Consider the following 72,089-nt stretch of genomic DNA (forward strand, 5'->3'; position numbering starts at 1 on the left):
TACCTCACTTTTATCACTCAAACACAAAACCCCAAAGATCTAAACCTAAAGTTCCTCCTTCTCTCTACTCTCTCTCTTCTTAAGAACTCCATCGAAGAAGATTGGAGCTTCAAGAAGAAGACCGACTCTCCAAGGTTTCAACTCAGATTTTTGTGGTTAATTCGACAATAAGGTATGGTTGCTTATCACTCTTGGGATTCCTTTCGCCCGTTCAAGATGAATTTCAAAATCTCCAATTTCTAGGTTTCAATCCAAAAATATGGGTCTTGTTTCTAAAGTGAAATTGATGTTATAAACTGACTTTGATTGATGTTATATGAACAATTATGGATGAATATATGATTGTATTGGTGGTTTCTTGAAGAATTCCCCATGAGACCCATGTTTCTCCTTCTTTTCCTAATCCTAACCCTAGTTTGTGTTGGATATCGATTGAAGGCTATGAATTGAATGTGAAGTTATGTAATTCATGTTTGTATGATGATTCTACCCTAGGTTATGTATAATTTCTATGAAATTAGGGTTGAGTCTTTGAATGAAACCTTGAAGGCTATGAAGGGAATATGTCAATTGCTTATATTGATGTTGATTATGTTATTACTTCATAAATTACCTTGTATTAGGTATTGGTTATGAATTGTGTGGTAATTGAAGTATGGAGGTCCCACGAAGTGAAATAAGGTATGAAGGTTGGTTCTTCTTTGAACTCAAGTATGAAAGGTGAATTACTTAGATTGTAATGATGCTATACCTAATGTGTTGTTGTGGTGTTGATGACCTAGTTTCCTCATCCTTAACCCTCTACACTTGAATTAGCTATGAAGTATGTATGTATGTTATGGTATGATTGATATATGATTGAAAGGTAGTTCTCATAATTATAATGTAATGTAATGTAAAGTGAAAGGTTTACTGACTTGCTAAGTGTTTCTAAAGTGAAAGGATTGTTACTCACTTATGAACACATATGAGCTATTATGGTAAGATGTCTACATAAGAGTCTAGTAAAGGCTAATATGAACTTATGTGATGACTAAAGATGATTACTAAAGGGAATTAGATGCTTAGCACCGAAAGGGCATGTAAATGAGATGGGGGGTCTCACATTTAATAAGTTCGGCTCCCCACATGGGTTTCCTCACGTTTAGCAATTCCGGATTACCCACGGTATGTGTTGTATCATGAGATGGAAACCCCCACGTTTAGTAAGTTAGGGTTTCTAGAAGCAATCTCCTTGACCCTTAACTACGTGCTCTAATAGGACTCTAGCTTAGTGGATCCACCTATATAGCTATGTACGAATGGTTACACCTTAGGCAAGTGTTAACCCTCTCTTTTTGGTGTGGGAGTAGACCACCGGATTCCATGTAGCTTTCATGGTCTATGTCGGTTATTGCAATATTTTCCTAATGTAAGTGTAAATGAAGGTATGAAAGGTGTGAACTCTTGCTAGGGCTTTCTTAAGGGTTTCTACATAGTGTAAGGGAGGGTATGAGACTTCTTTTGCACATTGCACCTGTGGGATCCTAAGAGATGGTTGTAGTAATGTTCTCTTATGATTATGATGATTATGACTTATGTATGTTGAAGCTATGTTATGTATGATCATTATGAATATGGTAAGTTCTGATGAAATATAATCTTATGAATATATGCATAAAGTAGGTTGCTTAATGTGATACTTGGGTTTGAATAGGGTTATGGGGTTCTATTCTTTGCATTGCACTAGTATTGCTTAGGTTGTCTACATGTTGGGATGAAATTATGTTGGTTTGGACTATGATGCTTACTTTGTGTGCATATTGGATTTACTTGGTAAAAAGCATGTTTTGACTAAATGTCCTTTTATGCATGTTTCAATGGCTTTTATGCATAGTAGCCATACTTAGTACGTGTATTGTACTAACCCATATTTTCTCCCTTTTCCCCAAACATTTAGGTTCGGGCCATTGAGGATTCAAGCTTACTTCTGAAGACACTTGGAGTTGCTTCCCCACGTTGGTGAGTCCTCAAGTCCGAGGACAAGACCCTATGATCTAGCTTCTATGCTTAGTTCTTTGCTTATGTTGAAAGACATTGTTGTACTTTCCTATTTCAAGACTTCTTATTGATGTAAGGGCTAAGTCTCATTTTCGATACTTCTATGTCTAGATGGTACATTGTGACGAAGTTAGATTCTGTTTTTCATATATGAAGTGAAATTGAACTTCCAAAGTAAAAGTTTTAAATTTTCCATTATTCTATGATACATGTTATGAAGAATGCTAAAGGCTTGTATAAGACCTCTTCGAGGTCGAATACGCCGGTAACGACTAGGGTGTTCTCTCGGGTCGTTACAGAATTCAACAAAGTGTGCATTTGGAGTACCCACGGGAAAGCTACTAGGATTCATCGTTAGAAGGGAAGGCATAAAGTTGGATCCATCAAAGATAAAGGCAATCCAAGAGCTACCTCCACCCAAGACCAGGAAGGACGTGATGAGTTTCTTAGGAAGACTGAATTACATCAGTCATAGCTCAATCCATAGTGATCTGTGAACTCATATTCAAATTACTGAAGAAGGATGCTACCATGAAATGGATAGAGGAATGCCAAAAGGCTTTCGATAGAATCAAAGAATACTTGTCCAACCCACCAATATTGGTCCCACCAGAGCCTAGAAAGCCTTTGTTATTGTATCTATCTGTCATGGATAATGCATTTGGATGTGTATTGGGGAAGAATGATGAGACAGGTAGAAAAGAGCAAGCCATTTACTATTTGAGCAATAAGTTCACACCATACGAGGCAACATACACCTTGTGGGAACTAACATGTTGTGCTTTGACTAGGATTGTGCAAATATTTAGGCATTACCTGGTTGCATACACCACGTACTTGATCTCAAGAATGGATCCACTCAAGTACATCTTTCAGAAATCAATGCCTACAGGTAAGCTGGCAAAGTGGCAAATTTTGTTGAGCAAGTTTGATATCATATACGTGACACAGAAGGCCATCAAAGGACAAGCCTTGGCTGATCACCTCGCAAAAAACTCGATGGATCAGGATAACAAGCCACTCACAACCCATTTCCCTGATGAAGAGGTTTTATTTGTAGGAGAAGACATATCAGAGTCGTATGATGGATGGAGGGTATTCTTTGATGGAGCATCAAACTCTATTGGAGTTGGAATAGGAGCAGTCTTAATTTCAGAAACAGGTCAGTATTACCCAATCTCAGCCAAGATTAGGTTTTACTGTACCAATAACATAGTGGAATATGAAGCTTGTATTCTTGGACTAAGGATGGCCATCGATATGAACATCAAAGAACTCTTGGTGATAGGAGATACTGACTTATTGGTTCATCAGGTGCAAGGAGAATGGACCACTAAGAATGTCAAGATCCTGCCTTATTTGCAGTACATAAAAAAGTTGAGTAGGAGATTCACAAGGATTGAGTTCAAGCATGTTCCTCGAGCTCAAAATGAATTTGTCGATGCTTTGGCAACATTTTCCTTGATAATTCAACATCCAGACAAGAATTACATTGACCCTATTGATGTAGAGATACATGATTAGTATGCATACTCTTTTCATGTAAATGAGGAATTGGATGGAAAACCATAGTAATATGACATTAGAAGATTGATAGAAGCACAAGAATATCCTTAAAATGCCATAAGCAAAGAAAAAATGGACTTGATAGACAATCATTTCTTCCGTAACAGAGAAATCTTATAAAGGAGAACTTCAGATTTAGGATTGCTGAGGTGTGTCGATGGTGTAGAAGCGACAAGGCTTTTGGAAGAAATACATGCAGGAATATGTGGACCTCATATGAATGGGTTCACTTTGACAAACAAGATTTTAAGAGCTGGATATTTTTAGATGATCATGGAGAGAGATAGCATCCGATATGTGCAAAAGTGTTATCAGTGTCAAGTGCGTGGAGATTTTATACGGGTTCCACCGAATGAGCTCAATGTGATGGGTTCCCTTCGCCATTTGCCGATTGGGGCATGGATGTTAGTGTACCCATAGAGCCTCCCGCATCACATGAACATCTTTTCTTCCTGGTGGCTATCGATTATTTCACAAAATGGGTTGAAGCTTTGACATACAAGGCAATGGCTAAGAAGGTAGTCACAGACTTTGTTCACAACAACATAGTTGGTCGGTTTGGAATTCCAGAATCAATCATTACAAATAATGCAGCCAACCTCAATAGCGATCTTATGAGGAAAACTTGTGAAAGGTTTAAGATTGCTCATCGAAATTCCACAGCTTACCGCCCACAGATGAATGGAGCAGTTGAGGCTGCAAATAAGAATATCAAGAAGATTCTAAGAAAAATAGTGGGCAGTCACAGACAATGGTATGAGAAGCTACCATATGCTTTACTTGGTTATCGCATCACAATCATAACATCAACTAGGACAACTCCTTATATGATGGTTTATGGTTCAGAGGCAGTAATACCTGCCGAGGTGGAAATACCATCTTTAAGGATTATCCAAGAGGTTGGTCTTGATGATGCAAAATGGATACGTAGGCAGCCTGAGTCATGCCCAGTCATTATGTTTCATATTTTTCACTTTCCTATTGTATTGGAACTACGTTACGACCTGATTCCGCTTGGATACGTAGGCAGCCTGAGTCAGGCCCGGTCTTTACATTACATGTTCTTACTTTTCCCTTCATATTTCCCCTTTTTCTATTGTAATTAAACTACGTCATGACCTGATTCCTCTTGGATACATAGGCAGCCTGAGTCAGGCTCGGTCATTGTATTACGTATTTTTAATTCTCCCACTTGTATTCGAACTACGTTACAACCTGATTCCACTTGGATACGTAGGCAGCTTGAGTCAAGCTCGGTCATACATTACACACTTCTATTTCTCCTATTTGTATTCGAACTACGTTATGATCTGATTCCTATTTTTTGGGATACGTAGGAAGCCTGAGTCAGGCTCTATCAATGCACTACATAACTTTTTTTTTCTAACCCTTAGGTTAGCATAACCTCAAAATATAAAGAATCTCGATCGTCGCACTGTCTGCAAAAGAGCTAGGGAAGCTTCATTAGGAGGGTAAAAGCCACAAGAAGACTATGTTGGATATAGTCAACAAAATGGAAAGCTCGATGGACTTCGGAACATGTCATAATCTAAAAATATTCTAGAGAATTACTATATATATACCTAATATATATGTAATATACTTATTTTCTAGAAAAAAAAGTTAATTCTTTTCAAAAGATTTTTCTACTCTACCACCTGCCAAGTCTCTAAGTTAAGGAACTATGTGCGGGAAAAAGAAGGTGCCAAAGGATTCCAGTGACGTGGCTTCAGTCCGCGAGTCGATACAAATCAACACCCCCTCCTAAAATAAAATTGTTCTTTGAGTGCAGGAACAGAGGAATCAAGAGGGATAACATCAATCCTCGGGGAATGACCAGAAACACCATTAGATTTCTCACAATCATGAGCCAAATTACTCTTTCACTACTTTATTTCCCGGAAGTATTTCAACTTGCATCTTATGTCTAAAAATATTTCATTTAAATTGGGTGGAGGGCTGCCTGATCAAAAGAGGATGAAAAGGGGGACCCATAGGAAGTACCTCATTAGTGTCCAAGAGTGGCACCCCTGCCCGCCTGTACATCGCCGTCACTAGTCCAGGTAGGAAGAATGTCTTTTTGTTTCCTCTGTAGAACATTTTCCACTCGGACATGATTTGTGCCCCCACACCCAATCCCCTGCACAACACAAACGATCTCTAAAGCCCGAGGGAAGTTCTCTGTGGGGTTGCCCGATGGGCGGATCCTCCTAGATACTAGGTGCAACCATCTGTTGGAATCTTGTGACCAGTGAGTACTAGTGATGCCTTATGTAGTAGCCTGTGAACCTGCTCCCAGCGTGCAGCCTCAACTAGGGTGTCCCGACACCAAACCAAATCTATCTCCCTCAGTCTGGTCTCGTACCCTAAGTTGGAGACCTCCGGCACTTCGAGCACCGCATTAACAAACTAAGTTCTCAGAGGAATGTCAAATCCTCGAATGCATATGGTAGGGTGAGTATCATCCCAGCGGACACAAGGTAGTAGGGCATAGAACTCCCTAACCTAGCCTAAGCGCGCGACAGAGAAAGTCTCTGTCAGTGACCCTAACCAAACTCCATCAGTCAGCCATGGAAGACGGGTGCTTTTCCGCTAAGCCCACCAGGTGGAAACCCCTCTCGTACAAAAAAATTGTGTTCCAGTAATCATGGTGCCTCTTCCAACTTGCAGCATCGGGGAACCATACAAAGGGCGAGTTTTGTTCATTGATTCCACCCATAGTTAGACAAGTGTGAAAAAAACAAAGAAATAAATTCATGAAATGTGCACATTAAAAGTCCATGGAATTAATCAATCCTTGACTAAGGAAATGAAAAAAATTATTTAAAGTGGCAAGAGGCCACTGTTCAGCAGGATCCCGCTAGAGCGACCAGGATCCCTCCACAGCAGGATGGAGGCCACCAGAGCGGCCTTCATGTAGGTCGAACTTTAACGCACGATCATGGTACCCCTTCTCCCCAAAACTTCATTTAAAAAAAAATAATCACCAGATCAGTAATTCTAGAGTTGCCTAGTACCTAAATATGTGAAGTCCCTAGCATTTCAACTTCTAAATGGTGCCCGAATTCAAGTTTTCCACTAAGAACACTATTCAACTTCCCCCACCCATTTCAAAACCGTTTCAGCCAATATTATCTCAAAATCCTTATACTCAGAACGTTGTGGAGACATTGTGAACAAAAGGAAAGTGTCCATGCTACGTTTTTCTTATCAAATCAAGTAACCCATGTGAAAATTTTGAAAACCACCCCAAGGCCATTCTACCCAACCGATTTTTTTCATGCAATCGTTGTTAAGCAAGTATTGAAGTAATTAGAGTAGGGAGCAAGAGAATTACCTTAAGATTGACGTTCAAAGCGAAGCAATAAAGAGAGTTTTTGGAGTTTTGGGGTGGGTATAGGAGGAAATGGGGAAACCATTCCCCTTTCATTAGAGTTTGTTTGAATGAATTGTAGGCGAGTTGACTAAAAGTTGACTTGAAGGTTAAAGTTTTACTTTGATTGGACAAAAAATAAACTATTTTAAGGCTTTTGGTCATTTTAAGCATGATTTTAAATAGATGGGGGCAATTTAAGATCGTTTGGAGCACATTGAACATTTCAAGAAAAGTAAAGATTGTAATTTCGAGGCTAGGGAAACTCACTTAGTTTGTTTATTTCCGTCCAAGCAAAGTATGTTTGTAGCTTGTATGCATTTAAGCGATCTAGTTAATTACATGAGTGAGCAAGCGTGATCTAGATTGGACAATTTTAAAATATATAAAATTGATCACAAGATTCGTAAATTGTATTTTTCACATAATTAAATACTTATAGTAAATTTGATGTTATGCTATTACTCCAACGACCCATACTTTAGATGTGAAGCAATTTAATCAAAGATGAAAGTTTTGAAGCTTTTGAGATTTGTAAAGTGGTAGCTCGAAATCATTCAATAGGTTGTAAAACTTTTTTGCTTCAACATTTGGTTCCTCCTCAAGTAAATCGTCGCAATCGTTCTTTCATCATGATTAGGATATCAATCTCTCAAAAAATCTTCTACTTTATCCTCACTCTCACATTCTTTTACTGCATCACCATCTTCATCTTCATATTCATATTCTAATTCTGACAATGGCTCATCCAAACGTTCACCATGGTGATACAAAAAAAGTATAATTCTGAATTGTTCCATATACTATCAAATGTGTCTCAACTATTTTACAAGTCCCTAAAGTTTGATTACAAAATTTTACATATGAACATCGTATTTCATATTCCTCTACTATTTTTCAAAAAACATAATCCAAAAACTTTTGCACACCAGCTAAGTAGGTTTCATCGATCTTGTTGTCGACAAGTTGCATTCATTGCTTACTAGGAGACATAACCTTGAAAATTACATACAAATATTATTAAAAATATTTAAAGGATAAGAAAAATCATAAGATCCACACAACTTGTTACAATCAGATTCACCATGGTGTTTTCAGAACCTTTAAGATATGGAACTAGTAACTAGGCCGAGTCTAAAGCCATGCTTTTTGGACTTAACTAGTGTATCGGGAAATGTTGGTGTTCTCAGAACCTTTAAGAGATGGAACTAGTAACTAGGCCGAGGCTAAAGCCATGTTGTTTGGACTTAACTGGTGTATCGGAAAAGGTTTCGAAAAAATTGCTTATGAAGCTGATCCCTTTAATTTGTTGTTGCACAACTGTGTGAATAATGAAAGGAAAACACCATGGAAGATCGAGGAAACTACTAAAGTTATTAAAGATCTATTAAACCATTACATGATTACAAACAACTACTATATATGTTGAAACTAACAAAGTGGATTATAGATTGCCTTCGTTAGAACACAATTGAAACAAAGTTTACATATACACTAACTTCAACATACTCTCAAAATAAATCAAGGAACTTTTGAATATGGATATTTGGAAAGCTCCCTCGGTAAGAACACAAATAAGAAGACATGTTAGGCTGATTTTTGATCCTTAATACTAATATTTTAAATTGTTGGAGAAATATGTGAGTTGTATAAATATTATTCTTCATGTAGCATTTAATGCGTCTTAAGATTAGATAAGATACATGGAGTGTCAATTCTCTTATATGGAAGCTTATAATACAGCTCGCTCAAATCATTTATAACTTTTTGGGTTCCAAAGATGAATGAATTACAATCTTTTGATCGAAAATAAAAATACAATCAAATGGCACAATCAAAAATAAAATATCATATACTAACTTATAATTAAGATGCTAGTTCTTGAAACATGTATACATGATTCCTCTTAGCCTATCAAAGATAAAGTAAGTACTTACACGAAATAGTCCCTTGTGATTAAAAAAATCTTGTTGATAGTTAATTTAAGATTAAAACTTTTCATATGTTCTGAACACGTATCAAGATTCATGTGCCCTGCTATTTTTTCCTTATAGACAAATACTCAGATTGTCTTAATAATTAATGTTATGGAAGAAAAGTTATATGGATAGAGTAGTAGTTGTATGTTAGACATAACTTGGCTTATAAACTAGCTTCTCCAAATTAGTTATATTGCATATATGTCTAAACTACAGAACACTACAGTTTACCTCACCGAAGGTCACTAGAGTTTAATAGTTATTCAGCTGCGGTGGTACCTTGCTGCCTAATATTGAGCAAATGTTTAGGCTAAACTTGGCATCACTTGATTTAGGTGAAAAATGTTCAGGTAAACTCATGAATACACTATATTCATCAAAGATTTGATAGCTGATATGACAAGTCACATGTTTTAGGAGACATTCAGGGTCAATTAACCCTTAATCAAAGTGCTAAGGTTGTAATAGATAGTGAAACAGAAAACACAAAGAGCTACACATTTATTAGATTAGGGGATGAGAGCGAGAAGTTACACATTATGACTAAGATGAATGGAAATATTTGCTCCACAAGGTTCATGTGCATTGGTCATGAAGCTAACAAAAAAAAATGTTGGTGGATAGATGCAAGCATCATATCAATGTACTACAACTCAAAATGAACATGACCCTAATACGACTATTTCGTTGGAAACTTGGATACAATTATAATCTAACGATCTACGGCCCCCTCAAGGTTAGGGGCACTCAAAAGTGTCGTTGCCAAAGGTGCAATCTATGGTGCCTCCAAGGCATCCAGCCGATTCTTACCTTTCCAAGTGATAAAAAGTATACCACACTTTTTGATCAGAAGATTCATCTATGAATATTCATTCAGAAATGAATGTCAGGTTCTTTCTTTCACTGCTGATCCCATTTTCAACATGCTGAAACTTTCTGTTTCGTCGAGCCGATCACTTCAGGCAGGTTTTTGGAAACTACAAGCAATTACTATGTAACAATATTAGTAGGAAATTTTTGTGGTTTTGTTCAATAAGTCAGGATAATTTACTTGCATCATCTAATATTTGAAATGAGTAACCCGTAGTCTCAAAGTAATACATAAAGAAAGAACTAAAAAAATTAGAAACCACTAATCTTAATTAATTACACCGTTTATATGTCCAAACTCCAAAATACTACAATTTCATAAGTAAATCATAGTAACTAAAGGTAGACTATATATTTATATAAATTTGAACATGAATAACAAGAATAACAATTTAGTCGAAACCTTTTCAAATGTGAATAAAAGTTTTGATAGGAATAACAGATCTAGTACTTATTTGGCTCGCAAAAAATCTCAACACTGCATATATAAAACTAGATTGTGAAATCAGAAATCAGATTATCTTTTAGAAATTTGTAACACCCCATATGCTAGAACTACCAAAATGCAGATTTTTCAGAAGTTGCAGGTGCAACCCACGGTTGCCACCCACGGACCATAGGGTGACCTACGGTCCATTCTGGTGATCTGTGGTTCACCACCTACAACCCTCCCCATAAAATCTTCTAAGACATGACCCACGGCCGGACCGACAGACCGTAGTTCAGGCCATAGTCAGGACACAAACCGTAGGTCAGGCCACGGACCGTGGATCATGACCCCAAAATCTAGTCTCTAAAGCCGAATGACGACCGATTAGAACGGACCGTCGGTCCATCCACTGTCTGTGTGTTTGGTCCATCAATGACGCCCGACAACTTTAAGTCAGGGGTCGTTTGTGTTTTCCTCATGTGTTGGACCCCTAAACTACGTGGTTTTGGTCAGTTTTAGCCTAGAAACTAAATTAGAACTTACCCTAATCAATCATTCACCAAAAGTTCATCAATCTTAGAACAAAAAAGGAGAAGAAGTCGACCAAACCCTAGTTCAAGAATGCAACAAGTTTTCATCAGTTTCAGCCCCAAAATCAAAAGATTTCTCCATGAATTTCGTCACCAAGTATGTGGGATTTCACTAGTGGGTTCCTTTCACCCATTAGGTCCCTAGAATTCAGTCAGATTCTTGATTTCCGCTATATTATCTAGACCTAGGGTTTCTAGAATTTCAACAGATTATTATGATTTAGTTACTTTAATGTTCCTTATCAGATTATCATGATTTTAGTATTGTTTTGCGTAGATTCTTTTATAAATTCAGAACCCTAGCTATGCAGTTCTTTTAGTTCATAAATTACAAATGCTAGGTCAGTTATTTCAATTATACATGCCTCAAATTTAAATGTTTCATTATCAGTACATTAATGTCGCATTTTCAGTTAGCATGTTAGTATTTTGAGCTATCCAGTATTACAGAAATTCAGTTATAAATTGTTAATTACATAATCAATTGGGAGTAGCTAAATACTGAGTGGACTAGGGTCAGTCACCCTCAAGTCCCAGAAATACGTGTGTAACACCCCTAAATGCTTAAACAAATAGTCGCATGTCGTTACATCATCTCGTAATTACTAGAATATGTTTTATCCTCATTTTTGGAACTTGAAATGTTGTGATTTGCAAACTTGCTTAGCATAAATTGTTATTGTAAATTAAGGTATTGTATGGGGGTATTTGCATAATTATCTAATTATACTTACTTATACATTGGAAGTGTGGGTATAAAGTACATAAAAATAGTTATATATGCATGCTTTTTGGGCAGCCATCTATTTGGTTGAGCAGCCCCTTTTGGTGACATCTGCCCATGTGACAAGGATAACTTTTGTATCTATATATCTTTAGACCTCCTCTGATTTAATTCGTTTTCCCTCAAGTATAAGAACTTTATAACATTCGCTAAACAGTTCTTCTTCAAAATCAAGAGAAAAACTAAGTCCTTTTGGCTGGAATCCGACACACACACACACTTCCTTTTGGTAAGTGACGAAATCTGCTTTTGAGCTGGGTAGTGTTTGGTATTTTATGCATATCTCATTCCAAAGAACTTAGTTTACAGTGAATAAATATATTTTGGAAAACTAATTCTTAGACCTACAACTCTTGTGGTTACGTAAAATTCTAATTTAGCTGTTATGAATACGAAATAAGGGACCCAACATATGACAAGTTCTATCCAGATTCTGGAATTAGAAATCCTGTACGTTCAACTGTTAGTGTTTTGATTATATCTTTTTGTAAAAAGCGTATTTTGTGGTGATTCTTGATTATTTACAAGCTTAAGAGATGTACCTACATCTTTTATGAAGGATATAAATTCCATTTTGGCCGTTTTCTATTTCAAATCTAAGTTGCGACATGAAGTGCGTTTATTGGGAAGAATATCTGTTTTGGGAGTATAGTCTTATTTGTATAGGTTAGGCTTACTTGTGATGATAAACCTGTGTTACGCCATCATTATTGAGCTACTAGAAAGTAAATAAGTTATTGAATTCATTTTTTAAGGTTGTATATCCTCATGTACGAGTTGAAGATTTTGATACGCTGGTTGGTCTACAATTTGAACTCGTGAAGTCGTGTTGGACTGTTTTTGTGCTAAAGAACTGATGTTTGTGTATAAACTTATACTTGTACTCTTTTTACCTGCTGGTATATCTGAAAGTTTGCTTTGGTACCTTGATTACCTCTTGTCACTTTGCATTGTCATATTGGTATTCTTTAATACATTAAAGACGCTTGTGTAACTCGCCCACTTGTACGGATTGTTTGATCACTTGGCACTCTTGTTGGGACCTTGTCCTTCTTGAGGCTGTGACTTTGTCACTCTTGTCATGCCTCTTGATTTGGATCATTTACCATCTTGACTCTGGATTTTTAGTCCGTCTTAAGAATGGAAGTTGTCCATTTTAAGTACGAACTAGAAAGCCATTTATAATATGGTTCTTGGTTCTATTGATTATTGGGTTTTGACCCTTCTTGATACCTGCTTGTGCTTGGTGCGATGACATGATGTATATCTTAGGTGAGCCTTGTTGTTGAATCTTTTGGAAAACTGTGCTATGAGCGTTCTTGACATTTGGATCTTTAAATATCGAACTTGATACTCTTTATATATTGTTTACTTGATTTATTTATTATGTTCAATTATGTTGCCCTTTACTTGAGAATGATACCTTGGCGAATTTGAGGGCTCTGAACCTATAGTTTTTACACCACTAAGCTATATGCTTAGCGATAGTTGTTTCTATCGTAGGGAATGATCGAGAGGATGCTTGAAGTTGGTCATTGAAGATGGAGATTTTGAAAGCTTTAAGGAAGTTGGCCTTGGGACTTGTACATAATCTATGTTTTGTATATTTACATGAGAATTTGAGGACTGATTTGGTCATGTCACCATGAGTTGTAATATAAGTATCGCCATACGTTTTTATCTTCTTGGGGTGTGTAAACCCAAGTCTTGTAAAATATTAAATTTACTATTTGTTTCGAATGTTTGTGTGAAGCATGAGTAGGCTGATTTCGGTACTCGGAAGCTTGTAATATTCTTGTTACTTCATCCTTGAGTGTGAGGATAATATATGTACATGAAAAGCTCGTCGGTTGTTTGCTTAAATTACTTTTCGGAGGTCATTATGAATCTAATTCCTCTACTAGATTATAATTAGTATGCCCTCGTTAATCGCTTTTGAATGTCACAAGTATAAGTTAGATCTTTTTAAAAAGGGTCGCTACAACGTGCCCCGTAGGTTGTAAGTCCCTTCCGTGGGCATCAATTTAGTGATCACGTCAGTCATGCCTCTATACCTCTGGCAGGGTATATTGAGTCCTCTCGATGGGGCGTATACATCGGACTCCACATTTAGCTCATGTGGTTTTATGTCGGTTATTAGTAGCTCCCACAGTCAGATTCTAGTGCATTGACCAGGTTATCAGTTCAGATTTCAGTTTTAGCATGTTATAAACTTGGTCATTGCATTCAGTTAGTTCATGTTTAGTATTCTCAGTTTAGTATCATGCTTATATCTTATCACTGCTCAAATATATGCTTTGGTTCAGTTATGTTATTGTTCAGTTTTACTCTATCTTGCATGCTCAGTACCTTTCAAGTATTGACACATACTCTGCACTACATCTTCTCGTGATGTAGGTTAAGGTTCTCAGCTTCCAGATCACGCATAGATCGTTTCCCAATCTTCAATTCAGCAGCATCATTGGTGAGTCCTGATTCTTTGAGGACGATTGACATGATTATCTTCCTTTGCTTTTTAGTCTTTAATTGTCAGTATTTGCTAGATCTAGCTGGGGCATGTCCCAACCTTTCTAGTCAGTAGAGGCATTATTTAGACATAGTTAGAATCAGCTTTAGTATTTGAGTTTGACTTTTCAGTTGTTGTTAAACTCTTAGTATTTTATATATTCATATTTAGTATGGGTATTCCCCATCATTTTAGATTATTTCATGATTAGCTTCTACACAGTATTTATTGATTCAGTTTATCTTTAGTATGCTTATGATATGCCAGTAGGGTTAGCTTGGGGTCACTCGTGATCTTAGGTCCCGTGTCCGCGTCCTGGGGTATCTTCGAAGCGTGACACAATTTCAACTCAATAATCTTTTCAGTGACTGTACAAAAAAAAGACAAAATTATGAAATCAGTAACCTATTTAATGTTAGAAAAGAGGAGGAAGAAGAAGAGAAACTTCAGTAAAATAAGAAAAAGGTCATAAAAGCAACTTATGAAAAAAAATAGAGCAACTCAATGGGAAGAAGAACCAACATGGAAGTTTGTTGCTGCAATGAAATTTTATCTTTAGCAGAGACAATAGTACTTGCTTCGATTTTAGAGAAGCCCTGCAACAAAAATAAAGTGTCAATTTTGAGATTAGGGTAGAGAGTTGCAATTAGAGATATAGAAACTAATGGTTAATTGCGCTGAAGAGAGAATCAGGGCAATTTTGTGATCGGAGCGCAATATATGTTTTGAGAAAACAGTGCACTTTTTTTCTTTAATTTTCACTTTTAATGTAAAAAGTTTAGCGCGTAAGTTTTTGTTAAAGCAATTTTTATATTTTAATAATTTAGTATTAAAATTGGGGGGAAATATCTCTCGCTCAAAGACCTTCAATTACCATTTGAGACAAGCTAGTAAGTTATTTCAGGACCAAATTTAATACCTTCGCAATGGACTATACAAATGAGGACCAGAATATAATCTCATCTAAATAGATATACTTTTAGAGATAAGATTCTTAGCCCGTCCCAAAATATTGGTCATAAATAAGGGTTTTTTCTTGTAGTGATGTAGAATATTAGATGTAGTAGTAGAAAATGAAGTCCAGAAATTCATTGTTGAAAAATAAGAGGAAACCCCTCTATTTATATACAACAAAGAGTAGTGTCAACAAGTGTTTGGAGGGCCTTATCGGAAAGGTCACAACCATTAGGGAAAAGTCAAAAGTCATAACCATTCGTAAGAGTCACGACCTTACGAAAAAATCACAAATTTTCATAAAAGTCACAACTCTTCGTAAAAGTCATAACTCTTCATTTTCAATTCATTCCTTTGAAAACCCAACAATCACAAATGTAGTTTCCTTTCTATATACAAAAGGATATATACTTGTCTCCTTCCATATATATGGACCTGAAATCTGTCTTCTTCTCCCACAAGCTTATTTGTGAGTGATTTAAGATTTTATAAAAAAGAGAAGAAGATGAGTGGAGCAGATGGTTGCCTTGTCAAGTATTCGTCAGTCCCTTGTGCAACTCCAAAAAATGACACTAGGGGAAGATCCACCACTATTGTTCTAGATCAGTGAATATTTGTTTACAATTTTAATTCATTTTTCTTCAAATGTTTTTTATAAGTTATACGCTTATGGTCTTGACCAATCCTCATAAGTAGATTTTTTTATATATGAAATCACCAATTTAGATTTACTCAATGTTGAACGCTCTGTTATATTTTGTGCCTTCCAAATGTCATGGGGTGTAATGTATTAGAACGATATATTTTTTATCCAATGGCCTTTTTTTAGGCGATCGTTTAAATTTTGGCTGTGGTTATCCTAGTGGACTAAATTTATCTACAAAAAAATTAGTCATCTACCTACTTTTAGAGAAGAATTTAACCATTGAGATAAAAGGGGGACAAAGTTTAAGGAGTGGTATTAGAAAAGATGTGACAGTGCAATACCTATTAGTAATATAATAATTAAATAATTATAAATAATCTAATTCTAGTTGTAATATAATCCTAGTCGTAATCTAATTCTAGTCGACTTCAGCTAGTACAATGAATAGTGACCTAGTTGATATAAGTATCATAATCCTAGTGTGACTCGAACTCCATTGTACACGTTGATTGGACCAGGTTGTTCAACCTATTCCATGTCTTCATTTTTCTTTATCTTCAATCGACTTCAACATTTTTCTGAAGAGGATTATGGTTGTTCAAGGATCTACAAATAGAAATTAAGGCATTTATGCATGAAGTATTACTTAGTTCTAGTAAGTGGGTAATAGTTACACTTTATATTGTCATTTTCTTTTTACAACAATGAAACTTTGATTTTGGATGTGTTGAATAGTAGAATAATTTTCCTTATTGATAGAACTTCATTGATTAATGCCAAAAAGAGTTTCCGAAATAGAAAATGGATAACAGTATTTTTGGTCGAATAGTTGTTTTGATTTTTGTGATATTAGATGAGAAATGTCTAATCTTCAATTAACTCAAGTGTGTTGAAGTATGTTATATTTGAATTATTTTTAGAATTGTGTTATTATCAAATATGAAGTAACAATACAAACTCTTAATCATATTTTATACTAAAAGTGGGAAGAATTTTAGGAAAAAGTTAGATTACAGTTTTACTCCTACAATATATTTAAATATTATAAATTATTTAATAAATTAAATATTAAATAGTAAATAGTAAATAATCATATTAGTACATGAACATGTACTCTTTATATTAATTTTATGTTGGAGTAAATTCATGAATTTTTATTTTTTTCATCTTACAATTGGAAATATGAATGGTCATGTTTTCTTTTTACAAAAATAAAAAACCATACAAACATATTATATATATATTAATTAATGTGAACTACGTTACATAAATTTTATTACCACTAACTCTCCATTTATATAACTATATATAACTCCCACTAATTATATTTATTATGATTTTTATTCCTCACCTCTCATCATCATCCATGATCTTAAATGTATTAATTTCATATTCATGACAACTCTTTGTATTCCTCAATTACATCTTATTAACATAATATTATACACACTTGAAACAATTGAACAAAATTTGAAGAGAAAATATATATGCTTCTTCTTTTGTATATTTTTATTTGTTTTGTTTAATATTTATGGTTCTTGTTTGTTGTTAGTGAACAACTTTCTAATATTTTATTGTTATGATTATTGATAATTTACAGGTTTTTTTTGTTGTGTACATTAGTGTAACATGTGATATTTTAGTATCTTCGTTTGAATATATATTTTTTTGGTAATTGTAATTATATTACCAGATTTTCAATATGTACAAATTTGAAGCTTAGGAGATGGACATAATCCCAAGTCTCAAAGCCCATCACCCTTGCCTTATCCAGGATCTATGCTAGAAAATCTACCAAAGATAAAATTTTAATTTTTGCATTGCACTAGCTAGTCTAGGAGTCGTGCTATTTCTACAATGAGTTTTCTGAATGATTTGTTTCGTAATCTCCTCTATGTTCCTCTCCCTTTGTTGAAAAATTATGTAGTTCCTCTCTTGCCAAAGGTAGTAAACACCTGCAGTCAATGTCATTTTGTACACTTCATCTTGGACTATTTTCCTGGTAGCATGCATTGTAGCCCATTCTAGCTCTTCATTCCACCCTGCACTGCTTCTATTGATGGACAACCAATGAAGTAATCTTTGCCATATCACATTTGCCACATTACATGCAAAAAATAGGTGCTGATGTGTTTCAGGTTCTGCTTTACACAATGAGCAAATTGAATCAGTGTTAATCCCCCATTGGTCTAGCCTGTCTTTTGTGTGCAATCTTCTTAGTATAGCCAAGTACAGGATGAGGGTCCATTTAGGACTGCCTTGGTTATTGCAAATCATTCTTCTCATTGGCACCTTTTTTAGTTCACCTCTAAGTTTTTTGTACATATCCTTGATTGTGAATGTTTTTGCCTCCATCACCTCTGTTACTTGTAATCCTGCTTCTGAGATACAATGCCCTGCTTGTAGGATTTTCCTCACAACCCAAGAAGCTTGATTAGCTTGTACTTCCCATGGTCTCCTATCTTTGATGTAGTAAGTATGCACTCATACAATCCATAACTTATCCTTTTTCTTAGACAAATCCCACAAATATTTGAGTATTGCTGCTTTATTCCACACATACACATCTGTAATATTCAGTCCTCCAACAACTTTTGGACAACAAATTGTATCCCATGCTACAAGAGCTTTCCCTTTAGTTTGTGTATCACCATTCCATAAGAATCTTCTGCATATAGCTTCTACTTGCTGCAACACTTTCTTTAGGAAGAGAAATATTTGTGTCCAGAATGTTTGAATGTAAGTTAGTACACTTTGCACTAACTGGAGCCTCCCAGCATAAGATAGAAAATTTCACTGTCCATGTGTTGATTCTTCCCAGCATCCTGTCTAGCAGTGGTTGACATTGGCTTATTGATAATTTTTTGGAGCTTAAAGGGACTCCAAGATACCTAAAAGGTAAATTTCCCTTTGTGAAGCCTATATGTTGCAATATCAATTGTTGATCATGTTCTGACACTCCACCAAAATACACACAACTCTTTGCATGATTTGCTATTAAACCTGATGCTTGTGAAAACTGCTGAAAACATTCATATAGGAGGACAATTGATTGGACATCTACTCTACTGAACAAAAGTAGATCATCAACAAAACTCAATTGTATGATCTGTTGTTTATGGTATCTCGGATGGAACTTGAATTTGCTGGCCCTCAATGATTTTAGTAGTCTAGTGATATACTCCATGGCTAGCACAAATAGATATGGGGATAGTGGATCCTCTTGTCTCACCCCTCTTTTTGCTTAGAATGGCCTGCTGGGACAACCATTTATCATTATAGAATAGGAGACTATCTTAACACACCTCATTATCCATGTTATAAAATGCGCAGATATTTGCATACCAACTAAGACCTCTTCAAGAAAATGCCATTCCAAAGAGTCATAAGCCTTCTGCATATCAATTTTAAACATGCACCTAGGTGAAATTCATTTCCTTCCATACCCCTTCACTAGCTCATGACTTAGTATCACATTATCATTCAGCATTCGACCTGGTACAAAAGCAGTTTGACTAGGATCCACAAGATAATTCATTACAACTTGTAATCTATTTGTAAGCATTTTAGAAACTATCTTGTATAAGGTGGTACAACATGAAGTAGGTCTATATTCTTTAATGGAACTAGGGTGCTGCACTTTTGGAATCAAAGTTACATAAGTTCTGTTAATAGGGCCAAACATCTCATTGGTTTGAAAAAATTGTAATACACCATTTGTTATCTCATCTCCTATTGTTGTCCATGCTTGTTTGAAAAAGTGTGCATTGAAACCATTTCTCCTGGTGCTTTATTATCATCAATTCCTTTGAGTGAACATCCTCTATAGTAAAAGGTTGTATGAGTGCAAGTTGTTGTGTTCTAGTGAGCACAGGGCCATCTCTCATTGTTGCTGGTGAATGGTTGGCATGGGTGAAGTTGATTGTCCTAATAGTGTTTTGTAAAATCCCACAGCTTCTTTTGTAATGGCATCTAGATTCCTTATGATTGTATCATCTTCTTTGGTGAGCATTGTGATTTGATTCCGAGCTTCCCTTCCTTTCATACTAGCAAAGAAATATGCAGTATTTGAGTCCCCCAATTTGAGCTATTGTATTTGAGACTTCTGCTTGTAGATTGACTCTTCAATCAAGCTCCATTTGGTCAATTGTGCCCTTATCTCCTTCTCTTCTTCTATCATATGTTGTGGAATAGGTGTACTTCTCATTTGATTCTGTTTATCCACAAGTTTTCTTCTTATCTGCTGAACCTTTCCTGTGACCCCTACATATTCCTTTTTGCTTAATTGTTGCATTTCTCTTCTTACAATCTTCAGATTATTCCACACCTCTTTCATTCCTCCATTTTATCTCTGCCAGCTTGACTGTATTGTGGTTTTAAAATCAGGGTGTTGTGCTAAACAGTTATAGAATCTAAATGGCTTTTTCCTTATGTCCCTTTGTGATTCTACTTCTATACTCAGAGGGGAATGATATGAGAATAGAGGCTCTATCACCATCACTTGTAATGGTGGCATTCTGATTACCCATTCATCATTCACCAGGGCTCTGTCTATCCTGCTAAACACATGCCCATTAGTCCATGTATATTGCCTCCTTACTGTATGTAGCTCTGGAAGGTTACTGTTAATCATGTATTCTCTAAAATCTTTGGTTTCTTCCAGCTATACTTGACTCCCAATGGGTCTATCCTTTGGTGCCAAAATTGAGTTAAAATCACCCATGATCAGCCATGGTTCCCTGATGTGTGTGCTCAGCTATTTTATCTTTTCCATAATGAAATCCTGGTAGCTATGGTTTGCAGGCCATACACTTGCTGTGAATTGAAACTCAAAACCACTTTGTTGCATATCAACCATGCCATGTACATATTGAACTGATGTTTCCACCCTTGTGAATTTGACTATGCTAGATTCCATACAACCCAAATTCTACCTCTAACTTCATTTGTATGATTAGTGCACCACTTCCATCATGGCATTATTTTATTGATAATACTCCCAACTTTCTCTTTTCTAACTCTATGTTCGAAAATTGCTATAATAGTTACTTTATTCCTCCTAACGAACAACCTCAGCTCCTTGTGTTTCACCTCTTGGTTGAACCCTCTAACATTCCATGTTACTATCATATTATATTAGGGGGTTCAGGCGGTGGTGCCTCATGAGTAACATTCTCTATTCTTCCACTATGTTGCCCTGTTACATAGACATTGTTCTCATTATTTGAATTGTCATCATGTAGTGTACTCAGTCTGCATATCCCTTTCTTTGCTACTCTACGCCTCACATTTTGCCATTCTTCCTAATCTGGTGACATATTTGTAGTATTCTGATGGTCGTTGTCCTTAACCGGTTCGTTTCCTTCTTTTGTTGTTGGATTCCATTCCTTTCTTGGCCCTTGACACTATCCTTTCTTTGGTGGTGGTGCTCCTGGTTTAGCAATACAAGAATGTCCCACTTGTAAGCATTTTTGGCAGAAGATTGGCTTCCACTCCTACCTCACTTGTTGCTCGAGAACTCTCCCCTTTGGATCCTGTATCTTGATCACATTAGGTAGTATCCTTGTTATGTCCATTTCAACAAGTATTCGAGCAAATGAGATTCTACTTGTTTGTGTTGTACATTCATCTGCATATAGAGGCTTCCCTAAACTACTACCTATTTTACTAAGCACAACATAGTTCCAGCAGTTTAGAGGCAGGTTTGGAAGGTTGATCCATAAAGGAATTGTAGTGAGTATTTCCTCCTTAAAGTTGAAATCTGGATCCCATGGCTTCATAATAACTGGTCTCCTTAGTAAGCAATGAGGTCCTGAACATAACACTCTATCCCTTTCTTCCTCATTTGCAAACATTACTACAAAATATCCATCAGCATGATACAGTACCACTGGTTTACTAGAGAAATTACCCTGACTTAGAATGAATCTCTCCATAGCTCGTATTGATGGTGTTGTACCCACCACATATACAACCACTGAAGGTTTCCATTTCACTTCATCCTGAGCTATATCCCCAGCCAGTATTCCACTACCTTTTCTCCTTCTACAATTATTGGAGCTATGTAAGTTAGATTCATACCTCTAGCAGCCATATAATTCATAGCAAACAAGTTTGCCCATGGTTTCTCTGGTGTTTTTTCAGGCATACTCAGCTTAATTGCAAATTTGTCCACTGTTACTATTCCATTCATTCCTTGCAAGGATTGGTTGTTGTTGCCTCCAGTTCCTTTGTATTGGGTTAATTCCGGCCACTGTTCCTCCCTTGTAGTTTCCCCTTTGCTCTTGACTGATTTCATCTCCGAAATATTGGTTGTTCCTTTTGGTGTGGTCGGAGTTGGTTCAAACATTTGTTTTACTGCCTGCGTTGTTTTATTAGTGCTAGTGCTAATACCATAAAGTATTTCTTCCTCGCTATGTCTTTGCGCTGCTCTGCGTGGTCGTTCCTTCCCCATTTCTGACGAGGTGCAAGTTAGTGCACACTAACGTGCGCCAGAGCTCAGAGAAGAGAAGTTCAGAAAAAAATAAATGTTATTTTTTTTTCTCTTCAAAATAGAGCATTTGGTCTAGATTTTTTTGTACTTTATGCACTTTTAGTCAATTTTAAGAAGATATATGTACTTTCTATTGCTAAAATGATAGTATTATTTTAGTAAATAACAATAGATTTGAAGGGGATAAAAGATGTCATTTACAATATAAAATTTACATGAAATATTTTGGGATAAACGTGCAAAGCACGTTCCCAGAACTAGTTTGTATATAAGAGAAAAGGTAAAACAAAAAATATTGGTGTGAATAAATCAAAGAGGGATAAAGACTCCACTCTTTCAGAACAACATTACTTCATTCACTAAAAAAACAATTACTTGCTCCGTCTCATTTGATGTGGCACCCTTTTAGTTGACACAATATTTTTTTATACTTGTGGTCTAAATCAATATAAATATATTTGTGTGGTTGTAAATCATTTCATTAATGATATAAAATAAATTTTAAAGTTAAATTATTTCTAATTATAGAAATGTGACATTAATTCTTTTTGGGACAAACTAAAAAGGAACGGGTGACACATAAAATGAGACAGAGGGAGTACTATTATTCCACTGGAAAATATTCAGTGGTTATTTCTACAAATACTTTGATTGAATTGGTGAGAAAAAAAGTAATATTCTCATACGGAAAAATTAGAAACTTTCTCACTATTCCAATGAGAATCTATTTCCCACTATACATTTTTCCAAAAACTAATTCGGTGGGAAATGAGTGGAAAAATCATGTTAATACTAATAATGATAACTTTTATAAGTGCGAACTATTAAGAGATATTTCTAGACTCATACTTGATAAAAGATTTCCACTTAAGATAACTAAAAAGACATATGACATAGGCGCTTAAACATTTAAGCTTATTATTTTCAACAACCCTAGCTTATTACTCACCCGGATGAAGTAATAGAAAAATCTTATTAAAGTAGTAGTTACTCGAAGAATCAAAGTTCAAGGCCACTCCCTTTGAAGTTTCAATCTAGTAATCTTGTCAAGTTGCTCTTCCATTTTAGGTGTCAAGTGATTCTTCCAATCTCAAGCAACTCCTTTTTCTGAAAAACGAACTATTATGAACACTATAGAGGATTGAGCCACTCTTATTAACCTCCAAGTTCTTAAGCTTCACCAAGCTACACTTCTTCAAAACTATCTCCAAATCCTCTTGATTAACAAAAGGTTTTCCAAGAAACAAGGCTATTTTTTCCAACTCCTTTTTAGGGTCTATTTTCAAGTCTTCATACTTTAAGAATAGTATTGTTTTAGGCCTTTTTTTACTTTCTTCCCAGTATTCAAGAACATGTTCAAAGAATGGTCCATATAAATGAACCCCACTGCAAAAGGATTCCATAACTTCTTCTTAAGGGGAGAAATTTTCTAAACGCTTACAATTATAGTTGAAGAAATGCCACATGGAAATTAAGGTATCTTTAGGGTTTCTTGTTATATATATAATCTTGCAATTATCTGATTTTTTTATTGAATTTGGTAAAACCCTATAAGGTAAATGAGTGTGAAATAATCTTGGAGAGGGCATTGTGTATAGATCATGAACTGGAGTTTTTGAATAGTAATTCATGGCCTCTATTATTGGAACATGAAAATGAGGATTATCCTTAACCAATAGGTCTTCTTCCTTTTTATTTCCTTGCATGATGGATAGACATATGACCTTGAGCCATGTTGAACCTGAAAGACAAACATCAAACCTTAAACTGAAAATATATAATTTTTTTATAAGTTAAAATCTTATTTTTTTATAATTGATGTACAAAAAGTCAAAATTTATATATTTGTCGAAAATATATACTAGTTGATATTCTAATGGTGTGTTGGGTAGCCGAAGGAAAATGTTTCTTAGAAAATAAGTAGATTACTTGTAACTTTTATATTATGTGAGTTAGGTATGCTAAAATATTATCCTAATATTATTTATACATAATCTAGACACAAATACAATGAGAGGTGGGGATGGAGTCTATGAGGAAAGGGTGAAAATGAGATGTGTTGAATCTTGGAGGATGAGAGGAGACAATCAATGTGGAATGCCACTTATAGAACTTGTTTTTTCGACATCTTGAGGAAATGATTTACTGATCGTTTAAAGAACTTAATTTCCAAGAAGAAAAAATTCAAACATTTTGATCAATCCGAACATGAGAAAATGAAAAATATTTTCCTCCGTACCAAGCACACGCTAAATCTTTTAGAGTTATATTCACTAAGTGTATGTTTGGTACAAAAAATATTTATAATTTTCTTGTGCTGGGTTGATCAAAATGTTTTGAAAAATACTTTCTCTAAGTTAGGTTTTGAAAATTATAAAAAATGACTTTCATAACGAGAATACAAAAATAAGCTTCATAAATGAAATTTCATCATAATCATTTTCTCCCCACACCCTAATAGTACAATATACCATCCCCACCCTTATCGACCACCCTTGCTCCAGCCCTCGCCCAACCCCCACAACTAGGGCCAGTTCGATAGGTTTAGAATAAAGGCAACTGCCTTAGGGCTCCAAATTTGAGGGGCCTCATTTTTTATTATAGTGTTTTTTAAGAAAGTATTGGGTAAGTACTATTTATAACAAGGATTATTTTTTTCATATAAAAGGAGATGAGAATGATTAAATTGATTGATTATATTATTTATTGAAAAAGAATTATTAAAAGAAATCAATAATTAAAAAATAATATTCAGCATCTCAAAGAGATGAGAAGAAAAAAAATCATAAGAAAATATATTAACATTTTTTAAGTTTTAGGCCTCCATTCGATTTTTGTTTCTTAAGTTATTAATAATGTGCTTGAGTCGCCCCTACCCACACCCATCATCCCCCTCCCTCAACACTTTCTCCCCAATCTCCATCTCCACCGCCCGGCCTTACCTGTCAACATATATATATAAATGTTTTTGTGACAATATTTTCTTCTTACTTACAAATATCAGAAGAAAGTTAGGAACACATTTTTCTTAGTACAAAACATGCTATCTTAAATATGGAACATATATTTTTCCACAAGAACATAAAATACTTAATGAATTCATTAATTAACTTGTATGAAGTAATTAAACTCAAATCGATTAATAAATTAAAACTTGTTTTTATGAAAGATGCCAAACCAACATCGTTAGGATCTGATTTGAAGGTTGCCTTGAAGATCTTGGCTTCCTTTATAATGGTAAGATTTGACCAAAAACCTTCCCATTGATAAAGTTCAGATTTATTCCAAACCGCTGATGATTCTTTGTCACTCATTTTAGGAATGGAATTTAATAAAAATGTAGTTGTAGTTCATATGGTTTAATTGGCCAAATGATTGTGTGTGTATATAGGGGAAGGCGGAGTGTTTTAAAATTTACATAATCCGATTACTTAACATAATTTATACGCAATAAGAGATCTATAAAACCTCTAAAGTAAACATTTGCATTTAGTGATTCTAGCACATGCTATAATTTATAGGATAACCAAAAAAGTCAAATAGTAATAATATCTTCTTGGACTTTTAGAGTGAAGAAAGACTTGAAAAATATACTCAATCACGAGTTAATTTATGCTCTAATTTATTAATATTAATCTCACCTAACTTAGTTGAGTGAAATGTATTGAAAACAAAAAAAAGAGGTAGACTTGTTGCCTTACCTCCATAAATAAGATTGGGAAATATATATACTTAATAATTATATTATTTCCTTATAGTAAAAGAGGAAATAATTTCATATATAGTCTTTCTAATGTTTTTTTTTAAAATCAAAATCACATTGAAAGGAATCCAAACATAAAATTTACTTAAACCATAGTATACAAATATTATAAGTTAATTTTTAGGGATAAGGGTTTGAAAAATACCCCAACTTTGGTCGGATTTGCTGTTGCGCTACTAAACTTTCATGAGGACCTATTACCTTCGACCAAAGTTGGGGTATTTTTCAGACCCTTATCCCTGTTGTTGGGCATCATAGTGATATTCGGACTGCACATAAGATTTTGCAGTGTGGGTACTACTGGCCTACCATCCACCAAGATGCTCCTGATTTCGCCAAGTCTTGTGATCGTTGCCAAAGAGAAGGAGGGATTTCAAAGAGGCAAGAGCTCCCTATGAATCCTATATTGGTGATAGAGTTGTTTGATATATGGGGCATTGATTTTATGGGTCCATTTGTGAGTTCATATGGGATGAAGTATACTCTTGTTGCGGTTGATTATGTATCGAAGTGGGTGGAAGCAGTTGCACTCCCCAATAATGAAGGTAAAAGTGTCACCGCATTCTTGAAAAAGAATATCTTCTCCAAATTTGGTACACCGAGGGCTATTATTAGCGATGGAGGTTCTCACTTTTGTAATAAGTTGTTCAAGGCACTACTTGAGAAATATAGTGTCTGCCACAATGTAGCCACTCCTTAACATCCACAGACTAGTGGGCAAGTTGAAGTGTCCAACAGAGAAATCAAACAAATTTTGGCAAAGACTGTGAATGCTAATAGAACGGATTGGTCAAGGAAGCTTGATGATGTTCTATGGGCCTATCGCACTGCATACAAGACCCTCATAGGTATGTCTCCTTACCAACTTGTATATGGGAAGTCTTGTCATTTACCGATAGAGCTAGAGTATAAGGCGATGTGGAAATAAAGAAGCTAAATTTGGATTGGGGCGCCGCATCTAATCAAAGAATGAATGACTTGAATATGCTTGATGAGTTTCACCTAAAAGCTAACAAAAGTTCAGCCTTGTACAAAGAGAAGATGAAGCGGTATCATGATCAAAAAATTGAAAAGCGTGAATTTGTGGTTGGTGATCTTGTGTTTCTATTCAACTCTAGGTTGCGCTTATTTCCAAGCAAACTCAAGTCCAAATGGACTGGGCCATTTTTGCTCACAAAAGTGCTCCCCCATGGAGCGGTTGAGATTAAGAATAGTGAAGGAACAAGGTTCATGGTAAACGGGCAAAGGAACAAGATCTATTTAGGAAATTCTGAAAGTGTGCAAGAAGTGATTGAGGCCTACAATCTTGATGAAGTTTGAGTAATCAAGAAACTTGCGTCGTGCAGCGACGTTAAATCAAGCGCTGCTTGGGAGGCAACCCAAGATGTACAATCTAGCCAACGATAGGTTTCTATTTCCCATTTAGTAGTTTTCTTTGTTTAAATGCGTCTGTGTATCAATTTAGATAGGTGTTTTAGTTTTTTTAGTGTTGGCTAGAATTAGCATAGGGTCCGTGACTAAAAAGTGTCCAGAAGATGTAAAAAGAGTAGCCTAATGGTTTGCTATATGTGCAGGTACGCTATGCAAAATCTTTAGAAAATGGTTTGGTGCAGAGGTCTACGGACCCCATCGACGGTCCGTCGTTCTATCCACGGACCGTGGATGGTGTCCATAGATCCCAGGTAAGCCCCTAAACTTTTCCAAGTGTAAGTGTGATCTACAGTCCCAATATACGAACCGTAGATCGACCCACGGATCGTAGACGGGGTCTCGTGGGTCCAAAACCCTAAATCTGTCTAACCCGACCCGGACCCCCTTATTTAAAACTCCCCTAATTTCAAATCATTTCCACTTCCCTCCATTCACTCCCCAACCATTTCATACACCCTCAACTCCCCTAAATCACATCATAACTCCCCCCATAAAATCATTCCTCCTATCCCCTATCATTCCCATAATTCCTTTCCATTATGAATACAACTCATTCCATATTCCACTAAAAGGGTCCAGTGTTAGGTTAGTAATGAAGAGGTGATTCTTTGGTCTTGCAAAACCTAGTGTCGTCACGCAATCACCCCACTCCACGTTGCTTGTAAGGTAATCGACTTTCCACTCACTTTGAATTTCGGTTCATAGATTGAATATAGAGAATCGGGACTCGGGTCTTGACCTTGGGTAATTGTTAGATGAAATTGCATGATAAAATTTGAAGTCACCGTACCCTTGGAACAATAGATAGTGATTGTGTTGCCTTGTTGTATGTGATTATAAGTCTACATATAAGTTTCGACTTAGGGGTCCACAGTTTGTCTTAAATAATTGTTAAAATGATTAATCGAAATCCTGAGAATGACAAACTAGCATGATTCAATGTTGAAATGCATGGTTAGACTAGGATATTGTTGAAAATGGTCCACGATGTGGAATTTAAAATAAAAAAATGGCTGAAATTTGGCACATATCACATCGAAGATACCCCGTCTACGGACCATAGATCAATCCACGGACCATAGATTAGGTTCGTTGTTGGATGCACCTGAAATTTCACAAAGTGTGAAACCACGGATGTGGACTACGGTCCGTAGATTCAATCTACAGACCATTCTGTACATCCGTGGTTTCCATCTGTGACCAAGATTGTTGGTCCTTTGATCCACGGAAGAGTTCCACGACCGTGGATCAGTCTACGGACCGTAGGTCTGCTCCGTGGATGACCACTATAGCTTCTGTCTGAAATTTTCTTGGGACTTTGTCACTGTTCGTTTACAGTTCTAAAATATTTGTTAGCTTGTTTATGGTTAGTTTTGGCACTAATCCCAAGAAGCTAGTCACCTATGCAAAACAGGGCAAGTCAAAATATGTTGCTCCTAGCTTCAGGTTAATCGATGAGGACACGGACACAGAAAAAGATCCAGCATATGTTCCTCCCAACACAAGGGCTTCCCCCACGGCACCCCGAGCCACCAGTGGCACCTCCCAGAAGGTGATCAGCGACGTAGTCACTGTCTCCCAGTCTGATGAGGAGCACACACTGATCGAGTCACCAACTGGGGCTGCTTCCAGTTCAGCTACTGGGTTTGCGTCTGGCTCCGAGTCTGCCCTTGCTTCGGGATCGGAGTCCAGCCATGCTTTAGGGTCCGAGTCTGCCCATGCTTCGGGGTCCAATGCCAAGCCAGCCACAGGGTCCAGCCAGGATGACCAAGCTGCCTCGTCTGATGAGGCCACTAGCTCGGAGTCTGTACCAGCACCAAGGAATGAGGATCCTACTCTAGTGGTCGGCTAGCCAAACAAATGGTGTGTTGAGGGACAATGGTAGATTTATCGGGATGCCAAGATGAGAAATAACAAAGGGAAGATGGCCTGACTTATTACAGAGGAGCGCAGAGTCCTCACGGGGAGCTTGCAGACATCCACCGACTTTTTAACCTTCACAAGTGTGATTGGATGGCTCGAGACCCTGGGACTTATAGTGAGGAAATTGTGCGAGAGTTCTACGTCTTTTATGTTGCCACTCTCCGTGGCTCGATCTCCAAGAAGTCAAAGCTCATGAACCAAGATCCTCTCACTTCCACTGTGGTCCGGGGTTGTCCGGTGGACATATCACATGCCACCATCAGCCTCTTTTTGTTTGGTCCGACCACAGGTCACTCTTGGTCACTAAACACAACAGAGTTTGAGTACAGATGGGACACCAAGCGGAGCGGTGCTTTCCAGAGGAATGCTGAACAGCGAGAGGCTGTAATACTATAGTTGGCTAAGTACATTGCTGCAGATGGCAAGTGTGCAGAGTGAGTCGCCGCACCTCGGTTAGGTATCCGAAAGGCCACATTGAATTTTGTGGCCAAGTTCTTCTCGGTGTTGGTGCGTAACAGGGTGTCGCCGACAAAAGCTGACAACTAACTCACATGGGATAGAGCGATCATGGTTGCAGCATTGGTAGCAGGAGTGGAGATTGACTTTGCCCGCATGCTGCTGGCAGAGATTCATGAGAGGGCATTCAAGACCTCCATTACTTACCCCTTTCCATGTTTTATTTTCCAATTGTGCAGGGACTCTGGAGTGCCGATCTGGTATTGTGATAGGTTGATCCACCCTACAGGGACTTTGGACATAGGCCTCATTTGAGATGAGTCAAATGTGGCAGCACCTCGCAGAGAGCCCCAGGTTGAGGTACCTCCCTTGGGCGCAAATCTTCTAGACACGGTGGGGCAGGCACAGGGCGGTGATCCCGTTATACCAGATCACTCTGATACTATCCCGACCTCCTCTTCCCAGGCCACTAATATGGCTTCTAGTTCATCCCGGTCCACACCACAGCTAGGAGCTATTGTTGTCCCATTCGGCAAAGTACAGAAATTAGAGGCCCAGATGGCCACACTGCTGCATCACATCCAGACTTGAATACAAAAGTTGATACCTTATTCCAAGGCCAGAATAGAGCGAAGGATGGAGGGTATGATGGACCGGAAGTTCCAGGCTGTTAATAAGCGTCTTGATGCCTTTGAATTGCGAGTCCTCAAGCAATCAGCCCCGGCCATAGATCTATCCGCTTTGCAGGCTGAATTAGCCAGTCTCCGGACCGGTGTTGATGTCATTCTTGCCACCCCTACAGTTGAGCCTCAAGCTGCACCTACTGCATTGGCTAATGATACTGTGCTGGATGTTTTATTCAATGGGACCACCGAGGAAGGGCTTAAGCCTACACATGCCAGAGGTAAGTGGCACCCTTCTAGTCGCACTGACGAGGAGAAAGCTCAAAAGAGATAGCGTAGGCAGGAGAAGGAGGCCAGGAAGGCTTCGATTTTAGATGAAGAGTTGCGCCAGCGGAGGGTGCGTGAGAGTGCTGCAGGGGCATCGAGTTTTGCCCCAGTTGTAGAGGTCCCGCCTGTTGTGAGGGACGTTATGAGCACCACTGATGGTGCTATGATGGATGATGTGGGCAATACTGAGGGTGACCCTACTATTGTTCCAGCGGGCTCCGGGAAACCGAACCTACCCGCTCGTTCATGATTCTTTAGCGCTATGCGCCACAAGTTTGCTTCACCCAATCCACTATCTTTTACTGTTCTTGTATGCATTGGGGACAATCGCATCTATTTTTGTTGGGGGTGGGGTAAATGGATTGTGAGTGATAGGGTGAAGTCTGAGTAACCCAACTCATAAATCCTCTCTTGGGGTTTTCTTGCCTGTGTTCTTTATCCCCAAGAGACTGTTTAATTTCTGTTGAACCAACATATGTTAGGATTGTATGTATAGAAGCATGAAAAAGATTGAAGCATGATGGCTTATAAAAAATATACCAGTCAAAATTTTGTGATGTGTGCTAGAATTGGTAGGCTAAGACAAGTTGAATGTGTTGGCTCTGAGTATGACATGATAAGGAATCAACTTGATTGCATGACTCAAGCTGAAACTTGAACTGGGTAATCTGATAATCTGATAATGAAACTACGTGCCAAGTGTGTGTGAGAGTAGTTGATTGTTCAAACAGTTTTTGTGCAAAACTAGAACTTGCCCGGTTAGTCCTGCTAAGACAATTCACTCTAGAAGCTAGGAGGTGATCATAGGCCCTTGTTTTGAAAAGTCCACAAATTGCCTAAATGAAAGATCCAACCAAATGAAATAAATGCTCCCTTTGATCCAAATGCTTTGAGCCTAAAATTAGGCCATTTCTTTCTAAACCCCAAAATCACCTTCCCATAAATCTACTATGTTGGCCCTGGTCGCTCTTTGGACATGTGCACCTCGACTTAGGTCAAAAGCCTAAGTTGAGGGTGGCTGATGTAAAAGGTAACTTCAATCTTGGCCCTGACCCGACATTGGGTATTGTGCACTTGAATCAATGGAAAATCCATAAGTTGAGGGTGGCTATGAAAGAGGAAACCGAAAGAAAAATGGGTATGAAAAGAGTTTGATGTTGAGAAAAGAGAGGAATGGATGTGACTTGTTGAAAGCTAAAGAAAAAGCATAAAACGCAAGAAAAAAAAGTGAAAAATAGAAAGATCTACAAAACCTAAAGTCACATCCATGGTTGAAGAGAATCAAGGGAAAGAAGGTAAAATGGTAGGATGACAAAAAAAATAGGGCAGAAAGAGGTTGAAAGCCAAGTGTAATGTCAAGGAGGGCAGAAAGTCACTAAGAAGTACCCAAATGTACCACACCTGACCCTGAGCCTACGTTACAAGTCAAGAAAGTCCTATAGTGATCCTAGAGTCTAATGTGGGGAGTCTAAGCAGTGAAAATACGGGCAAGCCTATGGTATTGAGCACTAACTGTACTTGAAGTTATTTCTGAGTGTGAGTGTTGAATGAATCCTTGTACTCAAAGCCATAGCCATTGTGTGAAAGAAAAGGGATTTCGTTTGAAGTAAGGGCACTAGTTGCATTATCGGAAAGTTGGTACTTTGGTGATAGTAAAATAGTGTATGTTGTGTGTTGGTTGGTCGATCGTTGTCATGGTTTGATCTACATGAATTAGCTTGTCGAGTCTAAGAGAACAAATGTTGCACCCGAAAAGTGAGTGGGATAGAGAGCCATATGATTGCTTGTTCTTGAAATGTTTGCTTCTATACAAGTGTCGTTTAGAGTCTTAGTGTGTCTCTTGAGGACAAACAACGAATTTAAGTTGAGGGTGTTGATATATCGTGAGTTTACGGTATTTCTAATACATTTCACTTACAAGTTGTGTGTGTCTAGGGCCTTTTTGTATGGGTTTTTATGTGTTTTTATCATATTTGGCAGGAAAAATGTTCAGGCGCGAAAATAAAGAGACAGCTGAAAGAAATGCAGAAAAGGGCATTTACGGAGGTGATCTACGGACCGTAGGTCCATTGACGCTCCGTAGATGGTGGTCGTAGATCAGAAGCAAGGCATGGAAGGCAAATCAGGGAAATCTGACCAAGTGTGGAACCACGGTGACCATTGACGATCCGTAGATTGATCTACGGACCGTACTGTTGATCCGTAGATTGATACTGTGAGGGTTCCAGTAACTGATTTTTGAAGATTCTAAGTGTGGAGCTACGGAAGGGGATTGACGGACCATAGATCGATCTACGGTCTGTACTGCAGTTCCGTCGTTTGCTTCAGAGAAGCTGATTTTTGGAAGTTGAAATATTTTCTAAGTCTTGACTGACGGAAGGGACTCACGGACCGTAGATCCATTGACGGTCCGTGAGTCAGTCTCGTGGAATGAAAACGCGTGCCTATAACAAACTTTTCTTATTTTGTTTCCCTTTTAATTTAGGACCTGTTTTCTATAAATAGGGCATGTAAACCTCGTTTTTGGGGGTTTTAGACATTATTATTCTATTCTAGTTCTTGACTTGGGAGATTAACTTGCAACTTTAGCAATTATTAATTTCCTAAGATCGTTTTGAAGATTTTTGAGTTGCAATTCAAGTTGAATTTCTAGGTTTATTACTCTTTGTACGTAAGTTTATAATTCTTTCATCTAAAACAAAGAATTGTGTTCATATGATTATGGGTAACTAAACTCCACAACTAGGGTTGTAGGAACCATGAGCAATTAACAAAGTATGAATAGTAAATAAGCAATTCTTGAATAGTATGGTGCATGCATTGATAATTCTTTCGTTCAGAAGTCTTTTTAGCGGTTGCAAAAGTTAGAACTTACCTTGTTGCTACTTGCCGGATCAAGGAGGTAATCAACAAGAAAAGAATTATCAACATAGATTTAGTGTGATACTATCTAATAGGCTAGTGTCGATTGGTGCGAAGTAATAACTAAGCTAAACATCGATTATGATATCTAACATGAGGTAAAGGTAAGGGTTAGTAAATTACACACATGTAGCCGGACCAAGGTGCGGGGTGAAATTTTCTAGATGCCGGACCAAGGATTTAGAGATACCTAACTTATCACTTTGCATGTAGTGCATTAGGAAAGGATTGCTATTACTAGGATTACTGCGTTATGAGCTTGTGGGGAACACGTATACCCTAGTTATTTCACTCATCTTAATAACAACCAAAACTGACTTTTGATTACTGATTATTTATTGAATTCTTACAATTTGTTTCACAAACCCCCCCCCCCCTTTAATTACTTGTTTCTGGAAGTAATTTAACTAATTGAATATAATTGTTGGTTAAAGTAAAGTCTAAACCATTTTCCTCGCGGGTGATTCTTGCCACGTTTAAACCAGCAATGACACCGGCATCCTTAGTGGCCTGCCTCTGGGCATCATTGAAGTATGTTGGAACAGTGACAACTGCATCCTTGATTGTCTTTCCAAGAAAAGCTTCTGTTGTTTCTTTCATCTTGATCAGAATCATAGCACTGACCTCCTCAGGACTGAAGACCTTGGTCTCCCCATCTTTGATTTTAACTTGGATATATGGTTTCCCATCCTTGTTAACAATCTTATAGGGAACAAGTTTCATGTCCCTTTGTACTTCTTTGTCTTCAAACTTTCTCCCGATAAGTCTTTTGACGTCAAAGACAGTCCTCTCTGGATTAACAGCCGCTTGATTTTTAGCTGCTTCACCGATCAGTCTCTCACCATCAGTGAAGGATACCCATGAAGGGGTGATACAATTACCTTGGTCATTTGCTATGATCTCAACATGTCCATTCTTGTAAACTCCAACACAAGAATAAGTTGTTCCAAGATCTATGCCAATAACGGTTCTTAACTTGGTAGCTTCTTCTTTAGCTATAGAGAATGCAAACAAGCTCCCTAAAAGGAAGATTGCGAAAACGATCGAGGATACGCGTCTCTTCAACGCAGTAGCCATAGCTCGTAGATCCAAACGAACAATGTGTTCTTCGTTTATCTTCTCCGATGACAGATAAAGGTAGTTATCGATTTTCCGATCAACAATTAAAGCCCTGCGGCTGCCATTGCCTATGGATTAGATAAGAAAGGTGGTGAAAAGAACATCCTTGTCTTTGACCTTGGTGGTGGTACATTTGATGTTAGTATCCTTACTATTGACAATGGTGTTTTTCAGGTTCTTGCCACAAATGGAGACACTCATCTAGGAAGAGAGGATTTTGACCAGAGGATTATGGAGTATTTCATTAAATTGATAAAGAAGAAGCATGGTAAGGACATTAGCAAGGATAACAAGGCTTTGGGAAAGCTCAGGAGAGAAGCTGAGCGTGCCAAGAGAGCCCTGAGCAGTCAGCATCAAGTCAGGGTAGAGATTGAGTCCCTCTTCGATGGCGTGGATTTCTCTAAACCACCTACCCGGGCTCATTTTGAGGAGCTGAACAATGATTTGTTTCGTAAGACAATGACTCCTGTCAAGAAGGCTATGGAGGATGCTGGTCTAGCAAAGAACCAGATTGATGAGATTGTCTTGGTTGGTGGAAGTACCAGGATTCCAAAAGTTGAACAGCTTTTGAAAGATTACTTTGATGGCAAGGAGCCTAGCAAAGGTGTCAACCCCGATGAAGCAGTTGCTTTTGGTGCAACTGTACAAGGAGGTATTTTGAGTGGAGAAGGAGGTGACGAAACCAAAGATATTCTTCTCTTGGATCACCTCCACTAACTCTTGGTATTGAAACTGTTGGAGGAGTGATGACAAAGTTGATCCCAAGAAACACTGTCATTCCTACTAAGAAGTCTCAAGTCTTCACCACTTACCAGGACCAGCAGACAACCGTCACAATTTCGGTCTTTGAAGGTGAACGCAGTATGGTAAAGGACTGTACACTACTCGAGAAGTTTGACTTAACAGGAATACCTCCAGCACCAAGAGGAACACCTCAAATCGAAGTAACTTTTGAGGTTGATGCCAATGGTATCCTAAACGTGAAAGCTGAGGATAAAGCCTCTGGAAAGTCAAAAAAGATTACCATCACGAATGACAAGGGTCGTTTGAGTCAAGAAGAAATTGAAAGTATGGTGCAGGAGGCTGAGGAGTTTGCCGAGGAGGACAAGAAGGTGAAAGAACGAGTTGACGCCCGAAATAGCCTGGAGACATACGTATACAACATGAGGAACCAAATAAATGACAATGACAAACTTGCAGACAAGTTAGAGTCTGATGAGAAGGAGAAGATTGAAACCGCCACAAAAGAAGCACTTGAATGGTTAGACGACAACCAGAGTGCTGAGAAGGAGGATTATGAAGAGAAGCTGAAAGAAGTTGAGGCAGTGTGCAACCCAATTATCACGGCTGTGTATCAGAGGTCTGGTGGAGCACTAGGAGGTGCCAGTGAGGATTCCAACGAGGACGATGATTCACATGATGAGCTGTAATTGAATTTGTAGGTTAATAGTTTTTTATTGTTACCAAATAGATATAAATAATCTCACTGATAGAGAATTTAGAAGGAGAAAAACAAAGAATACGTAAGAAGAGAAAAGAATTTGCTGGAGAAGTTAGTTGTTTTATTCATGACTTCAAGCCTATATATAGGCAAATACTTAACAGATAATCCATTTAAACAGGACACATATCAGTCCTATTATCAACTTACTCCAAAAAAATAGAGCATATGACTCCTAAAGCAAGCATAACTCTTTACTCCACTAATTCCTAAAAATCAAAACAACCTGCAAACTGCTGCAATTAAAAAGAATTAAAACTCCTAAAGACTAGGTCAACTGCCAACAGAAAACTACGACTAAACTTTCAACAGTTCCCCCTTAAACTGATGTTTGCTATCAGTCAGTTTACGTCTTTGATTGTACATACACCTAGGAGCCTTCTAAGTTTCATGAATGACTCCGTCTTCAAAGCCTTGGTGAAAATATCGGCAACTTGATCTTCTCTCCTGCAGTAAATCAGATCAATTGTTCCATTATTGCTAAGATCTCTTAAGAAATAAAACTTCACATCAATGTGCTTGCTTCTTCCATGTAGCACCGGATTCTTGGATAGCTGAATTGCTAAATCATTGCCACAAAAAATCTTAGTGGCTTCTTCTTGCTTGAATTTTAACTCCTCCAAAAGTCTCCTCAACCAAATAGCTTGACGCACAAGCAGTCGCAGCAACAAACTCGGCTTCTGTAGTAGACAAAGTGACAATTGGTTGCTTCTTAGCCGACCATGAAATAGCACCGGACCCGAACATAAAAGCATAGCCTGAAGTGCTTTTCCTGTCATCGCGATCACCAGCATAATCACTGTCCGTATACCCAAGAAGATTGGACTTTTCACTCTTTTTATAAACTAGTCCAAAGTCTCTCGTTCCTTGCAAGTAATTTCACCATATTAAGGGTGGAACGTAGAACAAGTTGGGAAGAAATCGTGAGTGAAGGACGTAATGTTGTCGCTTTAAAAAAAAGATTATTTATATCTATTTGGTAACAATAAAAAACTATTAACCTACAAATTCAATTACAGCTCATCATGTGAATCATCATCCTCGTTGGAATCCTCACTGGCACCTCCTGGTGCTCCACCAGACCTCTGATACACAGCCGTGATAATTGGGTTGCACATTGCCTCAACTTCTTTCAGCTTCTCTTCATAATCCTCCTTCTCAGCACTCTGGTTGTCGTCTAACCATTCAAGTGTTTCTTTTGTGGCGGTTTCAATCTTCTCCTTCTCATCAGACTCTAACTTGTCTGCAAGTTTGTCCTTGTCATTTATTTGGTTCCTCATGTTGTATATGTATGTCTCCAGGCTATTTTGGGCGTCAACTCTTTCTTTCACCTTCTTGTCCTCCTCAGCAAACTCCTCAGCCTCCTGCACCATACGTTCAATTTCTTCTTGACTCAAACGACCCTTGTCATTCGTGATGGTAATCTTTTCTGACTTTCCAGAGGCTTTATCCTCAGCTTTCACGTGTAGGATACCATTGGCATCAACCTCAAAAGTTACTTTGATTTGAGGTGTTCCTCTTGGTGCTGGAGGTATTCCTGTTAAGTCAAACTTCCCAAGTAGTCTACAGTCCTTTACCATACTGCGTTCACCTTCAAAGACCGAAATTGTGACGGTTGTCTGCTGGTCCTGGTAAGTGGTGAAGACTTGAGACTTCTTAGTAGGAATGACAGTGTTTCTTGGGATCAACTTTGTCATCACTCCCTACAAGTTGGGTTCTTTACTTGATAACGATCGCTTATGCCTCTTTAGGGAGATGTAATTTGAGCGTATCTGGTTTATAGTCAGTCGACGAGGTATTGAGTTAGATCCTTCAAAAATAAAAACCATTCAGGAATTGCCATCTCCAAAGAACAAAACTGAAGTTATGAGCCTTCTAGGAAGGTTAAACTACATCAGTAGATTCATTGCTCAACTCACAACAACTTGCGAGCCTATTTTTGAGTTGTTAAAAAAGAATTCCATAGTTGAAGGGACTGAAGAATGTCGAGAGGCTTTTGAAAGAATTAAGAATTACTTATCGAATCCCCCTGTGTTGGTTCATTGATATTATATATGTCAGTACTGGATAATTCTTTTGGTTGTGTATTGGGTCAGCATGATGGCACTAGGAAGAAAGAGCATGCCATTTATTACCTCAGTAAGAAATTTACCGTTTATGAATTGAAGTACACCCTTCTTGAAAGAACGTGTTGTGCCCTAACTTGGGTAGCACAGAATTTGAAGCATTATCTTTCATCTTATACTACTTATCGCATTTCTTGTATGGATCTGTTAAAATATATTTTTCAAAAGCCCATGCCCACGGGCAGGCATGCGAAATGGCAAATATTACTCACAGAGTTTGACATTATCTATGTGACGCAGACCGCAATGAAAGCTCAAGCATTAGCAGATCATTTGGCAGATAACCCTATTGATGAAGAATATGAACCACTTAAGACCTATTTTCCAGACGAAGAGATATCATGTATCAGTGAATTTATTCACGATAACAATCAAGGATGGAAGTTGTTCTTTGACGGTGCCTCTAACAAGAAGGGAGTTAGAATAGGAGTTGTTCTTATGTCTGAATCAGAGGAATATTACCCTATAACAGCCCAACTCAGATTCTATTTTACTAATAATATGTCAGGTATGAAGCTTGCATTTTGGGTTTGAGGTTAGCTACTGACATGGGCATCCAAGAATTGTTAGTGTTAGGAGACTCAGACTTGCTAGTTCATCAAATTCAAGGAGAATGGGAAACTCATGACCCAAAGCTTATACCATATCAACATTGTTTACAAGATCTTTGTCAACGATTTGTGGCAATAAAGTTTAGACACATTCCTAGAGTTCACAATGAGATTGTGTATACATTGGCCACTTTATCTTCGATGCTCCAACATCCTGATAACGCTCATATCGATCCTTTATACATACAAATTTGTGATCAACATGCTTGTTGCAACATGGTTGAAGAGGAATTTGATGGTAAACCTTGGTTCCATGATATTAAAACATATCTTCAGTCTGGAGAATGTCTGTCGGATGCAACTAGTAATAAAAAAAGAACTATTTGGTAACTAGCTATCGGGTTTTTCTTAAGTGGAGGCATATTTTACAAGAAAAAACCTGATTTGGGTCTTCTAAGATGTTTAAATGCTAAAGACGCTTCAATAATCATGATTGAAGTACACTCAGGAGTTTGTGGACCTCACATGAATGGATATGTTCTGGCAAAGAAGATACTTCGAGCAGGTTATTATTGGCTCATCATGGAGAGGGATTCCATATGATTTGTTTGTAAATGTCATGAATGTCAAATACACGGTGATTTGATACATTCTCCTCCCTCCGAGTTGCATGCGATGTCTGCTCCATGGCCTTTCGTTGCATGGGGAATGGACGTGATTGGACCAATAGAACCAAAAGCATCAAATGGTCATAGGTTCATTCTGGTGGCCATTGATTATTTTACAAAGTGGGTGGAAGCAGTAACTTTCAAGTCAGTGACCAAGAAGGTCGTGGTGTATTTCATTCATTTCAACATCATCTGTCGATTCGGTATTCCAAAGGTAATTGTTACCGATAATGCTGCAAATCTCAATAGTCGTTTAATGCAAGAGGTATGCCATCAATTTAAGATTGAACATCGAAATTCAACTCTATATCACCCAAAAGAAAATGGGGCTATAGAAGTTGCTAACAAAATATAAAAAAGATACTTCGTAAAATGGTGCAAGGTTCTCGACAATGGCATGAAAAGTTGCCTTTTGCTCTGTTGGGTTATCGCACTACAGTTCGTACGTCAGTGGGTGCCACTCCCTGTTTGCTGGTATATAGGACTGAGGTAGTTATACCTGTAGAGGTTGAGATTCCATCCCCACGGATTGTTGTGGAGGCTGAAATTGATGATGATAAGTGGATCAGAACACGGTTGGAGCAATTAACTTTGATTGATAAGAAGCGATTGACATCAGTATGCCATGGACAATTGTATCAGGAAAGAATAGCACGAGCATACAACATAAAGGTGCGTCCCAGACGTTTCGAAGAGGGTCAATTAGTATTGAGACGCATTTTGCCACACCATGTCGAAGTCAAAGGCAAATTTTCTCCAAATTGGAAAGGACCATTCATTGTAAAGAAGGTATTATCCAATGGTGCTCTTTACTTAGCAGATTTAGAAGACAAAATGACAGAAATGGTCATCAATGCTGATGCTGTGAAAAAATATTATATATGATTTGATTTTTCGATATTAGAAACCCTCATGTTTGGACTTGACATTTTGAAGGTTGATGTAATGGAAATTCTTGGTTCTGTGTCTAAGTATTAAGTCACATATTGCTACCCTCGTTGAGATCTAATTTACTTCCTTGGCCCTTCCACTTCCTTGGTTCTTCCAACAAAAAAAATAGTCTAGCCTGAACTACGTTTGACCTGATTCTTGTTTTGTCAAGATACGTAGGCAGCCCTGGTGTTGGGGTTCGGTCCAACCAAATAAAAAATTCAAAATTCCACATTGCAAAAGACTGGGGCAAAAGTCGTTTCCTTTTATTTTTGTTTTATTTCTTTCTATCCCGAAGCTAAAGCCAACCCCATCATTTAAAGTCGTATTAACGCTATCATTTCTTTCTTACCTAGTCAAAAAATCGTGTTTCAATCAAAGAAGGACCTTTGGATCAACCTTTCAAATGTCAAGAGTAAGTATGCTAAGGGTACGAACGATGACACCATACTCCTTTCATGAAAAAAAAATGAGAGTCTTATTGGTGAAAACCTTAATTGGGCATCACGAGATGAAGGTGAGTTGAGAGAAATAAAACTGAGAGAGTTCTGTTGGTGAAAACCCTAACGGGCACCATAAGGCGAATATGAGTTGAAGGAATCAAAATGAAAGAGTCTTAGTGGTAAAAATCCTCATGGACATCATAAGGCGAATAAGGGTTTGAAGCCTATTATGACTTCGTTAAAGGTTGAGACCCCACATAAAATTTGAGGATGGTTGGTGAATAATTGGTGGACAAATCGGGTAATCAATTCGAATTGCATGTCATGATCAGTAGAGTCAGCTACCACACTCAGATAAGCTTTCTTTCTTCCTCTCTCTAAAAGAGATTCTTCTTCGAATCATTTTCTTATATTCTTGTGTAGTATATATTTTTCTTCCACTTTTCATCACTTTGCTTCATATGTCCTTGAGTTGAGTCTGTGTCAAGAAGGCGAGAAAGGATTTCAAGACTTGCTACCAACTCTGGATTTGTACAAGGCAAAGCATCAGGCCAATGAGTTATCAACTGTCAATAAGTTTCGGATTCAGAAGAAGTCCATGATTTAATGAAGGCTAAACAATGAGTGTCGTGAAACAAAGGCAGATATTGGATTTAAGTCCCTCAAAGTAAACAAATTTGGGTGAAAATGCAGTCAATCAATAACGAGCACTGGCCGTTTGGAAATAAGTAGAACATGACAAGTACTTGAGCAATCCTCATCAAAAGGCAAAACCGCAAACCAACCACCACATTTTTAAACTCACAAATTTTCTTTGTTGTAGCAGGGGTACAAGTTATTTCAAGATCAAAGCTCTGAAAAACCTAGATATTCAATTTAGTCTACAAAGAACAAAATAACAACATTGCAATAAAGGTTTGTGGAGCCCCATTACAGGGAAGTTGGTCAATATATATATATCAAAATAACAATTACTTGAGAGATTGAATCAACTTTTCTTGAATATTCCACAAATAATATTGATAACACTCACAAAAAAAAAAAATTATGGTCCATACTGGGGCAAATATTTTGTTTGTATTATTAGTCTACTAAATGTATTAGCAGGACCCTCTTAAATAATGGGACTAGCAGGACCCTACTGGATAATGTGACTAGCAGGATCCTATTGGATAATGGGACTAGCAGGACCCTCCTGGATTATGGGACTAGCAGGACCCTCCTGGATTATGGGACTGGTAGGACCCTCCTGGATAATGGGACTGGTAGGACCCTCCTGGATAATGGGACTGGCAGGACCCTCCTGAATAATGGGACTAGCAGGACCCTCCTGGATAATAGGACTAGCAGGACCCTCCTAGATAATGGGACTAGCAGGATCCTCCTAGATAATGGGACTAGCAGGATCCTCCTAGATAATGGGACTAGCAGGACCCTCCTGGATAATGGGACACTAGCAGGACCCTCCTGGATAATGGGACACTAGCAGGACCCTCCTGGATAATGGGACTAACATGACCCTCCTGGATAATGGGACTAGCAGGACCCTCCTGGATAATGGGACTAGACTAATATATTTTAATTTAACCGGTTCATCGTGAGGAATGGAGTTGGTGTAAACACGCATAAGCCCTCTGAAGAGTACATTGCAATAAAGCTCGAGTCATTCAAAGTCTTGATTCGAAGCTAAGCACCATATTTTATTTCTCTCACAAAATTTTCTTTGATATAAACTGGGGAATTTTTTTTGTGTTATTTCTTTGTTTATTTTAATTTCAGGAATCCATTGATAGAATGGGGTCAATCCACATTTCAAGCTCAGGATTTTATATGGAAAAGAGTCTAACTTTCAAGCTCAATTTCAATTGAAGAAGCATGAGCTCATTCTAAAAAACACAATCAATATCCAAGTACGAGTAAAAAAGGAACCTACCCGGAGAAAGGTGTTTACCTTTGAACTCATTTGAGATGAAAATCAATATCTCATAACTCAAGAAGCATGAAAACTCAAGTCAAGGTTCAAGAAAAGCTACATAGATAGGATCTTGTACTTGTATTTCCTTTAAATTTTTTGTCTTTTATATTTATGTAACAATAGGAGTCGCGAACTGGAGCCTCGAGGGAACCTCACTTGACTTCCAACTCATCTCCTTGAACTACACGTGACCTGATTCCCTTAAAACCCGGGATATGTGGGATGTCCAAAACTAGGACTCAGTCGCATATTTTTCTATTCGAATAAGAGTCTAGTCAAAACTTGTCTTGTTTTCTACTTCTTTGTCTGAAAACTCTTCGTGTTTCCAGTCAAGAGGGGCAAACTGTAGACAGGATTTTTGCCCGAACTTAAAATTTTACACCATTTTTAGAGTTGAAATATTTTTTGTAAATATAAATTAAATATTTTAACTTTTCTCTTATTTTATTAAGTTTATTTTAAAAGATTTGAAAACAACAAAAATAGAATCACTTTTTAAGGCAAGTTTTATTTTCAATTGTTTAAAAAGAAATGAATCATTACAAAAAATCGGTATTATTTTAAAATTAAGTTTTTATAAATAAGCTAGTATTATTTTTTTTTAAAATTTATAGTTGTTTGACTTTTTCTTAGATTTTTATTAATTTTAAATAATTAGTTGATATGTTATTATAATTTATTATTTATAGTTAATTATTATTCTTTTAAAAGTATAATAAAACTAAAACTAAAATAAAAATAACCTAAATAATCTAACAAACCTACCAAAACATACTACACGTAGGAAAACAAGAAAAGGAAAAAAAAAAACAATCAGCAAAATTATACACCCTACACTCCCACTTCCTCGCAACTTTCCCACTAACCCCACTTCTTCACAACTCTCACACTCCCCACTTCACATGACCCCTGCAAAACCCACCACCCCACGCCTATATATACACACACTACAAAACAAAAAAGAACACACACAGAGATGCACAAAACCAAAGAAAGGGAAAAAAAATTCAGCAATAGACTTCCATCTGCACGCGCACACAACATACATATTCATCCTCTTATTATACATTTTTTTACTCACGAACAAAGGTTGAGTTTGAGGTTTTTCTTGCAATTTCGGATTCATGGCTCTTTAAAGTTAATTTTCAACTATTAACTTTGGAAATCAGTAGATCGCAACAGTTTGTTTTTGGGAAAATTAATTTTCGCAAAGAGGTAACTTTCAACTCCCCTTATAGTTGAAGATGGGTTTGAATAAATAATATAGTGTTAATTGTATTCCTTTGTCCTGGTTTTGTTTTTAGTTAGCTATGTAATTGTGTATGTTCATTTAATATAATTATTATTATTATTATTATTGAAAAGTTATTCTTGTGTTGTTATATTCCTCCGAGTGAATTTTTTTTGAGGCATGTTTTATTTTTTTATTATTTTGTGTCGAACAAATGTTACGTAATAATGATGGATAACGGAGTAGTTTTTTTTTCTGCATGTGCAACAGTACTTCAAGTGGTTTAAGGTTTTATTGTTTACCATTTGCATATAGTTCATTAAAAAGATAATGATGGACAAATTACCTATAATGTTTGAGAATAATAATAAAATTGATACATTAAGGGGTACTGAGATATCATTATTTGTGGGTATGCTTTCCAACTTGTATTTTTGTGTACATTTTTACTATCATTTCTTTTGTTCTTTTGATTTTTTTTTTCTCTTTTGCTTGATTTAGATTTAGCTATAGGATAATATACATATATATAATAAGGATTCAGAAAAAATAAAAAATGGGAAGAATCATGTTCCTTGCTTAAATACGAAACGTTCGTAAAAACTTAATGTTTAGGTAAAACAAGTGTTTTAATTTATTAGTCTCCATTTTATTTTTATTTCTGTTTACCTTACTTATGAAGCATAATAGTAGATTTAAGAATTTCACTGGAGAGTATTCTAAATTAAATGACCACCAGTAAGCCTTTTTTTTTTTTTTTTGAGCTTCTTTAATGAGATTTGTTTATTCTTATTTTGTTTATATTATTTATTCTTATTTTTAACAAAAAATAATAGTTGAGAATTGAATTTCATGTATCTTCCGATGAGGTTTTCAGCCATGTACTTTACTATTTTATTTTTGGTTCTTTGCATACTTGACCACGATAAGTTGTTTTGCTTAAATTTTTGGTGGAAGTTTTGATTTAAATTTAAAGATTTAGGAACAAAGGTGATTCTCTGCATGAATTTGCAAATGACCGTAAACAAATAAATATTATATATATATATATATATATATATATATATATATATATATATATATATATAAAGGAATTAACAGATTACTTAAAAGCAAAAAAAAAAAAAATTAAAAATGAAAACAAAAGAAAAAATACGTGTAGCTAAGAAATAAAAATAAAAAAGGGAAATTTTCTTTGAAATAACATTTGTCCCACTTTATTTAGAACTTTTTTTTCCCCAAAAAAAAAATAATCTTAAACATTAAATTTTATTTTCTATTTTAAATCTAAAAAAAATACACTCCTAAAATAACTTGAACTCTAAAAATCTCTTTCCCACACAAATTCTAATCCCTAGAAACAAGATATCTATATATATATTCTACCCATATTAACATTGAAAAAACAAAAATACAAATACACGATAAAAAAGCAAAAAAAAATAAATACAGGAGTTTCAAGTTTAAAAATTCGTAAAGGTCCATTTCTTAACTTTATTCTATTTTGTCTTGAGTAAATTTATGTCTTTGTACGTATTTTTATTAATGGGCAGTTATAAAATAAATCAAAGAATAAGGGTAAAAATATTTTTTTTATTATTAAATAATACAATATCCAAAAATTAATTCAGGCCATTTTAAAGTCAATAAAGCGACCGTGCTAGAACCACGGGACTCGAGGGGTGCCTGACACCTTCCCCTCGGTCAACAGAATTCCTTATCTGAATCTCTAATTCGCAGACCAATAAAAATAGAGTCAAATTTCCTTTTGATTAGGGATTTACATAAGGTGACTTGGAACACCAAAACTCAATTCCAAGTGGTGACTCTGAATAATAAAACAATCCCTGTTCAAAACGTCACTTTAATTGGAAACACTCTATTCTTCAAAAAACATTAATTTTGAGGGGAAAATAGGGGTGTGACACTCACTCACCAAAAGAGATGTCCTTGCTTTCCAAGGCAAATACCTTAAACTTCTAGCTTAGATGAATCCACTACCTATGTAACTTAAGACAATCCTATGGAGGAATGTAGTTAGGGACAAGGAGATTGGTACTAGCCACTTGGCCTCTACTAGTGGGAAAGTCTACATCTCAATATCATCTAAGTTATAAATAAAATCCCAATGGAATTAGTCATAAACATAAGCATATCATCGTACATGAAAAATACAATTAAATTACTAATCCGAGCTTAAATCAACATAGAGTAGCTCCTTAAATCATGTGTGAGGAAACCTTTCACCAAATTATGATTCCTTAACATGAGAAAACCCTTCACCATTTCATTGATTCTCATCTTAAATCAACCTAGATCATAAACCATTCCTTTTCATAAACCATGCACAATTTAAATGAAAACATCTTTCATAGATTCATAGCTTCTTCAAATATTCATGTCTTTCAGAGTTCATAGTCAAATCGTGGAAATTACATGGTTTCATATGAAGCCAATGGGAAAATATGTAATTGAGTCAAAACAATCATAATAAGATCAGAATTAAATAATTGAATCAATACAATTAGAACTTATGAAGAATTGAATGAAAAACCTATTCAATTTGATGAAATTTAATTTGGAGAATTGAGAAATCTTTAGGGCTCAATGGGTGAATGGAACACATTGAGGAAACCCTACATACCTTGCTATTTAATTGCCAAAAGCAATGGTGAAAAATGGGAGACTTGATTTGAAAACTCTAGCTTCTTCTTCTTTGATCTTGAGAGAGATTTTTCAAGAAAACCTTGGAGGGGATTTGAGGTTTTGAGTGAATGAGAGAGTTAGGGAAATTTTTAGGGTAGAAGGGTAGTTATAGGACTTAGAAATAGGGGTAAAACAACATAATATAGGTATTAGATTCGTAGCCCGTAATAAGTAACTGCCAAGTACTCCCACGAGTTGGACCTGCGATTCATCAAACTTTGTACGACCCGTACTAGTCAACTGAAGAACCAAGTTCCGAACCCAAATTTCTTCTTTACCCACGAGACCTTCTGATGTCCGGTCAAACATTGTATGGTTTGCAGACCCCTTCCGTAGAATACAAGTCCAACTCTAATATTTTCTATGTCTAGAATACTCCTACGAAACCCACTTACAACTCATCTAAATTCCTATGACTCGTCCTGTTCATTTATAGGTCAAACTTCAAAAACTTAAAATTCCAAAAACTCAACCTCATCCCTACGAGTTCCATGTACGACCCAGAGAAACTCCTACGAACCATAGACAGGTCTCGTAAGTCACAACCAGTAACAAAAACATGAAGGCTTGGGATTGTTCCTTGTCTTGTAATTCAATTGATTACCATTTCGTCTCTTGTTGTAGGCTTTATTCTCTAGTTTTTGACTTCTACTTTGTAGTCCTTTGCTTGTGGCTCTAAGTTAAGGGTTAGGCTTACCTAGTGGTGGGGTATAGTAGGTGTCATCATGACTTAAGAAATTGGGTCATGAAAATTTGATATTAGAGGTCTAGGTTGCTCGACATCGTGGTATGAGGGAAAATGCGTAGTAGCGTCCTACGGATCACTGCAGAGACAATTGTATCCAATCTTCACGAGGCTATAGGGAATTCTTAGGAGATTCCATTTTTGACTATATATCATGTGATTTTACTTCAATTAACCTATAAATCTTCTTCCTTTGAATCTATTCTCTCTTAGTTTTATAGTATGAAGTATTCGCTAGACATGGATGGAGCATCAGCACATTCCACCAGATTTAAGCATGTGATTAAGCTTGAAGGCCGTAGTCGGGCATGTACCTTGAGGTTAGAGTCCTTTTTCAGCATTCAGAGAGCCTGGGGGCTGCCTAGTCTTTGACTAGGTCTTGTCTACCTAATTCCTCGATATTTAGTGTTGAGAGGTCTGAGCCCCACTAAGGGTACACCTTATATAAGTGTAGTTGTTGGTGCAAGGGGTGCTCCCCACTAGGGTGTCATCCACTTTTGACGATGTGTTGGGGGTTTTAGAATGGGGTGCACATAGCCTCACATTGTCCTCTTCAAATAAAGACTTTAGTTAGGGGTTCATCGGAGGGCTGGATTTGCTATTCCAGTTGGCATTGGAGCATCTAATATCAATAGGGTCTACCTTTCCCCAAGTTGACAATCATGTGAGAGTTGGAGCTGGTGTGCCTTGAGACTTACATGGAGAGCGATAAGAGGCCACACCTTTAGTACATCAGTGACATCATTCTAATTCAAAGTAAATATTAGTTCAGCAAGAGACATATTTCTTCTTGACCTATCAGGGCTATTGAGGTAGCATGTCAGGTCCCAAAGGGTTCTGAGGTAGGTCATGGTGCCGACGACAGACATAGTCAAGACTAGACTTATTTTGGACCTTTAAGTGTTGTGTCTCATGTTAATCCAGTTGGGTCTTTGCAGCCAGTTGCTCTCAATGATGGTGTCTGTGGGTGTTGTAAGATTGGCCACTATTTTATAGATTGTTGCAATATCCTAATTTATTTGACTAGGGTTGGTTTAATGTGGCAGAGGTATACATGAAAGATCACCACGTTATTCACATCGGGTTTCATGCTATAGAGGCTGTTATAATTATGGAGGGTGTGACCACCTGTCTAAAGAGTGTCGCGGGTGGGAGTTTCCTTTATAGGAATCACAAATATCTAATACTCACCAGGCTAGGGTGGTCGGACTTGGTTATACCTATGGGGAGTTTTGTAATCAGCCTACAACTTGTCCCACACTGAACCCTAATGAGAGGTATTCAGTTAGATCAATCTCATGGGTTGTTGGCATCGTCGATCATATGTGTTGCCTTTACTGTTGTTGGTTCTACATTTGATATTCAGGTTAAGGTTGGGCATGATCCATTCTATGCTTCTATAGGTCGTCCATAGGTCAAGGCTTGAGGTATCCCTTAATTAGATGCAATTTTGTGGCTTTACCACCTTTGCTGTTATTTTGTGTGATTTGGGGCTTTCGTTCCCATTATGGTTTTATTGCTTCCTATCTTGTGTTGGCTTGTTATGGTAGCTTGATTTGGGAATTGTGTTTATGTTCTTCCTTTAGTAGTTGATTTCATTAGTAGTGGATCGACTAGGTTGTGTCTCTTCAATTGAGAGTAATGATTGGGTAACTCCCAGTGCCTTTGCCTTGATAGTCATATTGTGCTTGTGGCCTCGGGAATTGGTGGTTTCCCTTTTTGCAACCCTTGTTCTGTGTTTTTGTTGTGATGTCGACCTTTTTTTGTTAGATTGATTGACTATAATTGCCTAGTGTGAGATTTGTGTAGTTTTGGGACTATTTAGCATAGGAGGTTAGCTTAGTTGTGTGTCATCCTTTTGGGTAGTAGTTGGGAGATTGCTAATTCTTGGGAGTTATATGTTGGGTTGTTGCCCTTCTTTAGTTGTTGTAGTCCTTTTTGGTTTCTTTCTCTCTTTGCCTTAGTCTCTTCTCAATTACGGAGTTGTGTTTTCACTCGTTTGGCCCCTTTTTGATTCGTCCTCTTCTAATGGTCTTGAAGGTTGGTTATCGCTAACCAAAATTGGGAGGTGTGACTCTTTATGATTCTTTGTTGTGCCTTGTTTTTGTTAGTATTGGTTTCATGCTGTAAAGTTGATAACTCTCGAGGTTGGTGTATGACTTAGAATCAAAATAGTGGTGTTCATCAGTGGGTTCTGGCTTTAGTTTTGATAGGAAATGGAAATCGCTAAAAAGGTTCTTATCAAAGACAGGGTTAAAGTAATTCATGGACTCAATAAGTTTGCTCTATTTCATGATGCAGGGTTGGCTTTTCTCATGCCTAGCCGCTTGTGTAATTTATGATAAGAGTTGGTACCCTTAGGCCATTATTGGCCAACTGACTATGTTGATATGCCGTCTCTCCACTTGGCTCCCCTTAGACTAGGTGGTTGGTTCAGATTTGTAGTGGCAGAGTAGCTTGTGGACTTATGGTTTCAGGTTTTTAGAAGTTCATTTGCTTGAAGTAGGTCCTTGGAGTCAGGCTCAGTGCAGACTTGTCATTCATAGGATTCTCATCCTTTCAATTAGCATGGTTAGGTTCAGAAGGTTGTGTTTCAGCTGGCTATGTTGGCTTACAGAGCCAAATGTGGATTTTTGGCCTTACCTTGGGCTGAGTTCCTTGTTTTGGTGATTGTTTTTCCCTAACATTCAGGTGGAGCTTGTTGTACTTCTGAGGGTTGTGTTGTGTGGGCTGGAAGATGAGATTCAAGAGGTACAGGTGATGTTCAGGATGGCTAAGCACCGACAGGACACTCTTGATGATTAGAAGTGGTTAGATATGAATTATAAGGTTAGTTTTTCTATTTGGGAGTTGGGTTGCATCTTTCATGGTCGTGCAGTAACTTTATTAGGTGGTTTTGGTATGGTGTTGGTCTTCTTAGGTGAATCTGGTTCTTTCATTCATGTTTGGTTCCATTGGGCAGAAGTTGGAGCCCAAAATGGATTTGGGGGAGCTTTTGGAGTTTCACAGTGAATTTTAGAATTATCCTCTTAGCTTGAGCTTTGTGATGGCGTTTTTCGATCCTAGATGGCGTCTGACGGTATGGCGGAGAATGCAGACTCAATATCCTTGTATTTTTGTGCCTTTAGGTTGTGTCTATAATTCTACTTTTGTAGACAAAAGCCCATTTAGTAGTGCATATTGTAATGATCCTTCGAGTCATTTTCTTTATTTTTTGATCTTTTCAGCATTTAGAGCTTTCATGTAGCAATCCCAACTAATTTATGACTTGTTTGGGCTGACAGTTCAGTCACCAGGCCTTCATTTGGACTTTTTGCAAGTTTCTATGGTTTTCAGCCTTTGAAACTTGAATAGTTGACTTAAGTCAAAAGTATAGGAAGAAAGCCTCAGAATGCAATTCTAGCAGGTTCATTAGCTCCGGAAGGGACTTTTTAGGCTAGGGGCGTGGTTGGTTCGGGACCCCGAGACTTCTGTTATGAGTTTGTGACTTTAGTTATTTTAACTTTGAAGCTTAAGCGAAGGTTTGACTTCGGCCAACATTCTGGGTAAGCGTATCCAGATGAGAAATCCATCAGCACGGTAAGCTCTTAACTGTCAAGTTTGGTCTAGAACAATTTTTCGTGCAGTTCCTAAGGCTTTCGATCTTATTTTGAACCTTCTTGTGGAATTTGGCTAAAAATGGAACTTTGGTGTGGGACTCACTTTTCATCGAGACGACCTTTGATGGATGTTTTGATAGTTCCGTTGATTTTGGAATGTCAAATTTAGTATGGTAGCATAACTGGTTTATTTATATCAGGCCTCGAATGAATTTTGGGGGCCTATTTGTAGACTTTTAAAAAGATAGCAACATCTAATGTTGCTGGTGCAGACTTTTAGTGACCAGAATTCAGTCTTTCAGCTACCGGAAATAGCTTTTAGCGACTAGAATCTCTGCTATTTAAATAAGGAAATATCAGTTTAATCCCTCATTTTCAAAATATTATATCTCAAGCCAGAAAGCCCCGTTTTGGGTGATTCAAGTTGTGTTTCCTATGGAATTGGCGTGGCTACGTATGGGGCTGATCGGGGAAGCATGGAAGTCGGCGTATTGAGGTAATTTCTACCCTGAAGGAGGCTTACCTAGTCCTTTAATGGTATTTTTCTTGTGTTTTGTTGCATTGATTGTTTTAGCCCTTTTCCAAGTTTGGATTTTGTGCATTTTTGGGGCACAAGTTCCTTGGGCTATTTACGACCTTTTGACGGAGTCAATTTAGGGATTCCCGATGCGAGTTACAGTTTACTATTTTGACTCGATTTTTGGATTCGTCTCAAAATATTGCAAATTTGATGTCTAAACATTCGTAATGACGTGGTGATCTATAATTTTATAGCGTGGAGGAGTTTCAGACATGGATAGGTCATGTACGGTGGATTTAGAGCACTGGTGATCGGCTTTGAGGTAGGCTTCGGTCTACTTTCTTGATTGTTCTTCTTAGATAATGCCTAGTATAGATTTCATGTAATTTTGGATGGTCTTTGCCGGGTATTTAACTTTCCTCTTATTATTCAGTATTTTCTTAATTATGATATGCTTGTCCTTATATTTATTTGAATTGGAGTACCTTGTTTGAAGCCTAGTGATGGCATGAATTACATTGTTTGTTCACTCTCATAGGTTTATTGGTACGATCTCGATTTATTCATTTGCATATTTATCATTCATGATAAAATATTGTTTTACTCGACTTTTAGTCTAAACTGATTTTAATGAGAGTCGAACCACCTAGACTACTTCATTTATCGGCTTTTGATAACAAGAGGTGTCCCAAATGTGCTTCTTTTCTACTTGAGATATTAGAGGCATTAGGGATGCACTTAGTTCTTACATGACTAGTCGGTGTGTCGACGCCCTTTCTTGCATGATTTCGGCTACTTTGAAATCCTCTTTGGAGTCAACATGCCCCTGGGTCACTCTTACTAGTTAGGCGGCTTATGCCCCTAGGAGTTGACTGTTTGGTTGGGCGGCTTTGATGTACTGTGATCCTCTGCAGAGTCGATACGCCCCTAGGTCACTCTTACTAGCTAGACTGGAAGTGTACTTACTAAAGAAAAGAGGAAAAAAGAGTACGGGGATATTTACCTATTTAACTATTTAGCCTTAGAGAAAGGTGACTTGGTAAGACCAGAATCTAGAATAGAGATTGGATGAAGAATTATTTTTCTATAGTGGGAATTGCGCCACCTTTTCATTTAGCAACTACCGCCCCGTTTAATAGGAATAGGATTCACTTATCGACCAGTTGGGCGGCTTGGAATGATTTGTCACTCTTGCTAGCTTTACTGGGAGTTGACTGTGGTCGTGTTTACTTGGGCAGGGAGCGTGATTTTCACTTCTTGGGTTCAGATTTGTAGCACTTCTTTGATGGCCCTGTTGTATCTTTGTATTCATATATATTGTATATCACCAATATACTTGTTTGTTGATTGTACCCTTTGGTTTATGGGGCTAGTTGGGTTATGTTTGTTGTTTGTACCTTCCAAGTTCATGGGGTCCGACTAGGTTATTGTTTGACTATATTTTGTTCTATGTTTTTTTTTCTTGGTAGCTGATAGGTTTTAACTTTAGAATTGTGGTTATGGGTCCTCATGACCCTAGTAGTTGACTTGGTATCTTAGTTAATTACAAACAGGTTGTTGTCTCGTGTTCCAAGTATGTTCTTGACTCAGCTTCTAACCCCTTATATCCTATTTCTACATCTTATTGTCTATCTACTTTAGTCTCTCCTATTTAGTAACTTGTCCTATGCTCTTCTTATTACTAGTTATTTATGTTTGTGTTATCTTTTGAGATTAGTCGGTTGTTGCCTACTTTATACCATTTTTAATACTCATACTACACTTCTGCCCACTACAGATTACATTTTGAGTTATCACTACTAATTTGGAGTCGTGCGAAGCAGCTGGGAGTTTTAGAGACTAAGGTGAGCTCCTGGCGTTCGAAACTACCTGTTTTTGTCTGTTTTGTCTAGGCTTAGTCTTTATATTGTATTTAGAGGCAGCCTATACTTATCTTGTATTTGTAAAAGCCTTGTACTGTTATTTTATGGTCAACTACCGACTGATGCCAGGTCTTGGGATGGTTCCTTGTTTTGTATTTCAACTGATTACATTTTCTTCTCTTCTTGTAAGCTTTATTCGCTTGTTGTTGACTGCCGCTTTGTAGCATGTTGCTTATGGCTCCGACCTAAGGGTTAGGCTTACCTACTTGTGGGGTGTAGTAGGAGTCCTCATGACCTGAGAAATTGGGTCATGAGACTTTTCTTATGACTATGAGATTTTATGGATGATTTGATATTTACTAGATTCTTACCATTTCAATGAATATGAATATGATAATGATTATGCATGTTTTCTGTTGGGATTTTAGTTAGCACCAAGTTGAACTAGTGGCCGTTATCCAAGTCCAGAACTACATGCCTCGTAATTTATGTTCCGATTTTACTTTAGCTAGTGGATCCACCTAAGCTCATGATTATGGTCCTTACCTTGGCCAGTAGGACACTCTTATTTCGGTGTGGGAGAAGTACGTTGAACTCCACGTTATAGCTTTCATGGTTTATGTCGATTTATGGTATCTCCCCCAAAAGAGTATGATTTCTACTTATGGCATGATTTTCATAGTATTGCATTGACCTTGTACTATACTTTATGAACTCAGCTTATCTGATTATTTCATGTTTTATGTTGTCATGCATTCTCATATTTTCAGACTTTCATGCTCTTATACTATGTTTAGGCATCTTTCCCTATATTCAGTACATTCCGAGTACTGACCACATACAACTCTTTTGCCTATGTTGTTTTATAATATAAGTTCTTACACACATCACTCAGGCCGCGGTTAATATTGGATCCTATGAGCTTTGTTTACGTTTGGTGAGTCTTCATGGTTCAGGGACATGGAAACACGTATGCTTTTATGTCATTTCAGACTCATTTCAGTTTTCCTATATTTCAAGTGAGCTAGGGCTTGTCCTAGTCACTTTTATGTAGTAGAGGCTTGTTGTCAAACATAATATTTTCCACATTATGGTCTTTGTACTCTGATTCAGTATTATGTTGAGATTACCATTTGAGACTTCGATTGTCTTTATCTCTTTATCTCAGTTATGTATGCTTTTTTAATGTCATGTTATGCCATGTGGTGCTTGGAGTCTCTTAGGATTCGAAGTACCGTGTCACGTCTAAGGGGATTCTTGGGTCATGATAGAAAATAACTAGGAAGGTCATAAGTAATCAATGAAATCATCCAAGTGAATCCAAGTTACATCGAACATCACCTGATACCTGTAGTGTTGCTTGTTTATTTTTGAATGAAGGGATGGAGCTTGATGAAGCGACAGAAACCTAGAGTAGAAGTCTATTACGTTTTGTCAGGCCCCTTTGATATCTTATTAATCAAGTGTTAGAGCCCGTTTGGATTGACTTAAAAAAAGTAACTTTTATAAAGTAACTTTTTAAAGTGCTGGAACTTATTTTTAAAATAAGTAGTTATGTGTTTGGATAAAAGTGCTGCAGTTGAAAAAAAAGTTGTTGATGTGTTTGGCAAATAAGTGCTGGTAAACACTTTTTTTTATCAAAATGTCTGAAATACCCTTTAAGCTGTTAACATGATAAAAAGTTGATTAATTTAAGGTTTTTATACTTAAAAAAAAAATTAAAACAAAATTAATTTATGTTTTACATCCATAAGTAATAATATTTTTCTATCATTCACATATTTCTTTACCACCTTATAAGAGGAATATAAATTCATATTTCAGAAATAATAATAATAATAATAATAATAATTAAAAAAAAATAAAAAATAATAATAATAATAATAGTAATAGTAATAATAATAAAATAATAAAATAATAAAATAATAATAATAAAATAATAAAATAATAATAGTAATAGTAATAATAATAATATAATAATATAATAATAATAATAAACATAATAATAATAATAATAATAAAAATAATAGTAATAGTAATAATAATAATAAAATAATAATAATAATAATAATAATAGTAATAGTAATAGTAATAGTAATAATAATAATAATAATAATAATAATATAATATAATAATAATAATAATAATAATAATAATAATAATAATAATAATATAATAATAATAATAATAATAATAATAATAATAATAATAATAATAATAATAATAAAAATAATAATAGTAATAGTAATAATAATAATAATAATAATAGTAATAGTAATAATAATAATAATAATAATAATAATAATAGTAATAGTAATAATAATATAATAATAATAATAATTCAATATGGGCAATTTGGAAATTGTATAAAAGAATTAAGGGCAAAAAAGTAATATACTTGGTCAACATAAAAGGGCTTCTAAGTTATAAAAAAAAGAAGCTCCCCTCCCCTAGCATTTAGCTTTTGGCTTAAAATAAGTCATTTTTTACTTAAAATAAGTCACTTTGATAATTGTCAAACACTCTAATAAGTCAAAAACTGGCTTTTAAGCCAGTTTGACCAGCTTAAAAGCCCATCCAAACAGGCTCTTAGTGCCTCTTTAGAGTAAGATGGTCATGATGGAGGTAACAAGCAGAGGAAGATCTTTATTGTGGTCCATGGATTCACGTGAACCCAACAATTTTTACCAAGAGACTATGTATTTGTATCAGTAATTTCACTAATTAGAAATTCTTTGACGTATGGGGTGTTTTAAGGATCCCACATTAGTTGAAGAAGTTTCAGATTCATTTTGATTCAAGGACAATTTTTTGACATGGTATTGGCGAAGAGAAGTCCTATTTCAAGACTTTTTGCCACCTATTATCCAAAAGAACTTTCATGTGCCTTTAAATGAGATGATCATACATTTAGGACACTCTTCTTGATTAAACTTTTTACATCTTCAATTGGAAATTCGTTAACATTTCAGTTTTTTTTTCATGAAAAATTGGACATAATTAATATATTTGTTTTAACATTTGAAGAAAGACAACTAACACTTAAGATGACAATCTAAAAAAGATTCCATTATTCCCTTTAACTTAAACTACACTCATTGCCTATTCGAGTAGGTCTAAACTAATTCCCTTTAACTTACACAGCAGGAGCTTTGACAACCATGCTCTGCGCCTTGGCTTTCTTTCTTTTCATCCTGTATGATTTTCCAAGTAATGTTAATAGCAAGAAAAGAAACATGATAAACTAAAAGCATTGGAAATTAGTGAACCCAGTCTAAGGAAACTATTTGTAGTATATATGTCTGTCCTCCCTGTCGACACTGATTTTATAAATTTTCTTGATGGCCTTCAAAGTATTCTCAGTTACGTACATTCCTGCCATATCTCTCCTTCCTATTACGCTTCCTCTCGAATGAAAATGTTGAGCCCATTTAACTTTATCAAAAAGTTTGTGTGGCACTTAATTACCTACTGAACCGAAAGATCTGCACAGAGAGAAAACACAGATAGTTTTTCCTTTAATTGATGAACAGCCATGAAGTCAGAACAATTCATTTCCTTACAAACGCAAATTGAAAGATAAAAGGAAAAGGATAAGAAATCAGAGAACAAAAGCATCTAGGATTATAAAAGCTCAAGGGAACCTAATGGAGTCAGGTATGTTTTCTTGATCAAGTTCTGAGTATGTGCACAAACAGAGAAAATCATGTGGTTCCACAATAAAAAATGTAATGTTTACAGATTATGATTAATTATAGTATATGAATATTTAGCTTCTTACAAGACAAGCCTGAATCTTAGTAAATTTACCCCTATTTTACCCCTATACTAAATCAAATATTTATAAATTATCTAATTAATCAAATAAATGGTGTAGTAAATTTTAATAATCATCATAAAAAATAAAACAATAATCTATTAAATGTTTGTTTAAGTTGTGCATTGAATTAGATAAGAGCATTCTTTTATCTTCCGTGGTTATTGTAAGCAACCGAATGTGTGCAAAATTATAGTCTTTTCATATTTCAATTCAATTTGTTTTGCGGTAAATGTGTAGATTATTTCAACATAAACCTTTTCATCTCCTCACTTTAATTTAAGCTAAAGAGTTCCACGTGTGTTCAGTGAACTTTTGGTTTTCCATGTCAACATAATTTTTCCATACATTTGCACCAATGATTCACTGATCCAGTAAAAAAAATTGTTATCAAATTTAATTGCTTATGAATTATCTATTTATTAGTTTTTCAAATAAATTCTTATTATTGGTGAGCTTATATAAGTGGATATAAAACACAATGATACTTATAACAATCAACATCAAAAGAAACAGTAGATGAAACTGAAACAGTAGATGAGACTGCAATTTACCAAGTAAGTTTATTTTCCTTTGTTAGTTACAAAAAAATTGTTAATGGAATTCAATAAGTTAACTAAATTAGCAATAAATAAAATGTGAAAGGTGTGTAGAAAAAGACAAGTTTCTAGAGTTACTAAAGGAAATTTAGTGGCTTCTCCCCCAACCTCCTCTTTCATTTCCGCTTAAGCTTCCCCGGTTTGTGGGATTAATTGATTGGATACCCGAGAGCCATAATCTTTTCTAGGAACAACTTCTACAACGATAGGCATAAAGGCATGATTAGTTCCACAAATCTCACTGCACTGACCATAGTAAACTCCTTCTCGTTGTACCGAAATAGAGGTCTGATTTAAACGACCCGGTACAACATCACATTTGACACCTAAGGAAGGTACAACCCAACTATGAGGTACATCAGCAGATGTTACAATAAAACGTATATGGCTCTTTGCTGGTAGAACCACTCTATTGTCGACTTCTAATAAATGTGATTGACCCGATTCTAGATCATCTTCTGGAATCGTATAACTATCAAAACTGAGTGACTATTCATCGAAACTGTTATAGTCCGAATACTCATAAGGTAGGGTCGACGCCCACCTCCCCCTAAACTATACTTGCAATTTTCCCCGCAAAAAGCTCTCCACGCCTACTCTTAGAAAGAACACTATTTTTCTTTAGTTAGATAGTTCTCCCGACCGTAAGACCCTTTATGAGTAAGGTTAATCGAAGGCCGGGGAAAGTTTATTGGCAAGAGGGAACCATTTCTCACTCAGCCCTACCTACCTTATGTATTTGAGGGAGAGTCTCAGACATCCATCCCCTTCGCGCTTCGCCCGCCCTATCCATCCGCGCGTTGGCAGGTAGGGGCTTATCTAGGTGATTAGCTACGCTTGCCTGCGCCTATCGGCTGATTCTATTGCCTGCCGGTTAGCAAAACTTTTCCGGTAGTACGAATCGCTATGCTTTGCCTCTTTCTATATGATAATATGCATCTTGGTTGATGCGCTCCCTGCGGGTAACAGTGGTGGAGCCAGAATTTTCAATAAGGCGGTTCAAAATTTGAAGAAATAGACACACGAAGTAGCCGAAGGGGGTTCGACATCTATTGTATATACCTAAAAAGTTTTTTTAACCATGTAAAAGCAATATAAATTTCCGCCAAATGGGGTTTGGATGAACCCCCTAGTGATAAGGTCATGGCTCCGCCACTGGCAGGTAATAGCAAGTGAGTGAATAACGAATGATCCTCCAAACTCAAAGAGTGATTGAGTCTGACTTAAGAGAGTGAGTGAAAGGCGTGGCAAGAGAGCGAGTTTGACTCGCGAACGATCTGCAAGTGAAGGACCGATCCTTTTGCACCAATACTATTGCGAGACTGGTACTTAGCGGCTCATGAGCAACATATAGACTAAGGTTGCCCCCTCGCTCTTTTTTGAAGGCCCTTTCAATTCTCTTTCTAGTATGTTTCCTCCATAAGAACATTGAATGCCCAGCTTCGCAGAGCAGCTCTCTCCGCAGCCCACAACATAGTGTGGAATCTGGATCCTTTCATCATCCAACATACGGCTGGTTGGGCATGTTTTTCATAGATTGCCCTTATTTTGAGGTGGTATTTAATTTTTTTTCTCTATTGTTCAATTAGTAAAATTATGTGGGTTAAATTATTCTTAATTATGATCTAAATTTGCTGATCAACTTTGCTGGCAAATATATTTAGAAAATGTTTTGACTTAAGCATAATTTTTTATTCGAAGGGCAAGACATATAGAGAACCTTTGTGTTAAGGCACAACTTCTATCATTGAATTTATGTCTTAGAGCACAACTTTTGTCACTAAATTTATGTTGCCTTGTGGCATAAATTGAGCCATAAACTTCAGCTTTAGGACATAACTTGGGTCACTAAATTTATGTCATGCACTTCAAAGAGATTTCACCTTTAGGCATAACTTGTATCTTGGATATTTCTTTTGCCTTGGGGAGTTAATTACTTATGTCTAGTAAATTTTCTTCTGCCTTGTATTTTTTTTTTTTCAAGAGCATTTTTGGTCCTTTTTTTACTTTAAACTCTAAAAGGTAAAAATAAAAAATTGCAATTTTAAGGGACAAAAATATAAGACCACCTCAAAATAAGAATATTTGTGCAAATGACCCCTAACTAGGCTAGCCATTTTAAGGCTTGTCAATGTGATTGGCTGGCCTATCTCGACCCCCAAATTTTCGAAGTTTGCATGAGTTGTCCACCCACATTGACGAGGAAAATACATTAAGTGTCTTTCAAAGTGTCCGTTTTTGAATTTTTATCCTCCACTCAATAAATATTTTGAAGATGGCCTTAACTTGAAAAAATTCGCTTGAAAATAAAAATAACAACTTACATATCATGAGCAAAAGTTTATATTGTATCACTAAGTCTTACTTATAAGATACTCTATAACTTGTAGAAGCTAACTTTATTCAGGGGCTTTACAAAAATTAATTTATGTCTCATGGACAATAATTTACACTATTTTACTAAATTTATATATGTGGTACTCTATAACTTTTGCCTTAGAAGCAAAATATAGATCAGAAGCTTTAAAAAAGTAACTTATGCCTCACGGACAATAGTTTATATTATTTTACCAAATTTAGCTTATGGAATACTTTATAACTTATGTCTTATGGACAAAAGTTTAAACTTATATATTTGTTGCGCAATATATCTAAGTTCTAATTTTTACTTATAAGCCAAATTTTCTTTATCAATTATATAGGTTCACTATTTAAAAGTATTATGAATATTTTTCCTTATGAGCAAAAGTTAATTAGAACGTCTATCTTATGAAGAAAATTTGCTAAGCGAAGCCAAAAAAAATAATCAAAATCATTCCCCTTATAAAAGTTATTTTTATAAGACTTTTTTCTTAAAAGATTAAATATGAGACCATCTCATTTTAAAGTCATTTATGAATTTGACCCCATATTGACAACTCTTGAAAACAACATATTTGGACTCATAATTCATGACAAAAGTAGTAAGAGGGATGATTTCATTAAAAAATAACCAGATATGCTATGAATGTATATGTCGAGAAAATATACTATTTTTAGTGTTGTCAAATCCAATAGTAAAAGAAGATTTCGACAGAATTAATGTGACATCTGTATTATTTATTCCACAAGTAAAAAATTAAATAAAGAAAGCTTATTCTGCGACATCATTTCATAATGGCAACATCACTTTATTATCTAACCTCATATATATGTTTACTAATAATAATCATATTAAAAAAACCCAAAGATAAACCATGATTATAACTCTAAATAAGACACTTGAATCATGATTATCCATACTGGTTGGGATAATATCGTCCTTTCAACTTCTTTCGTTTATATATATATATATATATATATATATATAATTTTAGGGGCGTACAAAATCGAACCAAATCGAAAAAAGTCCGACTAATGGTTTGGCTTGACTTGGTTTGGTTCTAGAGAAAAAAAAAATCTGACTATACTTGCCTTGGGTTGGTTTGGTTTTAACTAAAAATAGTCATTCTGAGATAAAACCAATCCGACATTATATATAAATTTTTATAATTTATTTTTAAATATTTCTTACATTTTTTCATAACTTTTATCTTTAACAGATTATTTCAAGTTTTTGAGATTTAGAATTTTGAATGATTTAATAAAGGTTATTTATAGTCCATAGATATTAGTAACTCTAATAAAGCTCAAATCAAAATAAATGCTAACAAAAAAATTAATTCAACCTAAGTATGACAATAAATTATCTTTATTTTGAGTTACTTAGTACTTCAGTTGCATTTTAGCTATATATATTCAGTTGGGAGTAGACTTAGCACTGAGTTGGACTAGACTTCAACGTACTCTCAAGTCCCAAAACTACGTGCCAACGTAGGTTTATAAGTCCCCAATGTTGGGTATCAATTTTAGTGATCACACCACTGCCATGCCTTTATACCCCATCAAGGTAAATTGGATCCTATCGATAGGGCGTATACATCGGACTCCAATTTTTTCTCACGTGGTTTATGTTGATTAATAGTATCTCCCACAGTCTTATTCATAATACATTGACCATGTATTCAATATTTACTTCAGTATTCAGTTTAGCATGTTATCTTCATAATTAGTACTTGGACATTTCATCCAACTCAGTTTTTAGTTATGCTTTAGTATAGATATTTCCATATTTAGTTGTTGTATTGTTCAGCTTAGTATAAATCCTGCATGTTCAGTACATTAAAAGTACTGACACATACTTTTGTGCTATATCATTGTATGATGTAGGTTTAGGTGCTCAACGTCCAGACTGCGCTTATCTAAATATCCAGTCGGTACTCAACAACTTCAGTAGTGAGTCCTCATCATCCAGGACATTTTTTTATGCTTTTAATTTAGTTAGTTCATTACTAGTTTCAGTATTTTAGAGTTAGTTGGGGATTTGTCCCAGAAGCTCATCAGTATTTGAGGCTTTCAAACATTAAGTCAAATTTAGTTGTTTTTGGGGTGTTCCAAATTTGAACTCAGTTATATTCTTAGTTGAACTCTTTTAGATTTTCTCATCTATCAGTTATGCTTCAACTTACTTAGAATTGTCAGTATGCTTCTGATATGCCATCTTAGGGTTAGCTTGGGATCAATTGTGACCCTAGGTCCCGCATTACGCCTAGAGGCTAGTCTCGGGGCATGACAAATTAAATGTTATTTACTTTCTATTCTAATACGTTTCTAGGAACTAGGTTCCTAGAAATAACTGTTGGTGGGTAGTTTCGTTCATTAACCAAATCAATCCTCAATACGTTGAGATTTGTATCAACCAGCAAAACTAGACAAAAATCACCTTTGAACTAAGCAAAACTGACTGAATTTAAATTCGAGCTCATTAACCTAGAATATTGACGTTGGTTAAACTCATAAATTCTAAACCTTTAAAACTGAAGATCTTATCCAATATCCATCTAATAATATTGGGAATCAAGCCACCCATCCCTACTAGTAAAAAATGATATACAAAAAAATACTGGAAGGATTAAAATAGGAAAACTGTAGAAAACTAAAAATGAGATGAGGGTCATTAATTACATCATCCCTTTCTAAAACACATGTAGGTCTTTGAATTAAAGAGAAAAATATATCTTGACTAGCGAAAATTTAATGATATCCTCTCCGCATTTATAACTTGGTCTCCTAGATGGATGATATCTTAACTTTACATTCACATATGCTATCTCTTTCAACCTCAGCTTCTGGATCTGTCTATCTTAAATGGCTTCCAGCTCCTCCTCAATTGAGAGATTTTGATTTAACTACAACAAATCCCACGGGATCATATGAGAATTCTTATATATATATATTTGTTTGTCATCAAAACATGAAACACTAGATGAACAACTAATAGGCTTGGAGATAAAGCCAACTCATAGGTCACCTCACCAATTCAATGTACCACCTCAAACGGGCTAATAAACCTTGGTACGAGCTTGACTTTCTTCCTAAAGTTCATGACACATTTCATAGGTTATACCTTCAATAATACATTCATGCCATTCATGAAATCTTAGTCATGAACTTTTTAATCCACATAACTCTATTCCAAGCTCTAAGCTATAAGTTCACCTTGTCCATAGAATCCTTCAACCAGTATGTACCTCATGGTCTAACCTCAAAAAAATCAAACCAATAAACTTGAGACCTAAAACTCTTACAATCAAAGGAATCAAAGACATCTAAATGAACTTCAAAGAAACTCTACCAAGGAAAAGAACTAGTCCCAATGATCTCCTAAGTCAATAACATAAGTTCATAGCATAAGCGCCATTACCTTGATATGACTCTAAGGCTGACTATCTTTTTGACGATAAAATGTTGTAATTTTGGTGTATCATTGCCATACAATATCAATAAAACCATTATATTTATAGCTAATGGACCTATCACTTGAACAAATAGCAAAGGTGAATGGATAGCCTCTCAGCGATACATTTTCAAATACAAAATGGAGTGGTGGCAAAAAAATGTTATGTTGTATGTCCATGTCACGCCCTGAGACTACCCCTTTGACGTAACACGGGATATAGGATCACGAGTGAGCCCAAGCTAACCCCGTGTCTGGCATATCATAAGCATACTATAAAATAACTGAGTAAAACACATACTATGTGGAAGCTAAAACAATAGATAACTGAAAGTGGGGAATACGCAACTAATCTGAATATATTAAACTTACTAAGAGTTCAATACAACTGAAAGATAAACTTAACAAGTCAAACTGATTCAATTACTATGTTTGAAAAGCCTCTAACTGATTAAAGTTGCTCGGACATACCCCTAGCTAACTCTAACAAGACTGAAAACTAAATAAAAGACTAAAAATGAAATGCATGTTTGTTGCCCTTGAACTATGAGGACTCACCACTGAAGCTGCTGAATATGGATCGAGAATCGATCTATGCGTGATCTGGATGCTGAGTACCTGAACCTATATCAGAAAGGATGTAGCACAGAGTATGCATTAGTTTTTGGAATAGTTGAACAAAATGTATAATCTGAACAATGCATAACTGAGCAATGACATCATCTGAACAAGAATGTACATATTAAAACATAATTGAAAAGTTGAGCTAAATGCAATGACCAAGTTCTAATCATGAACACAACATGCTGGAACTGAATGCTGAAGTATATACTAAAAACCTAGCAAATGCACTAGAGTCTGACTGTGGGAGCTACTATTAAACGACATAAAACCACATAAGCTAACTGTGGAGTCCGATGTATACTCCCCATCGAGAGTACCAAATATACCTTGACAGGGGTATAAAGGCATGATTGGCGTGATCACTAAATTTGATGCCCAACAGAGGGGACTTATAATCCTATGGGGGCATGTAGTTCTGGGACTATGAGGGTACGCTAAACTCTAGTCCAACTGGGCGGTAAGACTACTCCTAACTGAATATGTATCTGACACAACATAACTAAAATACTGGATAGCTCAATATTATGACATGCAAATCTAAGAATGCAACATTTAGGTACTGACAATGTAACATTCAAAATCTGAGGCATGTTTATTTGTTTAACTGACCTAGCAAGTATAATTCAGGGACCAAAAGAATTTATACAACTAGGGTTCTGAGTTTCATGCAAGGAACTAAGCAACTTTCCAAGAAAATAATCTATTTCGATTTAGGATACTACAACAGCTAAATCACAACAATTATCCAAGGTTTTAGAAATCCTAGGTCTAGATAAGAATATGGAGAATGAAGAATCTGACTGAATTCTAGGGACCTAGAGGATGAAAGGAACCCTCTAGTGAAATTGCACATACTTGGTGACGAAATTCAAGGAGAAATCCTTTAGATTTCGAGGCTGAACCTTGAAGAACACTTTTGCTTGCTCTTGGGAGGTTTGGTCGACTTTTCCTCTTTTTTTTTCTCCAAGTTTGGATGATTTTTGGAGAATGTGGGTTCTAGGTATGTCTTGCTAAGTTATTAGGCTTAGAATGAGTAAACTGATGTATTTTATGCATTAAATGTCATAGTTTAAAGGACCCCAATGCATAGGAAAAAGACCTAAATGACCCTCACTTAAAAACTGACGAAGGTCATCCACAGAGGGACCTACGGACCATCGTTTGGACTACCAATCATCGTCCATGGTCGTGGTTCGTGGTTCGTGGTCTGCCTGACAGGGCTTCACTAAAATGAGCATAACTCTTTACTCCGAGATGGGGCTTTAGCAAATTTGGTGGTATTGGAAAGAGGATTCGATTATATTTCATTTGATAGGTCACAGGCCACCTAATTCATTCTCTCTAAAATATATGACCATTTGAAGTTGACCTAGCAACTATTTTCCTCTGAGTAACTGCTGACCCTCACCTACGGTCCGTAGGTCCAACCATAGACCATACTAGTGGACCGTGGGTGCAATTAGAGACCATCAACTTTGGACCGCAACGACGGAACCAACCTACGGTCTGTGGGTCAATCAACGGACCTTGGTTCACCGCCGTAGGTGTGACCTTTGATCTTGAGTTTTTCCCTAAGTCAGGGACTGAACCACAGGGACCAATATATGGTTCGTGGTTTGACCCACGGTCCGTCAGTGGCTTCTGTTTGTTCTGTCACCTAATATTAGAAAGCTGCATTTTTCTATTTTCTCAAATCAGGGGTGTTACAGTCCATCACTTTAAGAGTGAACAAGATAGTGAATGTAGTTGTAATTGATGAAGAACTAGTGGGAGTTGAGAAAGAAGATGAGGTAACTGGCGCTGAGAAAAATGTTAATGATAAAAATGACAAAGTGGAAAGCAATGAAGTTGGCACCAAAGTTAGCAAAAGAGGGAAGGACAATAAAAAAGAATGTTAAAGCCGCTAGGACAGTCTTTCAAGTATATACCCTCCCTCTTTGCCTGAGGTTGAGAAAGAAAACCAAATTTTCAAAATGTCTAAAGTTGTAGATAACTCTAAATGACAAACAATATGATGTCTTAGAAACTAGACTCATAGGCCTTTAGTTTAGTAGTTAATGAACCACATAACTCTTCATATATTAGGAATTTAGTATATATACTTGTTTGAAGATCGACCCTGTGTGAGATTATTCAAAAACATAATCCATGGGGAGGTTTCCAACAAAACTTTGTATTAGAGTTCTCTTATGACTTTAACTCGCAAAAAACACACTCCCCACACTTAACATTGACTCTACACCTATGTAAAACCAAATTTACTCGGTTGGGTCTATTTACATTCATCGAATGGTTCAAATCATAGCATATATGTATGAGGAGGAATATACCACTGATGGAGGAACATATATTTGTAACAATCTGATAAAGAACCTCCTTACAAAATATTACTTTCAACATGAGGTTGTCACTTCTTATCATCCCCAAACTAGTATTCAAGTTGAAGTCTTCACCAAGGAGGTGGTGCATATACTTGAGAAAACAGTCAATTTGTAGAAAAAATATTAGGTCGTGCAGATTGATGATGCACTATGGGCATACAAGACAACATAAATAACACATACTATTAGTACTTTTCCTTATAGGTTGATCTGTGGAAAGAAATGTTATTGTCCTATGGAATTAAAGCACAAGATTGGGCAATCAAGAGGTTGAATCCTGATCTAGGTCTCATAGGTTTGAAAAGAATAATAGAGTTGCATGAGTTAGATGAGTTTAGTCTACAAGTGTATGCAATTTTCAAGCTTTATAAACAGAAAACAAAGAAATGACATGACAAAAATTACAACATTGTGAAATTGAACCATGCAAGTTGGTACTCTTGTTCAACTCTAGATTATAGATATTCTTGAGAAAGGTGAAGTTTAGGTGGTCTGAACCTTTTAGGGTAGTGCAAGTAACATTCATGGGGCTATTAAGTTGAGGAAGACGAGATATAAAGAGACATTTTTACTAAATGAGCAAGAAATACTATGTCTATGATGAAGATACAGTCACAATCTTAGCGGTGATTGATGATGGATGAGTGTAACACGTCATAAATTGGGAAAGGAAAAAACTTCAGTTTTCGCTACTGGTTGAGTCCTATGAGGCCCATCTACAGTTCGTAGAAACCTCTATGGGTTGTAGCTAACAGTCGTAGAAACTGAGTTGAGATTTAAAAAGTTCAAGTTTCTAAAATTGGGTCTACGATTGAGTAGGATGGGTCGTAGAATGGTCTATGGGCCGTAGGAAGTGCCAGTAGAGTTGATTCAGACTTAGAGAAATTTTGAGCTTAAAGTTGAGGTCTACAGATGTAACACACCAAAAATTTCTACGCTAAGATCTGAACCATTCTACATAAGTGCATATAGTTGTATCGGATAATTCTTAATTGTGCATAGGGGTTAAAATCAATTATTTAGCGTGAGGGTATATTTGGAGATGAATTAAGGTAATAATAATCCTCTAACACAATGTTGAGTTGAAAGTTTCCTTATTAGTTAAGTTTCCACATAAGAATTTACTTAGTCAACTTCAAATGACTATATCTCTTAGAATATGAAGAGTATTTTTTGGTTAGAATCGAGATATTTATTTATGTATAATATGCATCATTACAAAACCAACGGACTTTAGATATTGCAGACATTTAGTTTATCTACTACATTAAAGACATTTAGATTATCTACTACATTATCATTAGTACTATCTGATACATCTGGTGGCACTATGTGCTTATCAAAAGTTGCTCCTTCCATATCTGCTATGAGTTCTTTAGTGCAAACACATGTGGAACTATCTATTACACAAAATCCAACTTAATTCTTCTTCCTTCTTTATCTAGTATATCGGCCAACTGGTTTTGTTTCCTGCGACTATGGTTGATCCACATGATCCCCATCAGTTGGAGCAGCTCCCTCCATTAAGTTATAATATCAATGAAGGAGTCATGGCCATTTTGTATTACCTTAATGACTTCTGTTGAACCAGTGTTTATTTGTAGCTTTGTGGTGGATAGTGGCAGTGCCGTGTTTAGGCCAATCAAAAGTGCTTGTAATTCCACATTAAGGGCCAAGTTAACATTTGATTTAGTAGTGAATCCTTTCACCTGATTCTGTCACGACCTAATGGTACCCCCTAGATGTAACATGGCGTATAGAACCCCGAAGGACTCAATACAAGCCACTTAACTTTCATAACATAAGAAATAGAACAATAAAGAGTAAAACAACAATTTACGTCCAAATTTTTCTTATAAAAAAAGCAGAAGTCTACACTCATGTCTCATCATAGCCATCTAATACAATAGAATGAAATTAGGCCTAGCCCATACATCATGTCCAAAAAGGAAATACAAGAAAGAACTAAAACAATGAAACCCGTCCTTGAACCATGTGGACTCACCAAGCTCGGGAAAAAATCAAAGTCCAAGCACTAGCCACAATATTGGGAACCCTGTCTATCAGACCCTACATTTGGGAAAAATGTAGGCAAAAGTATGCGTTAGTACAAAAATGCACTAAGTATGATAGCTATGCATAAAAATATTTAAAACATGTTAAGAAGGGACATTTCATTACATGACACACAATTGACCAAGTAAAACATGATATAAGAGAGTTAAAAGACATAAGTCATAACATCACGGTCATTGCAAGCTAAATCATATTTAAATCTTTGAACACATATGAGATACTCCTTGAGTAACCTTAGTTCACTTTTAGTCTTGTTGTGGGAAAATTAGCCTTAACCAACATAGAGACCATGTGAGCTATAACATGATCCCCCATTGTATCCCACACCGAAAAGGGTTGTTCTACTTACCTAAGGTAGAACCATGAACTTCTAGCTTAAGTGGATCCACTAGCTAATCGACCTATGAGTAGCTTAAGGGATAAAGAGATTGTTACTAGAAACCCAGCCTCTACTAATGGGAGAGCTTCCATCTCACATCAATATCCACTCGGTGCTAAGCATAATTCCCACAGAATAGTCAATTCTTACTTATTCTTATCATTCATGGAAAGGTGTCCTTGGACAACCAAGCCAAGCTAGTTTCATTAGGATAGCTCTTACACATTGATTCAATTAGGTGAGAATGGCCTTTCAACCTAAGAATCCTTTCTATGTGAGAAAACCTATACATTATGGTTGTAAGTGTTTATGAGAATATCCTTTCAACAACACAACTAGAATAACATAATTGGCACCTTACTCTCAAAGCACCCTTAAAACATTTACATAGTTTTCATAAGATCATGCATAAACTCATACTTTGCCCTTTCAAGGTTCAAAGCTTACTTTCAATCACCTAATCTATAATTCAAGCATTAGATAGGGATGATATCATAAATTGATGTGATTCTATTAATTCATGCTTTAGATCATAAAACTCCTCTTTCATAATCAACAACCCACCTCATATGATCACAATTAGAAACCATGGGTGTTTGCATGGGTTCATAGGGGAAAAATCATAAAAACATTGTAAATCATCAATTAATGGATATTAAAACATAATTAAATCATTAACATCAATAATCAAAATAACCCATGGTGATTGAAGAAAACCCTAGCTAATTTGGGGAATTCTACCTTTTGAAATAGAGGATTTAGGGACTCCATGAATGAAAGAGATTCATGGATGAAACTACCATACCTTGAATCCAAATTATAGCCTTCAAAGGAGAAATTGGAACCTTAGCTTGAAACCCTAGTTGAATCCTCTTCTTCTTATTCTTCAAGTTCTAGAGAGAGAATAATTGGAGAGTAATTTGATTTTCTTTTGGGAATTTGGAAGAATGAATTAAATGGGGTGAATTCGGGGGTAAAAAGACTTATATATCTAGGGGTCCTTAATATAGGTATAACGACATAATATAAGAATTAATTAATTAGAAAAATACCCAACTAACCCCAAAAATAACAGCCAGTTAACCACTGACAGACCCCAGTCAACGGACCGTGGTCTGACCTACGGTCCGTCCTGGTGGACCGTCGTTTGGTCATTAGAGACATGAAATTTGGGCTTTGAACCATAGACCCCGACCACGGACCGTGGTCTGACCTACAATCCATAGGTCAAGTCGTGGTCCTCGACCTCTGAACTTTGGTAGGGTGGCCACCCACGGACCACACCTATAGTCCGTGGTTCAACCCACGGGCCGTGGTTGGCCTCCGTGGCTAGCACCTGTAACTTTCCCAAATTCTGGTTTATTTCCCTTTTGCGGATATGGGGTGTTACAATATCTCCCCTTTGGAATCATTCATCCTCGAATGAGATTCCAGGTATATCTTAAATGAAAAAGACTCAAGACTAGCAACCCATCATGCATGCAACTCATCAAAATGCGCATAATCGAGGAGGAAACATCAACTCCAAGCAACATAAACTCAATGCATCATAAGGAAGTAGGAACTACATCTAACAACCCAATATGCATGAAAAATTTAGATTTCTCATATTCAAGGAGGAACTACCTTCTCCAAGCTAAAAGCATGCTCAACAAAATCTCATGGAACTTTTATGCAATTCATTCTAAAAAAAAAGCATATCTAATGCATGTTCAACAATCATCTCATGAAGTCTATAGACAACTCATACTCAATGCACAACAAAATAAGGAAAAAATATCATATAAGCTATTTCTTTCAAAACTTAAGCTTTTTTCATGAACATGTATAATATAAGGAAATCATGGAAACATATAAAACACACATGACTCCCAAAACATAGAACAACCAAGAGGAACTCATTACCTCAAGCTAGAATAGGGGTAGAAGGAAAAAAATGAGGGTATCAGGACATCATATCAGCCTCGGCCTCCCAAGTAGTACCCTCAACTTCCTCCATAACACCTTCACGGACGCAACTTCTTTGTTTCTCAACTTCTTGACTTGTCGGTTTAAAACTCAACTGAAACCTCTTCATAAGCATGATTTTGTTTAATTTCTAAACCCTCTAAGGAAATTTTGGATGTTGGATCCCCAACACATTTCTTCAACATTGAGACATGGAAAACTGGATGCACTGATGCCAACTCATTTGGAAACTCAAGCTCATATGCAACCTTAGCAACACGTCTCAAAATTTGGTATGGGCCTACAAAATGTGGACTAAGTTTCCCTTTCTTCCCAAATCTCATTACACCTTTCGTGGGTGAGATTTTCAAATAAACCTAATCATAAACCTCAAATTCAAGATCCCTTCTTCTAACATCGACATAAGACTTTTTCCGACTTTGGGTCGTTCTCAACCTCTCTTTAATAAGCCGAATGTTCTCTATGGCCTCATGTACAAATTTGGGACCTATGAGAGCAACTTCACCCATCTTATAGGAGATCTACACCTCCTACCATAGAGAGCCTCAAATGGATCTATTTCAATACTCGAGTGATAACTGTCATTATAGGCAAATTCAATTAATGGCAAATGGTCATCCCAATTACCCTTAAAATCAATCACACAAGCTCTTAACATGTTTTTCACAGTTGAAATAGTATGCTCTGCTTGCCCATCGGTTTGGGAATGAAAAGTTGTGCTAAGCTTAACTTTTGTATCAAGATCCTTTTGGAATGACTTCCAAAACTGAGAAATAAA

General features: G+C 36.5%; 4 protein-coding genes and 1 pseudogene across 4 annotated transcripts; 2 read left to right on the forward strand and 3 right to left on the reverse strand.

Moving 5' to 3' along the window:
- Positions 1–4,004: 4,004 nt before the first annotated feature.
- Positions 4,005–4,641, forward strand: LOC125833293 (uncharacterized). Its single transcript, XM_049512439.1, has 2 exons — positions 4,005–4,505; positions 4,633–4,641. Exons 1-2 carry the CDS (start codon positions 4,005–4,007, stop codon positions 4,639–4,641), a joined length of 510 nt encoding a protein of 169 aa, XP_049368396.1.
- An 18,589-nt stretch (positions 4,642–23,230) lies between these two features.
- On the reverse strand, positions 23,231–25,545 carry LOC125833294 (cytosolic sulfotransferase 5-like; annotated as a pseudogene).
- Positions 25,546–32,708: 7,163 nt separating this feature from the next.
- On the reverse strand, positions 32,709–34,816 carry LOC125833295 (luminal-binding protein 5-like). Its single transcript, XM_049512440.1, has 2 exons — positions 34,123–34,816; positions 32,709–32,767 (listed from the first exon to the last, which is right to left on the reverse strand). The coding sequence occupies exons 1-2, from the start codon at positions 34,751–34,753 to the stop codon at positions 32,709–32,711; spliced, it is 690 nt and encodes a 229-aa protein (XP_049368397.1). The 5' UTR covers positions 34,754–34,816.
- Positions 34,817–34,837: 21 nt separating this feature from the next.
- On the forward strand, positions 34,838–36,269 carry LOC125833305 (luminal-binding protein 5-like). The gene is given in 2 exon segments (XM_049512445.1): positions 34,838–35,498; positions 35,501–36,269. Coding segments are annotated over 2 exon segments (1,197 nt in total). The 5' UTR covers positions 34,838–35,026; the 3' UTR covers positions 36,226–36,269.
- Positions 36,270–37,283: 1,014 nt separating this feature from the next.
- Positions 37,284–37,994, reverse strand: LOC125833304 (luminal-binding protein 2). The gene has a single exon (XM_049512444.1). It carries the CDS (start codon positions 37,991–37,993, stop codon positions 37,310–37,312), a length of 684 nt encoding a protein of 227 aa, XP_049368401.1. The 5' UTR covers position 37,994; the 3' UTR covers positions 37,284–37,309.
- Between the last annotated feature and the right edge of the window lie 34,095 nt (positions 37,995–72,089).

The sequence above is a fragment of the Solanum verrucosum genome, unplaced genomic scaffold (assembly GCF_900185275.1).
Source record: "Solanum verrucosum unplaced genomic scaffold, falcon-dt-bn FXZP01000274.1, whole genome shotgun sequence".
In the NCBI taxonomy this organism is placed as follows: Eukaryota; Viridiplantae; Streptophyta; class Magnoliopsida; order Solanales; family Solanaceae; genus Solanum; species Solanum verrucosum.

Coding starts and splice junctions, on each gene's coding strand:
- LOC125833304 (XM_049512444.1), bottom strand. CDS start 37,993: ATGACAAAGTTGATCCCAAGAAACACTGTCATTCCTACTAAGAAGTCT.
- LOC125833295 (XM_049512440.1), bottom strand. CDS start 34,753: ATGGCTACTGCGTTGAAGAGACGCGTATCCTCGATCGTTTTCGCAATC. Junction 32,768..34,122: donor AATCACCCGCGAGGAAAATG/GTTTAGACTTTA, acceptor CATTTCTTTCAG/CTGTCTCTTTATTTTCGCGC.
- LOC125833293 (XM_049512439.1), top strand. CDS start 4,005: ATGGATGTTAGTGTACCCATAGAGCCTCCCGCATCACATGAACATCTT.